General features: G+C 48.9%; 2 protein-coding genes across 5 annotated transcripts; both read right to left on the minus strand.

The window, feature by feature from the left end:
• Positions 1-20105: 20105 nt before the first annotated feature.
• Positions 20106-32330, minus strand: LOC120394938 (DELTA-actitoxin-Aeq1c-like). 3 transcript variants are annotated; one of them, XM_039519134.1, is made up of 4 exons: positions 32062-32330; positions 27771-28128; positions 24458-24634; positions 20106-20116 (listed from the first exon to the last, which is right to left on the minus strand). In XM_039519134.1, the coding sequence occupies exons 1-3, from the start codon at positions 32160-32162 to the stop codon at positions 24494-24496; spliced, it is 600 nt and encodes a 199-aa protein (XP_039375068.1). In that variant the 5' UTR covers positions 32163-32330; the 3' UTR covers positions 20106-20116; positions 24458-24493. The 3 variants fall into 3 exon arrangements, with proteins under 3 accessions (XP_039375068.1, XP_039375067.1, XP_039375069.1); XM_039519133.1 differs by lacking the exon at positions 20106-20116 and having other exon boundaries at positions 24335-24634; XM_039519135.1 differs by lacking the exons at positions 20106-20116; positions 24458-24634 and having other exon boundaries at positions 26961-28128.
• Positions 32331-39913: 7583 nt separating this feature from the next.
• LOC120394939 (DELTA-actitoxin-Aeq1c-like) lies at positions 39914-47049 on the minus strand. Of its 2 annotated transcripts, XR_005592434.1 has the most exons (3): positions 46789-47049; positions 44027-44910; positions 39914-40150 (listed from the first exon to the last, which is right to left on the minus strand). XR_005592434.1 is itself a non-coding variant. In XM_039519136.1 (2 exons), exons 1-2 carry the CDS (start codon positions 46887-46889, stop codon positions 44475-44477), a joined length of 537 nt encoding a protein of 178 aa, XP_039375070.1. In that variant the 5' UTR covers positions 46890-47049; the 3' UTR covers positions 43270-44474. The 2 variants fall into 2 exon arrangements, 1 of the variants encoding a protein (XP_039375070.1); XM_039519136.1 differs by lacking the exon at positions 39914-40150 and having other exon boundaries at positions 43270-44910.
• Between the last annotated feature and the right edge of the window lie 24016 nt (positions 47050-71065).

The following is a 71065-nucleotide window of genomic DNA, read 5'->3' on the forward strand; positions in this document are numbered from 1 at the left end:
TCCCGGCCGCAACACACTGACATGGGCTGTGGCAGTGCTGCAGCCAGATTAGGGTCAGCTGCCCCCAGGCTACTTCCTGACTCCCCCACTTGAGGTACCTGAGTCGGGGTGGTGTCCTCAGGGGGGTCCAGCACCATGGGTTTCTCAGGATAGCTGGCAAGGGTTAGACTTGGCAACTCCTCCTGGTAGCTGGCACTGGGCAGGTCGGGCCAGTCCTTGGGTTTACCACAGTCCGCTGGGGTTTCCCAGTCGCGAGGTAGGCCAGAGGCGTCTGGTCTCCCCGGCGGCTGCTGTCTCAGTGAGCTCTGAGGTCAAGCCTTTATACTTCCGGGGCAACACCTGACACTCTGGTGTCCGGAGGAACTCGTCTCTATACAGGGTGGCGGAACCACACTGCCTCACTACAGGGGTGAGAACCAATACTCCAGTAAAAGAAAAAAGGTTCTCCCGATCCCAAAGGATCAAGCCCCAGACCCAGGTCAATATACAAGTGAGATCTTACTCACAAATAACGTTGTTGCCAATCTTTTAGAATCTAAAATCTAAAGGTTTATTCATAAAAGAAAGAAATATAGATGAGAGCTAAAATTGGTTAAATGGAATCAATACATACAGTAATGGCAAAGTTCTTGGTTCAGGCTTGTGGCAGTGATGGAATAAACTGCAGGTTCAAATCAAGTCTCTGGAATACATCCACAGTTGGGATGGGTCATTCAGTCCTTTGTTCAGAGCTTCAGTTTGTAGCAAGGTTCCTCCAGAAGTAAGAAGCAGGATTGAAGACAAGATGGAGGAGATGCAGCAGCCTTTTATAGTCTCTTGCCATGTGGCCTCTGCTTTCTTTCTTCCAAACACAAGCTATCCAGCACATGTCCATACGCATGTCCCTGCATGCCTTGCTGAGTCACAAGGTGTATCTGCCTTCCCTCAATGGGTCAATTGTATAGCTGATGGTCCTTAATGGGACATCAAGCAGGCTAGGCAGTGCTGATGCCAAATTGTCTGGGGTGTCACCCAGAAGCATAGCACAAGTTTGAAATACAGACAGTCTGGTGCAGGCCTGCACAACTCATAAAGCGGCGAGGGCCATTTTACTCCAAAGAAAACAACTGATGGCAGAACCCGCCCCCCCAGCACGTCCTGGCTCCGCGGAAACAACCCCCCCGAAGCGCTGCCCGCCCCGCAGAAACAAACCCTCCTTCCCCAGCGCCACCCCACCAAAACAGCTGTGCTCCAAAAAGGAAGATTTGGGGAGAGAAGGGAAGATACTTTATTAAGAATTTTTCAATTAAAGCAAACAATTTTTTAATTATTTTAATTTTTGTTATGAATCATGGAAAAATGAAAAAAACGCCTGTTCCGTTGAAAGAAAACATTTGTACTTTTCATAATTACCTTGCAAATTTAATGAGAGATAGTACATCTCTTTTTAGAAACAAGCTAGTCATATTCGGGGGTCATATTTGAAGTGGATATTTTCATAATGTCTTCCAAATGGTCGTCAGTCAGAGAAGAATGTTGCTTGTTATTCATGTTCATGATGGAAAATGTTTGTTCACAAATGTAAGTGCTTCCAAAAATGCTGAACGTTTTCAGTGCAACTTCAATAAGATTCTTGTATTTTTCATTGTCCAGACTTTTGTAGAAGTCCTGCAGGCTGCTTTCTTTGTGCTTATTTCGGTAAAGTGCTGAACATGGAAGTTCAATAACCTCCAACTGCAAATCTAGTGGCACTTCCTCTGGATCCACAGAAAAGGATCTTCAATCAGGTTCAACTGGACGTCTTCTTCTTTAGACAAAGTAAGTCTTCTGTCAAATTCTTCAATCAAAAGATTAATGTGCTTTGCGTATTTTTCTCCTAACTCGACGTGTTTGTGCTGAGGCATACACTGTGCACAAGTGGGAAAGTGACACATTTCACCTTTTGACAGCTGACTTCTGAAAAGTTTCAATTTCATTTTGAAATATTTCAAATGTGTGCAGCAGTGAAAGCTAAGTTGATTTTTTTCCCTGAAGTTGAACGTTGAGATCATTCAGGTGTGCTGTAATATCACAAAAGAAAGAGATCTTGATTCCAGGACTCATTTTCAAGCTCTGGGAATTTTATTGGCCCATTTTCTAGGAATTTTGCTACCTCTTCTTTCAAAGCAACGAAACACTGGAGCACTCTTCCGCGACTCACCCACCTCACTTCCGTATGGTAGATTAAGTCTCTGCACTCGGCGTCTACCCCTTCAAGAAAGGCTCAAAATGTCCTGTTTTAGTCCTCTAGAATGGATGTAGTTTACAATGGAAACTACCACTGACATTACAGGCTCAAATTTTAAGACTTTGCTACACAAAACCTGCTGATGTATAATGCAGTGATGTTTGGTTATTTGTCTCCCGAGAAATTCTTCAAGAAGAGAAACTGCTCCAACATTTTTTCCACACATTGCTGGAGCACCATCAGTACAAATGGCCACCAAGCTTGTGAAATCTAATCCTGACTTATCATTTATGCACTTCATCACTTCACTGGAGAGATTTCTTTTCCGGTAGTGCGACCTGTCATGGGGCACATGCCAGCAAGTTCTTCAGTAATTTCAAAGTTTTTATCAATACCTCTAATAAAAATAAGAAGTTGGGTGGTGTCTTTTAAATTGGTGCTTTCATCCATAGCTAGGGAGTAAAAGCAGTATTCACTGGCTCTCTGCTTTAACTGATCACTTAGATTAGTAGAAATGTCAGCTATTCTTCTCTGTACAGTCATGCATAATAGACTGACATTCTCAAATATTCCCCTCTTTTCTGGACATAACTCAGATACAGCAATCAACATAAACTTTTTTAAAAACTCGCCTTCTGTGAAGCATTTCCCAGCAGCAGCAGCAATTTCCTTAGAAATTTGAAAGCTTACTTTAGTAAGATTATCATTCTCAGTGCTCACTTTCTTGAAAATTTGCTGTTCTCCACTAAGGTTTTTCACTAAACTAGCAGTTTTAATTATTTTTTAATTTAGGTTCAATTTGGCGAGATTAGGATGTTTAGTTTCAAAGTGCCGCCGAAGGTTGTATTCTTTCAGAACAGCTAACATTTCACGACACACGAAGCACCGTATTTTGTCTTTAGAAACAGTACATAAGTATTTATTCGTCCATTCAGTGTTGAAAACTGTGCTCTGATTCTATTTTTCTCTTTTTCTTTTCACTCATGGTATCCATTATGAAGCTCAAGATTTTATTGAATAAATTCACACACAAGGGAAACACTCAAAGTCACACACAAAGAGAAGAGATATCTCACGTCGCATGGCACACTAGCAAGGCACTGACGGTGGGTGAAAGTCTGTAGAGGGGGAAAGAAATGGCGCACATGGGGTGACCAGATCACAGCAATAAAATAGGACCCGCCCCTCCCCGCTCAGCCCCACCATCACATCCCTCTTCACCCCCTAGCCCCCGCCACTGGCTTGCTGTGTCCCTCCTAGTCAGTCCCTCACCCACCACTCGCCTCCTTTCACCTCCTCCCTCCCCTGCCAGAAACGCCCATGCCCGCCCCTAGAACCCCTGCTGGCTCACTGCTCGCCTCTTTGCCCATCTGCTGCTTGCCCATCTGTTCGCCTCTGACTTGCCGCTGCCCCCCCTCCAAGTATAAAGCCTCATTCAAAGACACAGGGGTCACTATATTACTGCACACAGCAGTCAATCAATGCAGTTGTAGATAATTCTCTGCATTATGCATTTTTAAATAACTTTATATTGAACCTTGGTAATATGTTATAGTGGGCCCTTAAGGTAGTATAATTAAGGTAAAAACAAATGTCTTTTTGCTAGAATCAGAGGGGTAGTCGTGTTAGTCTGGTTCTGTAGAAGCAGCAAAGAATCCTGTGGCACCTTATAGACTAACAGACGTTTTGCAGCATGAGCTTTCGTGGGTGAAAGCTCATGCTGCAAAACGTCTGTTAGTCTATAAGGTGCCACAGGATTCTTTGCTGCTTTTTGCTAGAAGTAGAATAAGACCTTCCCCGCACTTGGTAATCAGTTGCCCTATTGAATGAATGTGGTGTGAATGAGGAAGGTGTGGAAGGCAGCACCTCCAGACCCTTGGAGAGGGGCTGGGAGCCAGACCAAGGACAATCAAACTTGTCAAGTGGGCCGGCTAGAGAAGAGCAGACATACTGACTGCCTCAGGCAGGGCCGGCTCTAGGTTTTTTGCTGCCCCAAGCAAAAAAATTTTTGGCTGCCCCCCCCCCTGAATTTTTTTTGCTTTTACATATGTTTGCACTTTGCAGTTTTGTTTTGACTGTTTAAAATTTAAAAAAAAAATGAAAACAGAAAATGTGTAGTTAGTGAAACAAAACCATTTCCTACTAATGTAATTTTAACATTTAATTTTAACAAAACCCTCCTGCCTGGCCCAACTCTTACCTTGCTGCAGATCTGGCCCGAGGCGGATTCAGCTCCAGTCACCACCGCTCCCAGGGCCAGCGGTTGGGGCTGCTGCTGGATCCCAGCCCCGCTCATCCTTGGTCTTCGCCTTGGCCCTGGCATGAGCTGGGCTCAGCCCGGGCTGCCGCTCTGCTCCCCTCTCCCGTCCCCTGGCAGAAGGTGGCGCGGGCTGAGGAGCAGCCCGCCCGGGCATCATGTCCCTCCCGTCCTCTGCAGCCGGAGCAGGGACGCACTACCAGCTCCTGCCTGGGGGGTGGCCGCTGCCTGTGGGAGAGCGGCGGGGACAAGCCTAGGAGGAGCGGCCTCTGCAGCCGGGGAAGGGCCGCGCTACTGGCTCCTGCCGCTCTTCCGCAGTCAGCGGCCACCACTCCCAAGGCAGAGCCGGTAGCGCGGCCCTGCCCCAGCTGCAGAGGACGGGCTGCTCCTGCTCGGCTTGTTCGCACTGCCCTCTCCCGGTCAGTGGCCACCCCCCCACACCCTCCTAAGCGAGAGCCGGTAGAGCGGCCCTGCCCCGGCTGCAGAGGACGGGCCGCTCCTCGGCTCGCAGCGGCGGGATGAGCTGGGGCCCCAGCCTTATGCTGCCCCCTATATTTTGCCGCCCTAGGCACCTGCTTGTTTAGCTGGTGCCTAGAGCCGCCCCTGTGTGGAATGCATCCCCGGGGGCTGAATTCACTGCCTCCCATGCAGCACACTGGAAGGCCTGGGCCCATCCAGATGGGACACTCGAGAACCAAAGCACATGCCTCTGGAGTGAGTCACCAACAGAAGTGTTCTGCTCCTCCCAGGCACTGGGCACTCTCAGCTTTCTTGGCAGGGGCAGAGGTGCAAGACACTTTGCGTGCCATGTTGCTTTGCTGGTTTAAACGCACTGAGATTTTGCACATATTTCACACCCCAAAAATTGTTCTATTTGCTGTAGCATGTTCATTACTCGGTTTCAGGGCAAGTCTGACTATAAGTCAGTGCAGCACCCAGCGCTATCAGCACTGCTCCGCACTCCCAACACACCTGCCTTTGACCTGCAGCACCGCCTGCTGTTCCATTCTGCTCTTTACCATCCCCCCTGTACTTCACTATCCCATTTCTAAGCACCTCTTCCCCCCCGTCCCCAGCATCTTCTCACCAACACATCTCATGCTGAACTGCATCACTCCCTGCCATTGCAGACTTGGGCCCCACTAACAGCTCTGCCAGTCATCCTCAAGCCTCAGCTACCACACCCTCTCCTGCAGTAATGCAAGGAGCTGTGCTCAACCCCACCCAGCCTCAGGTGGCAATGCAGGCGTGGCAGCGCCAGAAATGGGCAGGGTCTGCGCTAGGGAGGGGGATGAAGAGCATGTCTGGGCTGGAGCATTCTTCCTCCAATCCCAGGACCAGAGACTGAGACACAGATCAAGGATTCCACAGCCCCAAGCTTTGGTCACGGTGTATATAAGAGCAAAGATTAAAGTAACATAAAAAGACAGCCACAAACATCCCTGGGCTTTCTGTACCCCAAGCACTCCCCAGCACCAACCAAATGTCATTGCTGACAGGACCTGCTCCCACATCCTCCCATTTCAGTGTTCGGATCAAGCTCCAAACAGCCAGGAACTTCCCCCAGAAACCAGGATTCCTAGGTCAGCCCGAGAGCAGGAGCGGCTGCTCTTGGGTCCCTCACTGCTTGGGGACTGTTATTCATGGGGCTCAGGCTGTCCTGCTCTGAGGCCTGGCAGGGTCCTGGGTTTCTAAACAGAGGAGCACTCAGCAAAAGAGCAAGCAAGAGCAAAAGCAAGTGAGCAAGAGGTGGGCAGGAAGGGCTTGTGCCAGCACGCCACGCTTTGGGACAACGCAAGCCATGCACAGGTCCCAGCACCGCACCCCTGACAATGCCAGAGGGAAAAGCCTGAGCTAGCCCAGGATCCTTCCTGATGTGGAGGGCATCCAACGATTACACCCCAGGTCACAACAGCAACCCCCCCCTCCCTGTCCCCTGACCGCCCCTCCCCCCCAACAGAACCTCTGCCTCCTCCCTGCCCCCTGAGTGTCCCCGGGACTCCCTGCCCCTTAGCCAACCCCCCGGCCCCGGATGCTTACCGCCAGCTCACCGCGCGCCTCGAGAAGCGGCCCTGCACAGCGCTGCGGCCGCGTGGCTCCCGGAGGGGGCTGAGCGCGTCCCCGCTCAGAGCCCCGTGGTAAGGGGAGGAGCCGCTCGGCCCGGAGCTCGCAGCCCTGCCCCCTGACCACGCGGCTCTGAGCGGGGCGGAACTCAGCCCCCCCCCCCGGAGCCACGGGGCTGCGGTGCTGTTTAGGGCGCTGAGGCGCTGGGGATGTCAGCCCTGGCGCGAACAAGCGGAGGAGGAGCGGCCCGTCTTCTGCAGCCAGGTGGGGCCGCTCTTCCGCGATAAGGGGCCATCCCTCTCCCCCAAGTGGAGCCGGTAGCGCGGCCCTGCCCCAGCTGCAGGGGACAGGCCGCTCCTCGGCTCGTGGCGGCGGGATGAGCTGGGGCCCCAGCCTTATGCCGCCCCCTATATTTTGCCACCCTAGGCACCTGCTTGTTTAGCTGGTGCCTAGAGCCGCCCCTGGCCTCAGGGGTTAGAAGCAAGCACCTTCCTTTGGGACCACCCTCTTTGTAGCATTGGGACAACCCTCAGCCCAGAGAAAAGCAGCAAAAAGGACCAATGGACACAGTCTCAGATTTTGAATCTGGGAGATTTGCATAAGAGGGAAGCAGCTATAAAAGTGAGGTGTCTTGCAGAGAACCCTGGGTGTCATCTTGTCAACATCAGAGCATCGATCCGGATCTGCAGTAGCCTGGCTCCACCCCTCCCCCATCTAACTCACCTGGCCAATGAAGTTAAGGGGAGCACCTTGTTGGTAACAAGAGCAAAACAGAGTGTGTTTGTGTGTGTGTATGTGAGTGCATGAGTGTGATATATATCATATGCATGATAGTGTTGATTATTACATGTACTACTAATAAATGTGGCGTTTTGCCTTATTCCCCCTGAAAAGATCCTGTACAGTACTTTAAGTACAACACAATAACAAAAATTAAAATACCGACAATCGCTGCCCCCCTCCAGCCACCGACTCACCGCTCACCTCCTCACCCCCCCGCCAAGTATAAAGCGTTGCAGCACAGCCCGCCCCACCCGACTCGTCGTCCCCCCAACCCAACTCGCCTACTCACCCCCCACCGCTCGTCTCCTCAGCCCTCCTCCACCACCACTGACTCATATGCACCCCGCCATCACCCGCCTGCTCAGCTCATCAGACCCCCACCCACTCTGGCTCACCTCCTCAGCCCCCACTCGCCTCTTCAGCCCCCGCTTCCCTCATCGCCAGCTCCCCTGCCAGCCACTGCCCGCCGGCTCGGCTCCTCATCCCCCCACACCCCTGCTCGCCTACTCATCCCCACCGCCCACTCGCCTCCTCGCCCCCCCTCCCCCGCTGCTGCCTCACCTGCCCTCCCGCTCGCCTCCTCAACCCCCTCCCCGCCACCTCACCTGCCCTCCCACTCACCTACTCACTCCCCCAACCCTCCTGCTCACCTACTCACCCCTACCGCCCGCCGCCTCCTCAGTCCCCCTCCCCTCCGCCAGCTCACCTGCCCCCATGCCACTGCCCGCCCGCTCGGCTTGTCATCCCCCAGCCCCACCGCTCGCCTACTCACCCCCCACCGCCCACTCACCTCCTCAGTCCCCCCTCCCCTGCTGCCGGCTCACCTGCCCCACCTGCCACTGCCCACCCTCTCAGCTCATCATCCCCCCACCCCCTCCCAGCTCGCCTACTCACGCCCCGCTCGCCTCCTCAGACCCCCTCCCCTGCTGCCAGCTCACCTGCCCCCGCGCCATTGCCCACCAGCTCGGATAGACATCCCCCCAGCCCCATCACTCACCCTCCGCCACCCGCTCGCCTCCTCAGAACCCATCCCCCGCCATCGGGTCACCTGCCCCCCCGCCACTGCCCGCCAGCTTGGCTCATCTTCCCCCTCCACCTCCCGGCTCGCCTCCTCAGGCCTCCCTTCCCCCACCGCCAGCTCCCCTGCCCACCACTGCCCACCCGCTCGGCTTGTCATCCCCACCCCACAGCTCGCCTCCTCACCCCCACCATCCGCTCGCCTCCTCAGCCCCTCTCCCCACTGCCGCCTCATCTCCCCTGGTGCCACTGCCCACCTACTTGCCTAGTCACCGCCCCAGCCTCACTGCTCACCAACTCACCCCCACCACCCGCTCGCTTCCCAGCCCCCACCCCTGCCGCTGGCTCACCTGGCCCCGCCACTGCCTGCCCGCTCGGCTCGTCATCCCCGGCTCGCCTACTCACCCCACCGCCCGCTTGCCTCCTCAGCCCCCTCCCCGGCCAGCTCAACTGCCCCCTGCCACTGCCCACCCACTTGGCTCATCATCCCACCCACCCCACCGGCTCGCCTCCTCAGCCCCCTCCCCGCCATGGGCTCACCTGCCACCCCGCTTGTCATCCCCACTGCTCCCGGCTTGCCTACTCACCACCTGCCAGGCTCATCATTCCCCACCCTCCCCAGGCTCTCCCACTCGCCCCCCACCCCCCGCTTGCCTCTACAGCCCCCTTCCCTGCCCCCACACTGCCCGTCTGCTCGCCTTGTCATCGCCCTACCCCTCCCCAGGCTCGGCTACTCACCCCTCGCCACCCGCTCGCCTCCTCAGAACCCATCCCCCGCCATCGGGTCACCTGCCCCCCCGCCACTGCCCGCCAGCTTGGCTCATCATCCCCCCACCCCACAGCTCGCCTCCTCACCCCACCATCCGCTCGCCTCCTCAGCCCTCCCCACCACCGCCTCACCTGCTCCCGCCACTGCCCGCCCGCTTGCCTAGTCACCGCCCCAACCCCACTCGCCTACTCCCCGCTCACCTACTCAATCCCCCTCCCCGCTGCCGGCTCACCTGCCCCATGCCGCTGCCTGCCTGCTCAGCCTGTCATCCCTCCAGCCCCACCGCTCCTACTCACCCCCACCGCCCGCTCGCCTCCCCAGCCTCCAACCCCCCACCGCGGCTCACCTGCCCCCCGCTCGGCTCGTCATCCCCAAAACCAGCTCGCCCAGTCACCCCCACCGCCCGCTCATCCCCTCAGCCCTCCTCCGCTGCCACTGATTAACGTGCCCCTGCCCGCCTGCTCAGCTCATCAGCCCCCACCCACCCTGGCTCGCCTTCTCACCTCCTGCTCTCCTCCTCAGCCCCCTTCCCCACAGCCAGCTCACCTGCCCCCATGCCACTGCCCGCCTGCTCGGCCTGTCATCCCCACCCCCACCACCCGATCGCCTCCTCAGCCCCGCCGCCAGCTCAACTGCCCCCACCACTGCCCACCCGCTCGGCTCATCAGTCCCCGGCTCGCCTCCTCACTCCCCACCGCCCGCTCGCCTCCTCAGTCCCCCTCCCCACCGCCGGCTCACCTGCCCCCACGCCACTGCCCGCCCGCTCGGCTCATTATCTCCCCACCACCTCCCGGCTCGCCTCCTCAGGCCCCCTTCCCACCGCCAGCTCCCTGGCCACCACTGCCCACCCGCAGCTTGTCATCCCCCCACCCCACAGCTCGCCTCCTTACCCCCACCATCCGCTCACCTCCTCAGCCCCTCCCCACTGCCGCCTCACCTCCCCACGCCACTGCCCGCCCTCTTGCCTAGTCACTGCCCCAGCCCCACTGCTCACCAACTCACCCCCACCACACGCTCGCTTCCCCAGCCCCCACCCCTGCCACTGGCTCACCTGGCCCCCGCCACTGCCTGCCCACTCGGCTCGTCATCCCCGGCTCGCCTACTCACCCCCACCGCCCGCTTGCCTCCTCAGCCCCCTCCCCGACGCCAGCTCAACTGCCCCCACCACTGCCCACCCACTTGGCTCATCACCCCACCCACCCCACCAGCTCGCCTCCTCAGCCCCCTCCCCCGCCATGGGCTCACCTGCCACCCGCTTGTCATCCCCACTGCTCCCGGCTTGCCTACTCACCACCTGCCAGGCTCATCATTCCCCACCCCTCCCCAGGCTCTCCCACTCGCCCCCCACTGCCCGCTCGCCTCTACAGCCCCCTTCCCCTGCCCCCCACACTGCCTGACTGCTCGTCTCGTCATCGCCCTACCCCTCCCCAGGCTCGGCTACTCACCCTCCGCCACCCGCTCGCCTCCTCAGAACCCCTCCCCCGCCATCGGGTCACCTGCCCCCCCGCCACTGCCCGCCAGCTTGGCTCATCATCCCCTCCCACCTCCCGGCTCGCCCCTTCACCCCCCGCCGCTCGCCCCTCAGCCCTCCTCTCCCACCTCACCTGCCCCCCACTCGGCTCATCATCCCCACCCCGCTTAGGGTGACCAGCTGTCCCAATTTTATAGGGACAGTCCCAATTTTGGGGTCTTTTTCTTATATAGGCTCCTATTACTCCCCACCCCTGTCCTGATTTTTCACGTTTGCTGTCTGGTAACCACGCCCCGCTCGCCTCCTCACCCCCGCCACCCACTCGCCTCCTCAGTCCCCCCCGCCACCGGCTCACCTGCCCCCTGCCACTGGCCTCTTCACCACCTCACCCGCTAGCCAGCTGTTGGCTTGCCCCACCCTGCCACTAGCCTACTCACCCCACGCAGGCCGCACTGAGCATGCCCAGTAACCTTCGCTGTTGCCACTACCCTCACTTCTACTTACGATTTGTGGTCTCCTCTTAGGAGGCGTTTAAAAGGATTAAGCCAGGTGGTAAATCGCAGCGGGGAGGGGTCTCAGTGTCTGAGCAGGGGGCAGAAATTTCCTGCCGGGGGGGTCAAACTATATAGGTAGCAGCAGAAGAGGAACTGAAGGGAAAAAATCACGGGTGGGAGGTGGTAGCTGGGGTTAAGTCCAGGGGGGAGACGCTGCCAGACCCTGTGCGGGGACAAAACCCCCGTTTAGGGAGGAGGAGAGGGGGGAACAATTACCCCATGGGATGAGCCACCTGCTGTGCTAGTAAATATAACGGTGTGTGGGGTGCAGAGCAGTTTTTCGTTCTTATAAGATGCTGCATGTCAGCCTTGGCACAGAGGGTGGGTTCCTGGGGCTGGGTTCTTAAAGGTACAGGCCTCCCAATTCCTAGACTGTCAATGCTTAGACACTGCAGTTCCTCTCTAGCTTATACAAGTGCTGCAGGGCTACGTCACTGCTACAGCCAGGAGACTGAACACTATGAAATATTGAACAGACACTCCCTCCCTCAAACTCTGCCTTTCACATTTGGAGCAATTCAGAATCTTCTATCAGTTTCTATGTGTATATGAAGTCACTGCAGCTCCTTTCTCTTCTATTATGTGCTGAGGTGCTAAACTCCCTCCCAGAGCCCATAAGTCCACATCCCCTCCTGTATCCCAATCCCCTGCAGGAGGTGTTGTGTATTTGGTTGTCGTGGTAATAGAATCCTGTGTTGTCATGGCAACTGAGTTAGATGATAGCCCAGCCAGTTTTGGCTGGCTGATGATTAGTTCTGTGTGTAGCAATAAATGGCTGCTCCAAGGTTTACAGCTCTCTGTGTCTCCAGTGATTTCTTCCTAAAACTGTTGCCCCCAAGGATATAACAACGTGGCGATGAGGATGGGATCTCTGTGCTGCCCCAGCAACAGAAGGAAGTAGAAGTTAAGGTACAAAAACAAACAAACAAACAAACCTTGTTTGCTGCTGGAAGGGGGTGAGAATTGGCTTGTTTGCACTGACTGTGCAAACTGAAACTAACAGGGCCGGCTCCAGACCCCAGCGTGCAAGCAGGCGCGTGGGGCAGCATTTCGTCACAGGGCGGCAGGCGGCTCCGGCGGACCTTCCGCAGTCATGCCTGCGGAAGGTCCACCGGAGCCCCGGGACGAGCGGACCTGCCGCAGGCATGACTGCGGAGGGTGCCCTCTCCCGCGCTCCGCTTGAGCTCCCGCAGGCATGACTGCGGTGGGTGCACTGGTCCCGCGGCTCGGACAGAGCTCCCGCAGGCATGCCTGCAGATGCTCCACCGGAGCCGCGGGACCAGCGCACCCGCCGCAGACACTTCTGCCCTGGCCGCGGGACCTGCTTGGGGCGGTGTAATTTCTAGAGCCGCCCCTGGAAACTAAAATCATGGCTACACTTACAGGGCCACTGGAACCTTTTGAGGAGACTATAGTGCAATGGCATGTGTATACTGAGCGTTTTGAGCTTTTTGTTATTGCAAATGACATTACAGAAGAGAAGAAAGTGCCAGTATTCTTCAGTATTGTCAGGGCTAAGACTTACTCCCTGATACATCCTGTTGAGCCAGAGACTAAATCTTACAGTGACATTGTGGAAATCCTGGGGTCCCATTTTTCTCCCAAACCACTGGTAATTGCTGAAAGATATCGGTTCCACAAAAGAGACCAGAAAGAAGATGAAACAGTTGTACAATTTGTAGCAACTTTGAGAAAGCTAGCAGAACACTGTGAATTTAAGGAGATGTTAAATGATGCCCTGCGTAACAGGTTAGTGTGTGGCCTCTACAGTGAAGCTATCGGAGCGCCTATTGACAGAGGCTCAGCTTACCTTACAGGAGGCCATTGATATTGTTGTCTCCATGGAACTGGCTACAAAGGAGGCACAATCCATCGGTGCATCCCCTAGGGTGCATATGGTGTCACAAGAACCTACCCACAAAACTGTGAGATTGTCAGGAATGTTACTGCTATGGTAAGTCGGGTCACCAGGCATCAGAATGCTGGTGTAAGGACCTGGTGTGTCGACACTGTGGGAAAAAGGGATACATTGAGTGTGCCTGTAAACAACAGAAAAAGAGGCCTGTGGTCTGGCCAACCAAAAAGGGAAATCTGCATACCCTAGAGCATACCCAGGCTGGCCAAGGAGATACCTCCTCACAAGAAGAGCCCCTCCATGTTTTGTCTTTGGCAGTGGGTTCACATGAATACTGGGCAACCCCATTGTTGGACAGCCAACTTATACGCATGGAACTGGACACCGGTGCAGCCGTTTTGCTGGTCTCAGAGACTGTATAAAGAAAAGGGTGCCTGATTCAGGGCTGGCTAATCATGGTTCTGCTGCCCTTTACTCATGCAGTAAGAATAACAACTTGTCCTTAGCCCTGCAGTATAGTCACCAATAACCCAACACCAGCCAAAATAGTCACCAGGGCAAAGCAGCCCCACCTGCTGAGCAGCTGGGCAGCGTGGGCGTGTCTATGCAAACCTGGTCTGCTCCCGAAGGATTCCCCCGGCTCATCACTAGATGGCAGGGGAGAGCTCCCTCAGACCATGCTGACACACATTGCAGTGAAGTGATAGATTTTCAAGGATGACAAAATATTTTCCCAGCAGCGTAACTGGATTCCCGTAACTGTGACAAACCTCTTTCACTTTCAGTTTATCCTCTCTTGGACACAGAGGCTGCTCTTCTCAGATCAGGGGTGCCCCTATAAATGATTCCCAGGGTAGGCACATGTATGGTGTGAGCCAGGGAGATCCCAGGTGTCACCACCCACCCCTGTGGAGCCATCCCTGCTTCAGCCACAGGGCCCCACACATCACCCTGCCCAGTACTCTGTACACAGTACTCTTAGCCCCCACTGGGTAGCAGAGCAAGCTGGATGGGTCCATCCTGAGTGGCACCGTAACCTCCACAATGCCACTTGGTTTGGGGGCCCTCTCAAACAAGGATGCGGGGCAAACTGCCCTTGTTGTTACCTTTTGCCAGGGCTGGCTCCAGAGCCCAGTGCGGCAAGCACGCGCGTGGGGCGGCATTTGCCGGCAGGGGTGGCAGGCGGGTCCGGCGGACCTCCTGCAGTCCTGCCTGCGGCAGGTCCACTGGAGCCCCGGGAGCAGCGGACCTGCCGCAGGCACGACTGCGGAGGGGGCGCTCAGCCCATGGCTCTAGTGGACCTCCCGCAGGCATGACTGCGGAAGCTCCACTGGAGCCGCGGGACCAACGAACCCTCCGCAGCTGCGGGAGATCCAGCTGAGCCGCGCGACCAGCGGACCCTCCGCAGTCATGCCCGTGGGAAGTCCACTGGTCCCCCGGTTCCGGTGCACCTCCCGCGCATGACTGCTTGGAGCGGCCAAATTCGTAGAGCCGCCCCTGCCTTTTGCCCCCCAGTGGCCCTGCTGCCAATTATATGCACCATGTGTAACATGCATACAGTTGCAAGTACTGCAGCTCACATGTGCAATGCACAGTGTAGGCTGAAATCGGAGGCCTGAATACGGCAGAGTATGCTGGGTGTTGCTGTGAGGAAGCAACCATTGGACATTTTGCTTGTCAGAGCCCAGAGCTGGGTTCACCTGCACCTCAGCACCATGGGGGCTGCACTGCATGTGGGATAACCTGGAGCTCAGCAGCTGCAGTACCCACCATGCCCTGGTCCAGTGTAGCAGGGAGGGGAAATTCCCCGAGAAGGCGGGAGAGCTGGCCTGGGTGGTGCTGGAGGGACTCAGGGTTGGGGGCACGTGATCAGGGGTGGCCAGGGGGCCAGGGCCCTCTCACTTTTTACTGGCCATAAGGGGACTGGAGTGGGGAGGGGACAGAGAGGAATGAGTGGAGTGGGGGCCTCATGGTAAGAGACAGTGCAAGGGTGAGGGACCAGGGGGAAGGGGTAGCATGGAGGCAGGGCCTCTGGGAGAAGAGGTGGCACAAGGGCAGGGCCTCCGGGGACGGGGCAGTGTAGGGGCAGGAGCTCAGGGAGAAGGGGCAACACATGGGTTCGGGCGCTGTCCTTAGGGACATTCTGCCGTTCCTGCTTGGGGTCACCACAAATCCCAGATCACCGCGCAGTCTCATCTTAGCCATGCTTTGGGCTGTTGCTAGCACAACTAGGGCCGCCTGGGGGGGTGCAAGTGGGGCAATTTGCCCCAGGCCCCGGGCTCCGCAGGGGTCGGGGCAGTCAGGCAACGGAGCAGGGCGGGTTCCTGGGGTGGTGGTTGGGGGTGGGGTCTCTGGGGGATGGTGAGGGGACAAGGAGCAGAATGGGTCGGGATTCTGAGGGGTGGGCAGTCGGGGGCAGGAAGTGGGTGGGGGTTGGATAGGGGGCAGGGCCAGGCTGTTTGGGAGGCACAGCCTTCCCTAACCTAAAGCTCATTCACCAGTTTGAGGTTTGCAGAAGAGCCAAGCTGTTAGCTTTTCCATTAGGGCTCCCATCCCTTGCACTTCTCAAATGCCAAATTATAGTCTATATTTAATTTCAGTGCCATAGGGAGATTCATGTCAGGGGAGGGTGGCTTCACTGAAAATTAGCCACTGGGGGAGGAATCACATGAGAAGATCAATAACCTTTCCAACCCTACCAAGGGAGACCCCCCTCCCCTGCATTCCCTGAGGCTCCAGAGGGTTCAGTGGTTCTCAAACTTTTGTACTGGTGACCCTTTCACATAGCAAACCTCTGAGTGTGACCCTCCCCCCCTTATAAATTAAAAACACTTTTTTATATATTTAACACTATTATAAATGCTGGAGGCAAAGCGGGGTTTGAGGTGGAAACTGACAGCTCGTGACCCCCAGTAATAACCTCGTGACCCCCTGAGGGGTCCCAACCCCCAGTTTGAGAACCCCTGAGGTAATTTAATTTTAACACCCTATGTCCATTCACATGCATGTGCTATTTTGAGCATTTCAGTTTTCACAACATAGGCTCATCCCAGATTTGGAACAAGCTCAAATGCTCAGTTCGTGGAGTATGTACATAAGCTAGACTAAAGACAAGCCCAAAGTAACTGTCACCAGTTTGTGAGGGACCCCATGGAGCCAGTCCCTAGGAAACAGATAAATTCATGGAGGTTAAGTCCATTAATGGCTATTAGCCAGGATGGGTAAGGAATGGTGTCCCTAGCCTATGTTTGTCAGAGGGTGGACGTGGATGGCAGGAGAGAGATCACTTGATCATTACCGGTTAGGTTCACTCCCTCTGGGGCACTTGGCATTGGCCACTGTCGGTAGACAGGATACTGGGCTGGATGGACCTTTGGTTTGACCCAGTATGGCTGTTCTTATATTCTAACCTAAATGAACCCAAAGTTATGGAGACAGATATGAGTCAAGGAAGCCAGCAGATTATCAGAAACCTGGAAAAATCTCTGACTGGTTGGGTTCAGGCGTTTGATCACAAGCTGAGGTGGTTCAAAAAGTTTTGGATTTTTTTTAAGCAGAATTATTTTATTGTTTCTTTAAACAATCAAACACAGCAAGCAGCAGATATTTGGCCACACACTTCTGAAACCTCAAACCATGTTCAGGTTTTGGCAGACTTATTTCAGCTTTTCAATTAAAAAAAACACAACAAATTTTGAAGGAAAGCAGACATTGTCCGTGATTTTATTCTGCTTTTTAAAAACCCCTAGTTTAGATCCAGAAACAGTTTTGACGGCACATATTTGTCCAACCCTTTTAATGAGCTTTAGTGCCTTTTAGCACTAGCTGACGCTGAGAACCAGTGATACCTTGTAAAGAAGTTTTCTCAAAACTGGATTTGTGCCGAGATGCGGAAGGTTTATTTTTCCCAGGGCCGCCCATGGGGAGGGAACAAGTGGGGCAATTTGTGCCAGGCCCCGCAGGGGCCCCCACGAGAATATAGTATTGTACATTTTTTTTATGGAAGGGGCCCCTGAAATTGCTTTGCCCCAGGCCCCCTGAATCCTCTGGGTGGCCCTGATCACAACTCTGTCCCCTCCCCAGGCAGTGCGGGAGCTCTCAGTTCAGATACACTCAGCTCCGCCTCCTGCCCTTCCTTTGGCTCCGTGTTACACTTCCTCACAACAGTGGCTGTTTGGAGCATGTCTATAGGGGTCCAGCCACCTCCCGCTGCCTCCCGCCCCCCGAGGCACACTGAGATGTCAGCCCAGGGCTCAGTTCAACGTGGCTGTGATAAGCGGAGGGGTGAGGTTACATATCAGTTCTTTTTCCCAGACAAAACTAAACACACTGACCCTGAAAACCTCATAACACCATGGCAGTGTAACCCCAAGAACCCCTTTACGCCAACTGGCAAAGGGCACAGTCAACACATCATTGTCAGAATATGTAGCCAAACTGTGTCTTGTAAGGTATTGTAAATATACCTTTGTGGGAGCGGATATGACCATGAGATCTGGTATCTTTGATGCTCACCCTCAGCCCCAGCTGTTTTTACAGCCTGCAGGAGCCTGTAGAAGGGGGGTTGGCCCCCATTGTCTCTAACGAGGTCTGGGATTGTCTTTGGATCCCCCCTGCTGGCAGCCACTAGCCCCTTTCAGCATGACAACATCCATTTAATCCCTCAAACCCAGTAATAAAGATGAAGAACCAAGGCTGGAGAGTTCAATAGGGCTTTTCAGGTCAAAGGATGTCAGTGCATTTACAGATGTAACAAACGGAAATAGAAAATATCCACAGCGATAATGTTGTCCAGTAGGGAGTGCAGCCACCTCTGGGGTGACACATGGACACGGGGCCATGGAGAATCATGAATCTAGAACCAGGAGACTTTCTAGTGTGTGCCATGTCTTCTGAGAACTTTCTAGATTATGTCAGGCTGGTAGGGAGCTTTTAAAAGCCCATGAGAACTTCAGGAAGAGTCACCAGAGCTGGGGTGTGTGTAAAAGGGAATCTTGAGTTTCTCCACTTGTCATTATAAGGGTTATAATGAATATAAATATAAACATTGAAAATACAGGTATTTTCTTTACTGATCTGATATTAGAAAATTGATGCAGGAGTTATTTCAGGACCTACACCAACCACCTTCCCATAGCCACAGTGCTAGGAACATATCCTGAGGTGTCTGAAGTTAATAGAGACAGGCATCTGCTTATAACCATCATGGTGGCACTCCAAAAAATGCAATTTATCGCTTTGACTGCAAAAACACATAGTGTATCCAAACCGGAACAAAAGACTGAAGAGAAATGGACGTGCTGCCTGCATTAGATGAATAACTGACCCACCTGAGAAAACATGGGCCACATGGGATGAATTGAATTTAAAAAATTCATCAACAGAACTTTTAGAAACTCAGTACGAATCCCTACTGGGATGCATAACCTACAATGTGTTGGTTTTGCTGGGCTCCCTGCATTCTGTCTTTGATCTCTTTTATCTAACCCTTACAAAAGGATATCAACAATTCTGTTAATCTTTAATTAGCAACTCCAATACTTGCTTTCAAAAAACAAACATGCAATAAAAACATATAGAAATCCCTGGGGCTGTTACAGCTTCCTCTCCAATTATTCTCGCAGGACAACACATTGTTTTGGGTGTTTTGCTGAGCAAAGCAAGGCCCTACACTCAACTGGCTGAGGTCTCCTGCTAGCCAGAGTGCATGTAGGAAGGGAGCCCTGCTCCTGGGAATCCCTGAAAGTCCTTGGGATCATGGGTAGAGGAGTCCGGGGCCGTGTGAGGGTAAAGAGATTTGATGTTGAGAGGTGCTCAGATACATGATGATGGATAACTTACCTGTGTGTCTTGCTTCTTTTGTGTGTCTATGTGTGTTGGGACTGCTGTTCTGGGGTGCAACATGTGTTTCTCTTCTGCAACCCAGGCCACCTGCGCATCCTTCGGCTGTGTTTGGAATTTGCAGAGCTATTTGCAGACCCTGCACCTCTTTGATGCTGCAGAACTACTTGGGCTGTGGTGGCATTTCTATTTATCATGGACTCTTGGAGCCCAAGTCCTGCTTTGATGTGGCTGTGCCCAAGACACCTGGGTTCTTGGGAGGCTCAGATCCCTCTGCTCCAGCTAGAGGCAACAGGAGCTGCAAGGTCCCAGCACCTCAGGGCTGGTTGTCTCAGAAAAAGAGGCACTTCTTGTGTCCATGTTGCACCACAGTGTCTGATGACTGCTCAGCGGCTCCTCACCCTGGAAAACGGGCTTCATGGTCTCTGCCCCATCTGTGGCCACCTGGCATCCTGCTCACAAAGGAAGTGGGATGAATGGAGCCTGCAGCTGGGCAGCATCAGGTTGAGACCACGGGCTGAATGGAGAATTGTTCTCAGAGCCACAGTGCTACCAGAAAAACTGGGCAAAGTTGTATCTCAAAGGAAAAAACAGCTTTTGAGGAAGCTCTTTGAAAAAGGAGAAAAATTTGTTCTTGCTTGGCAGAAAGGGAGTATTTGTTTTTCTGTTTGGTTTTTGGTTTCTTCTCCCTTCTGCTTTCTGACTTTTTCCCATGGGAAAGTGTGAAAATACTTTTTTAAAAATTTTACTTTTCTCTCACCTCTTTATATTTTTCTTCCTTTTTTTCCTCTTCACTGGAAAAGGCAGGAAAATGAAAATTTTAAAAAAAAGTGAGAGAAAGAGGAAGAACCCTCTCTCCCAAAAAAGAAATTAAGCAAGTTTAAAATGAAAGAAAACTTTATTTTTATTTTACTGTTATTTTCCTCACCTCCTGAGCACTGCTGTACACATAGAAAGAAGGCAGGAGTTTAGGCTTAGAAACAAAGTTAACATTTTGTTGCTTAGAAATTATATTACAAGATTGACGTTTGGATTTTGCAAGGTTAAAATAATTAGTTTTACTGGACTCGTTTTCAGTAAAGTTTCTTTACCTTAGGTTTTTCCTTCGGTGCTTTTTTTAAAAAAGTTTTTTCCTTGTTGAGATTGATTTGATTTGTAAGATTTTAAAAGTGAGTCTTGTAGCAGGATTTTTTTTTCTTTCTGCACCTGCTTTTTATGTATTGTGTTTTTTACCACTGTGATTTGCTAGTACTGCAGACTGTTTACACTTAAAGAGTAGTTTCTGTCACCATCCTCCCTCTTTTGCACATTTGGTTTTGCAAAAGAATTTACTTTATTTTTTTTTAGACCAAAGGAAGGGGTAGAGAAAAAGAAACATTTAGATACAGATTGTTATGAATAAGACACATTTATACTTGAAATATAGCTAGCCAAATTAACAGTTATTTTAGTCTTTGAAGTGACAATCAAATTATTGAACATAGTATAATATTACATAAAAAAAGTCTCTTTTTCATGTCAGGTGGTGATTTTCACTCAGACAATTCAACTACAGGAACTGAGTGTGTAACACACACAGAGTAGATCATAATTGTTAGTTTTAAGAAGCATGTACATTGAAACAACAGAACAAGGTTTACCATTACATAATAAATTTTCACAGAGATTTAACAGCACACAATACAATTCCACATTTTTGAAAAATACACTACAAGATCATTATAACCCTAAGGCCAGTTCCTTTTAGAAAACAGCCAAATAGTTTTAGTAGCTGATAATTACTAAATTAGTCTTAATACACAAAAATCCAAAATTACAGTGGTCTATAAGTAAAAATAAATGACTGAATTTAGACACAGAAACATAATAATGAGGTGTTAGACTGAAATCCTATTACTTAGTCCAATTATAAATTTTAGGGAAAAAAGTTTGTGCTTATGTCTGCTTTGCACATGCAGAATTAAAGAAAAGAAAGAAAAGAAGCAAGTACCCATTAAGGAACTGTCAAAAAAGAAGGAATTCATAAAAATAGAAAGAGAAAAAGCAACACATTTTAATACACTGCATACAGCAGCACGATATTTCAGTTGTTTTCATAAGAGGTTACCTGTCCACATTTTGCATAATTTGTGGAAGCTTCCTGTTTTACCACAGCTAACTGTTTCATAACTGTCTCAACCTCTCTTTGACCTTGTAACATCCTACTGGGTTTTCAGAGTATGTTGTAGCTGAAATTTGTACTGATCTTATCTCTTGTGTTTTATAAACTGCAAGAGAGGAAGCTTTTTCTGTTTCTAGAACCATCAAGCAGCTGCTTGAACACTTTTGTTTTCTTTTCCTGTTTATTTTTGTCCTTTGCCTCTGAGTTATACAAAGAACAAGCAGAACCCAGAAGCATTTCTCAGACTTTGTGTCCCATGCAAATAAAATGCTCCTAAGGTCAATTACATACTTACTACAAAGGATCCATCATCCCATTCTCACTGGCCAAGTTTATTTCTATTTCTTTATAATCAGCTGTTCCGGTACTTCCCATTTCTTAGCATTCCACTATCAGTATGGCTTTGAATCTCATCTATTTCTTATGTATATATATTTCCCCCAAAAGCGCCCGCTGACAGATGTGCTGGGTGTGTTGCAAGATCCACGTATGTCTGTAAGCAGCTAGAATAAACCTCTGCTTTGCCACTGCTTTACTTGTGTTTTGTGATTTCACATTATCAGCCCAACCTGCTCTGCCTTTTTATTGTTTTCCTCCTTTTTGCAATGTTTTTATAATATGATGGTACATAGTAGGTACCAGTAACATAGGGAAAAGTCGGAGAGAGGTCCTGGAGGCCAAATTTAGGCTGCTAGGTGAGAGATTAAAGTCTAGGATCTCCGTGGGAGCATTCTCTGAAATGCTTCCAGTTCCACATGCAGGGCCAGTTAGATGGGCAGATCTGCAGAGTATCAATGCATGAATGAGACAATGGCATAGGGAGGAGGGACTGAGGTTTATTAGGATCTAGGGAACCTTTTGGAAAAGGAGGAGCCTGTACAGGATGGATGGGCTCCACCTAAACCAAAGTGGAACAAGACTCTCGGTATGTAAAATTAAAAAGGTCGTAGAGGAGCTTTTACACTAAGGGCTGGGGGAAAGCAGACAGGCACAGAGAAGCACATGGTTTGGACAGAGACATCCCTTAGGGGAGGATTTATTCTTTCTATATCCCAGTAAAGAGGAGAGGATAGAAGTTGACAAAGTACCGGCAGGAACTGAAGAAAAACAAGTCAGATGAAGAAGAGTCCCATCCAATTACATCACGGGAAGGCAGACAACTAAATATTGACAAATGTTATAAGTGCTTGGTTACAAATGCTAGAAGTTTAAGTACTAGAATGGGTGAACTTGAGTGCCTGGTATGAAATGAGGATACTGGTGGAATGATGATAGTGAATGGGACATGGTAATATCAGGGTACAAAATACATAGGGATGACAGAGTAGGTCGTCCTGGTGGGAGAATGGCACTATATATGAAAGTAGGCATAGAGTCAAATACAATAAAAAACTTAAATGAATCAAACAGAACCATAGAATCTCTAGGGGGAGAAATTCCATGCTTGATAAGAGAATAGTGACTGGAATCTACTACCAACCACTTGACCAGGACGGTTACAGTGACTGTGAAAGGCTCAGGGAGATTGGAGAGGCTACAAAAAACAGAAAACCCAATAATAATGGGGGATTTCAACTATCCCCATATTGACTGCAAAGGAAGAGGAATAGCTCAGTGGTTTAAGCATTGGCCTGCTAAACCCAGGGTTGTGAGTTCACACAGAAGACAGGTAAATACCAGGGTCCCACAAGGATCTGTACTTAAACCATCGCTATTCAACATATTCATAAATTACCTAGACCAGCAGTTCTCAAACTGTGGGTCAGGACCAGACATGCCAAACCCTTGAAAAAAAACCCACAGAAATTGGGCTTGTTATCGGCTTGTGAGTTGCTTGGCTAGTTTTTGGATTGTTTCTTTTTTTTTTCATCCGCTCCTGGGAAGCAGGGCCAAGGGGAGGCAAGCAGGGACCGGGGAGGAGGGAGACAGGGGTGCACAGTGGGCTGACCACAGTCCCAAACTGCACGCCGGGGGGATCCTTTCACATAGTGTTGGGATTCCTAGGAAGTGGCTTATTTTGGCCTTATTTTGAAATGGGATTAGCTTGATTTTTGGCTTACTGTGAAAGTCAGGGTGCTTATTTACTGCGTGAAAGTTGGCAACTGTGGTCAGGACCCCAAAGTGGGTCATGTCCCTGCTTTAATGGGGTCGCCAGAGCTGGAGTTACATTTGCTGGGACCTGGAGCCGATAGCTTCAGCCCTGAGTGGCGGGACTCAGGTTATAGACCCCCCACCCCCAGGGCTAAAGGGCAATGGGCTCAGGCTTTTGCTTTGGGCCCCCCTCCACCCTGGGTGGTGGGGGTTGGGCTTTGGCCCCCCCACCAAGGGTGGCAGGGCTCAGTTGGGTTTGGGTTTTGGTCCCCGCTCCTGGGGTCATGCAGTAATTTTTGTTGTCAGAAGGGGGTCACAGTGCAATGAAGTTTGAGAACCCCTGATGCAGACAAAGGGGTGAAAGTGAGATGGCAAAGTTTGCAGTTGATACTAAATTATTCAATATCGTTAAATCCAAAGCAGACTGCAAAGAGTTACAAAGGGACCCCACAAAACTGGGTGACTAGGCAACAAAATGGCAAACATAATTCAGTGTTGATAAGTGAAAAGTACTGCACATTGGAAAGGATAATCCCACAAATACAAAAAAAAGATGGGCCCTAAATTAGCTGTTACCACTCACAAAAGAGATCTTGGAGTTGTCCTGGATAATTCTCTGAAAACATCCACTCAATGTGCAGTTGCAGTCAAAAATGGAATCAGAATGCTGGGAATCATTAACAAAGGGATAGATACTAAGACAGAAAATATCACATTGCCTCTCTATAAATCCCTGGTACGCCCCCACCTTGAATACTGTGTGCAGATGTGGTCGTCCCATCACAGAAAACATATGTTGGAAATGGAAAAGGTTCAAAAAAGGGCAACAAAAATGATTAGGGGCATGGAACAGCTTCTGTGAAAGGCAAAGAGACAACTGAGGGTATACCCAGGATAAAAAGAAAAGAGACGACTAATGGGGAATAGTGACTACCCAGGATACAATCTGGACTGATGAACTGCTGTGTCCCCTCACCTCTCTAACCGACAGTGCCTTTTACACTGCTATTGTGTGAGTGCTGCAGCCAGACACTCACGAATTACACTGCAGAGGGACACCAGGAAAATCCCAGTCCCAGACTTTTCCCAGGTATGTGTTTCTTGTACTGCCGCGCACCCTCCTGGACAATAGAAGCTCACAGAAAGTCTGGCTTTTATTAATAGAAAATGATATGCACAAATCCTGGTATCCCAAATGGAGTTTCCCCCAACCCTTCCATGCAAACACACTGGTTTAGATAAAACAATAAAACAAGTTTATTAGCTGCGAAAGGATAGACTTTAAGTGAACACAAGTAATGAGACACAAGTCAGAATTGGTTACAAGAAAAATAAAAGTACAATGCAACTAATGCCTAACTTAACAAACTCAAAGCAAGCGCTCTCACCACATGTTCCAGCAGTTCTACTGACTGAACTTTCAGTCAAGATCCCTCCCCTGGTCCAATGCTGCTCCCTTGTCCTGCAGGGGTCCTGGGTGCCATAGGCAGAGAGAAAGGGAGGAATGATTTGGGGCATCTGCCCTTCCTTCTTATTGTCCTTTCTCTTCTCTGAAGCATCTCCAGCTGAGGTTCAGGAGCCAAAAAGACTGTGTGGATGGACACGCCGAGCTATTTCTTTTTAAGATGTATAATTTTCTGGCTGCTCCCCAGACTTGGAATATTTCTTATAAACACCATGTAATGGAATCTTATAACTTTACAAACAATGTTGCTACTCACATTTTATCACGACAATCATGGGTGGCAGATATCATAGGCAGGGGAAGGCTGTGCCTCCCTAAACAGCCTGGTGTGGCCCCGTCCATGCTCCACTCCCAGGCTCCCTCCTGCCTTCTGTTCCCTTCTGTGGCAGGCTGGGGGCTGCAGTGCACACAAGACCCCCAGGCTGAGGCCATGCCACACCATGCCGCCCATCCTCCCGGTGCTGGGACCACGGTGTCCTCCCAGGGCTCCAGGGCTGGGAGTGCTCTGGTCACATCGCCTGCCCTGCACTGGGGCTGGGGATGCTCCATCCGGGCCACCTGCCTGAGACTGGGGGTGCATGGGAAGGCTGGGGGTGTGTGCTCCAGGCTCCAGCAAAGGAGGGGGGCATAAGAGTGGGGCCTTGCACAGAGGGGGAGGGGCTGGGGGCTAGCCTCCCCCAATAGCATGTTCACCCATGAGGAAAATATTGACCAGTGAGTTATGAGTTTTGAAATTTTGTACAAAGATGATTACAACAGTGTGAAAATGGTGAATACAGGGTACAGACCGCCACTGGGGTATGATAGAGGTGTATAAAATCATGAATGGTGCAGAGAAAGCAAATAGGGACGTGTTATTTATCAAATAGGGAAGGGTTTATCTTTTTCCTAACACAAGAACTAGGGGTCACCCAATGAAATTAATAGGCAGCAGGTTTAAAATAAACAAAAGGAAATATTTCTTCACACAACATACACACAACCGGTGAAACTTGTTGCCAGGCGATGTTGTGAAGGCCAAAATTATAATGGGGTTCAAGAAAGAATTAGATAAGTTCATGGAGGATAAAAGGCTACAGTGGCATTACACCCCCCTATTCTTAATAGCAATATTGTTATGATATGATTATGGTAAAACTATAATGTATTTTATGCAAGATAGGTCATGTAAGATATAATTGAAAATATTATAATTCACTGAATATGATTATCCTATTTGTATGCATGTATCATTGTGGTATCTAAAGTTAGGAATATTGTCTATGCTTCTATTACAACTGTGTTTACACCTGGGGAATGCTCACTAGACAGAATGAAATCAATCTAGATAGCTGGCTGGAAAGGGCCATTAGCAAGAATAGGTCTTAGAAGAAGCTAATTTCCCACCGGGAGCCTTCTCGAGGATGCTACAAACAGCCTCTGACTCATGGCTGCTTTGACATGACCAGGTCACCTGGTACAGGACTCCATCCATACCAGTGTTTTTCCACTTACTGGCATGGGAACAAAACTAGAAGACAAAGGGTTCCCACCATATGCAAAAGCTATTTAAGGCAGAGGAGTGACATCATTGTGGTTCTTCACTGACTCCCTGCCCAAAGGAGATGCTTGGAAACACCTGAGAAACAAGGACTGAACTGGGGGAGAAGTGTTGGACCCAGGCTAGAGGCATTTCTGGCCTGTGAGAGAAATACCTGCGGGTTTAAGCTGCAGGCGTGTGCAGCTTGCCCTCAAGAATCTCTACAAACTGCCTAAATCAACAATTAGGGTGAGAATCTGCTACTTATATCCAATCTCTTTAGTTTATTAAGCTTAGACTGTGTTTTTGTGTATTTGCCGGGTAATCTGCTTTGATCTGTTTGCTATCCCTTATAATCACTTCAAATCTATCTTTTCCAGGTAATAAACTTATTTTGTTTTGTCTAAAACCAGCGTGTGAAAATCATAACCTGGGGCAGAAAGCTGTGTACATTCCTCTACACATTGAAGGAGGGGATGAATTTCATGAGCTTACGCTGTACAGTTCCCTGTGCAGTGCAAGACGGTATGATTTTGGGCTTATCTCCCAGAGGGGGGTGTTCACTTGAGTGCTTGGGCAGTTCCTTAGCTTAAGTATTCCCATGCAGAGCTGATCTCAGTGTCTGTATGTTGCTGCAGCTGGGGGTGTCCCTACCTGTGTGTGTGCTGGAGGGGACTTGGGGGCCTGTTTCAGCAGGACAGTGTAAGGGAGCCCACGCTGGTGGGTCAGGAGAGCTCAGTGGTACCCCAGTTCCAGGTTGCACCCTGGAGGGAATCCTTCATAGCTACTAGTCAAGATGGTCAGGGACACACCCCCATGCTCCAGGTCTCCCTAAACTTCTGACTGCCAGAAGCTGGGAGTGGACAACAAGGTGGATTATTCAAAATTGCCCTGTTCTGTTCATTCCCTCTGAAGCATCTGGCACTGGGCTAGATGGACCATTGGGCAGATGCAGTATAGCCATTCTTACATTATGATCTTATCTACTTATCCTTTTCTTTTGGTTTCCACTACAATGTATAACTGTTATTTAAGTTGCTTAGCCAATTATATTTTACCTAGCAAGCACACATGCAATTAAAAACAACCTTGTACAGTTATACCCAAAGGCCAAGCTCTTAAACATATTTCCACTTACAAGAAGTTTAGCTCTTATTTGCTAATAATTCTATATGATCTTTTGTAGCATTACTTTTTGCAAAGCTTTCTGGGAGTTTTCTCACCATGATAAATACTTAAACTTCAGGTCTTCCTATGCCAACTCCTGTTATTTCTGATGTTAAAAAATAAGCAAGAAACAAAACTTTTTTTACAAAATGATGATAAAATGCTGGAGGCGTGGATACTGCCCAGCCTGGGTAGCCAGACATGCCCTAGTCACTAAAAATAGCAGTGTGGACACTGTGGCATGAGCAGCAGCTCAGGCTAGCTGCCTGAGTAAATACCCGGGATGTCAGGTGAGAGTGCACTTGGGTAACTAGCTCTTCCCACCACCCACACCGCTCTGGCCATTCTTAGTGCACTAACATGAGCAGAGCTAGCACATCGCTGTCTACTCAAGCTGGGAGAAAGAAAGTCACTATTTCCCACCAGCAGCCCCCTTGTCTGGCACATTGGGCCATTTCCCTGGGCTGGCAGTGTAGGGCGGGCAGGGATCTTTTTGCTCAATCTGTATTTTAATGATGGATTTATTTTGGTTGGACATAGTGGCCTTCACCTGGATCTTCTCGTTGGTCACCTCCAGCTGGCCATCCAGGACCTCGAGCTTCACTTTCCTGTAGGACTCGCACTTATAGAGTGGGCCCTGGCTGTACATATAATGGTACAGGTTCTCCATGCTTTCAAAGTGCTTCCTGCCAGCAAAGAGCTCGATGGCAAACTCAGTGTTGTAGAGAATGCGGTCGAAGGGGTTGGAGAACATGATGGCCAGGGTGAAGGCGTCGGACTCGTAGCTCAGCACCCCAACGCTCCCACGGGCCGTGTAGCTTGTTTTCACAAACAGACAGCTCCCCGAGGAGCCGGGGGGGATCTGGGGCACAGGGTCTGTCCTGGCCCGGCCGCTGAAACAGTAAGTCCTGGAGGAAAACAACACAGGGTTCCTTCATTACACAACATCCCGAACAATAATTAATAACTGCGTCCCAGCAGCAGGGGAATCCTGACCCTAGGGGATGGGGTGGGTCACAGCCCAGCAGCTCTTAAGCAGAGGGGATGCACAACAGGTCACTGGACAAGAGAGCACAGCCCCACCTCGGCCAGGGCAGCGGGGTCTTTCCTGCATGATCAAGGCACAAGGTAGTGGAGATAAGGTAAGCGGGGCAGGGCTGGCCCCCACCCTCCCACCTGATCTCAGCTGGGCTCTGCCTCCCCCACTGCCCTACTCCCCATCCACACAGCTGCAGCCTGCCTGGCAGGCCCAGATTAACTTTTTGTGGGCCCAATGCCAAACATATTTGTGGGCCCCCATTGGTGAAAGAGGGCATGTGATGGGGGGCGGTCAGCAGAGTGAGGGGCTGGTTGGGGGCAATGAGGCGCAGTGGGAGTGGCCCCTCTCAGCCCAGCACAAGGGCACTGTTTACAAACCCACAACTGCTAGATACACACTGGCCCGCCCAGCTCTGTGCTGCCAGCGTGCCCCTTCCACACTGCCCCCCTGCCCAGTGCCCTGCCCTTATGCCAGTGCCCCCTCACTCAGAGACCTCCCCCACAGAGCCCTATGCCCAGCACCCCCTGCCCAGAGACTCCTCCCACTGACCTCCCACAACTGCACAGCACCCTGCACACCATACTCCCTTCTCAGGCCCCCCACCCACAGATCCCCTACTGTCCAGCTCCCCCTTCACAGTCCCACCATCACAGCTGTACAGCGCCCCATATTCCTGAGGGAATTCTGCATCAAATTCTGTGCATAATATTTTAAAATTCTGATTTTTTTTTACAAGAAAAAAATGTGGAAGCTCCAGCATGGCAGTGGGGAGCACAGGCCACTGGCTGCATGGAGGTGGGAGATCACCCTGCAGCCTCCCCCGGCCCCCCGGGACAGGAACTTGGCAGTGAGGCTGAACCTGACCCTGAGACAGCACAAGGGCCAGGCCTGCCATGGAAACACCCTGGGCCCTGCCCCTTTTGCGCCAGGCGCACCAGATGTGAGCAGGGAGGCTCAGCCCGGCAGCAGGATCCAAGTGCAAAGGGACTTAGTGTGGGGGGATCCAGATGGGGGTAAGAGGGTTCGGGGGGGGCAGTCTGGGTGCGGGCAGCTCAGTGGGGGATCTGGATGCACAAGGAGGTTCCAGGTGAAGGGGCAATGGGAGTCTGCAGGGGGGACCAAGTGAGAGTGGTTGGAGCTCAGCGGGTGTAGAGGAGTCTGGGTGCAGGGATTCATTGGGGTGGGGGTGTAGGTGGTTGGGGCTCAGTGGGGAGGGTGTCTGGGGGGGGACTCATCAGGGTGTTAGAACAGATGCAGGGGAGGTGGGGCTTGTCAGGGTGAGGGTTGGATGGGCCTGCTTAACAGGGGAGCCCCAGCTGCTGCCAAGGGGATCTGCATGCTGGGCCCCCGTCTCGCCTATCTCAGGAATCAGCAACCTTCGGCCTGCCCCATGGCTGACTGGGCCATTTTGTTTACTTGCCGCAACTGCAGGTTCGGCCGATCGCAGTTCCCACTGGCCGCGGTTCGCCACTCCAGGCCAATGGGGGCTGTGAGAAGCCGTGGCCAGCACATCCCTTGGCTTGTGACGCTTCCTGCAGCCCCCATTGGCCTGGAGCGGCGAACCGCGGCCAGTGGAATTGCGGACGCGGCCAGTGGAATTGCGGACGCGGCCAGTGGGATTGCGGACGCGGCCAGTGGAATTGCGGACGCGGCCAGTGGGAGTGCAGACGTAGCAGGTAAACAAACCGGCCCGGCCCGCCAGGGGGCTTACCTGGCAGGCCATGTGCCGAAGGTTGCCAATCCCTGCCCTATCCTCTTCTCTTCCCCATCCCATGTCCCTTCCCCACCACTCTGTCTCCTCCCCATCCCACCCCCATCCTTCCCCACTGCCTCTGTCCCCCTGCCCTGCCTCCCCCGCCCCCCACGGGCACTCACTGTTGTGCAAAATGAAGGATGGCTCCCAGGACAAGGAAGGGAGCTCAACCAGCACTAGGACCCAGAAGGTGGTGTCCAGCTGCAAAGTTCAGGGAGCTGAGCAGCACCTTTTTTTCAGCTGGGCTGTGCAGCTCTGCGGTCACAGAATAGGTCTGCTCGTTCCTCCCCTCTCCCCAAGGCCCCGCCCATGCTGCGGCTCCGCTCTTCCCCCTCCCTCCTGCCAGCAAACAGCTGATCAGCGGCAGGGAGGTGAGGGTGGGAAAGCAGCGAGCTGTGAGAAGAAGCAGGGGAGGGGGAGCTTGGCTGCCCTACTACAGCAGGAGCTTCAGTGCCAGCAGCACCAAGCTTCTGACTCCCGCAGGAGAGAGTGGGGGGGCAGAGAAGAGTGGGCCTGGCCGAGGCCCCCCTGGAGTGTGGGCCCAGCGCCATGGCACCAAATCTGCTACTGCTGCCGGGTGGGAGTGCCTGCTGCAGAGCCTGGGCTGAGGTGCTGGAGCCCAGCAGCTTCCTGCAGGCTCCAGGATTGGGCAAGGAGGAGCCCTCCAGCCTCCGAGATAGCAGCAGCCAGGCTGGATCTAAGGCAGGGGGAGGAGCCAGAGCTGCCCCTCTGGGGCTGCACATGAGAGGGCTGGGCGAGGGGGGCTCTAGGTGGCAGGGTGTCACTTGGGGGGCTCTGGGTTTTTACTGGGTGGCAGGAAGCTCTGGGCATCAGAGTGTTTACTTGGGGGGAAAGAAGAGGGAGTCTGGGTGACAGAGTTTATATTGCAGTTCTGGGTTTCCCTAGAGAGTAGGGGACTCTGGGTGGAAGGATTTTTAGTGGGGGTCACTGGCTTTCACAGTTTTGTAGGGGAGTCTCATCTGGGCTGGATGTGTAATGATCTGACCGTCCAGGGGAATTTAATATGGTTGAGGTGGTGGCCGGTTGGTGGAGTGACCTTCCTGTCAAAATTCCCCTCGGGGCTTTGATTTTGAATTTGGTTGTTTTCTCACAGCTTTGTTGCTAATGTGGACGAGCGCCAGCTGCTTTCCTTTGTTATTTGATGTACAGACCAATGGGTTAATAAAAAACACCTTTGTTTCAATAAATATATTGGGCTACTTTGGGGCTAGTATTTAAATGATGTTGGGCTATTAATGCAGTAGAAATCTGGTAACCCTGAAAACGTTACATGGTCCTGCACGTTATGTTATTAACTAAAGCATTCAGGACTGTACTCAGACACACACACATCATACGGCTGTGTATGAGTGAGTACACATGTACATGTATGTACGTGTTTGTGTGACTATGTGCGGGTGTATACGTGTGAGTGTACATGACAGACACATACATACATGTTTGTGGAGGTGACATCAATGTGAAATAAATACACTGAATACCTTTACATTACTTCACAGGCTTATCACAACATCACCTGCCCCCAGTTCATCTCCCTGGGACTTAGACTTTCCAACCTCTCAAGAAGCTTTCAGGAGCTGTTTCTTCTCAGATCAACTAGCCAGGGAAACATTTCCTTCTTGTCCCTCCCCCCCAAAAAAGTGTGATTTCCCTCCAAACACCCCAACCCTAGTCCTGGACACATTACATAAAATGTCCTGGCTGGAAGGTCCATTACAATCTTGTGCCTCTACAGGGCTAGAAACAGCAAATTCAGCCCAGAGGGCAGCGGGATTTGCAGTGACCCAAAGGGACATACATCACTCACCCAATATGTAAGGGAGAGAGAGAGAGAGAGAGAGGAGGAATATGGGGATAGATAGATAGATAGATAGATAGATGTAGATGATGGGATGTATGGGGACGGATAGACAGACAGACAGATATTCAGTAGCAGACACACACCCCACACCCTGGCACATCTGTATAGACACCAGCTGCAGACTGACTTGGGAAGCCACATGGAGGGGGCTGTGGGAACCTGCTCACCTGGGGTACTCGAGGGTCACATCTCTGGTATTGTTGGTTATCTGGATGCCCACACACCGGCCTACATCCATTAGCGCAATCAGGTCTTCAATGTTGGTCATCTTGCAGCAGTGAGGGATTGTTCAGCAGCAGCTCCTGCAGAGCACCACCAGCACCTCTCTGGGCAGAGCCAACTCGCTGCCCTCCCAGGCCCCAGCCAAGCATTCAGGACCAGCACCAGCTGCGTGTGCTTTCTGCTAGCTGAGGTGCAGCACACGCTTTGCCTGTGGAGCAGGGTCTATAAACGACAGTGGCAGGATGTGAAGATCTCTAGTCATCAGCGTTTCTGCAAAAGGAAGTCCTGTCTAACCAAGGAGGGGGTGGGTCCTCATATTCGAGAAATAGAAATCATTTTCTGGTAATCCACTTCTCCTGCTCCTTACACTACCCATATAGTGCAGGATGGGAGCCCGGGCATCTCTGCAGACAGCTCAATAGGCAGCTACAGGCACAAAGCAAACGTGGTCCTGGATGGACATAGGGAATGGGATGGCGAATATGCTCATGCTATTATCAAAATCAATGGGGCAGCTACACCTGGGTCCTGTGTGCTGAAAAGGAGAAGAATGATGCAGGAAACAGAAAAACCCACGTACAAAGAGAGCTGGGAAAGACAGGGGTAGTCTTTGCTGGAGCCGTAGGCGTAACTAGCAGTGTGAACCAGAGGCTGTGAACCAGAGTAGGCCTGGCCTTGGCAGAATAGCAACAAACCAGTTATTGGCTAACCACGTAAGCATGTTCCTGACCAAGGAGTATGGTACAGGAACACGTAACTACCTACATAAACCCCTCTCTCAGAGATGGTACAGGAATGCACCCACCCTTCATAAGATAAGGATGGGATGACAGGACAATGGATGGGGATGTTTGTTTGAACTCACTGGTACAAGGTGGAGGGTTGGTAACTAGCCACGCCTGGCATGGAACACGTAACTTGTTTGTATCACGGGTAGAAAAGGAGAAGTCATAGGTGGGACATCTTTGGCCAACCAAGGGGGCAGCGTCCTGGTGCATTGACTGGGGCATGGGTCGCTTGCAGGTTTAAACAAGTGTAAATGGTGGATTCCCTGTAACTTGAAGTCTTTAATTCATGATCTGAGGACTTCAGTAACTCAGCCAGAGGTTAGGGGTCTGGTACAGGAGTGGATGGGTGAGGTTCTGTGGGCTGCGATATGCAGGAGGTCAGAGATGATCATGATGGCCCCCTCTGGCCTTAAAGCCTATGAGGCTACAAAACCGAACTGGTACCATTGTCGTGGGCATACATGTGTTCGGGTACCTGTAACCGTGAAGCAAGGGCACTAGGACCGTGCCTCGTCGACAATAAACCTTTGCTACCAAACCGAGCCTGTGGTCTCTCTTAATGAGTCACGTTGAGGTCTGCTGAATTAGCAGGCTGCTCTCTGCTCGTGCAGCTGACACCGGAGCTCCAAGAACAGCAGCCCTGAGCAGCTGTAAGAGCTTATCTCATTGTCTTTTCTCACTGGAAACTCCCCGCTAGGGTAGAGTCAGACAGAGGAACACATTTTACTGGCCAAGTGTTCCATACGGACCTCAATCATTAGGGATGCTAGAGAGAACAAATTGCACCATCAAACTAATGCCCAGAAACTGGTAGACGCTAGTGGATGCAATTGAAATACTCTGATTCCACCCATTTTAATGCCACTCAGGGCAACTCCTGCTGCCTCCAGAGATCATACACCCTTTGAGGTGATGACTGAGCAAACCATGTGAATTCCAAAGCATCTTTTGTGGCATACCAGTGGCACACAGATAGAGGGAGTCAAACTGGAAATCTATCTGCAAGCATTACAAAAACATTTGAATCAGGTTCTCTTGCAGGTAGCTGTTAAATTGGGAAAATCCAAACGGAAGGTAAAAAGTTATTTTGATAAAGGCCAAAGAGAGAATGCTTGGAAAATTGGAAATCAGGTGGTCATATGCTGTACCAGAACACAATTTATGTAACCAATGAACTTGGAAACACTATATTATGAATAGATTCAGGGCCTCTGTATACAGAATCAGAAACAAAAAAAAGGTAAATAAATTCTATCATGTTAACAGAATTAAAGCTGTACCAGAAAAGAAATATTTTTCTACAGGCAGAAGAACCAGAGATGTTAACAATGAAAGAGGAAGTAAAGGATGAGAGAGATTGGGAAAAGAAAGAAAAATGCATGACTTAACAACATTGATACTGTATTACTGCCTTAACACTGCACTTCAAACCGAACAGACAGTTCCAGTACAACAAGAAACAAGAATAGTCAAGACAAATCAGGATTTTATGTTGGAACTGAACTCAAACTTGCCGACTGAGGCTCAGGATGCAAAGATAACAGTGATCTGGCACAAGAACGAATAAAATCACATGAAGGATTGAAAGATGAATGCTTTTCAACTGAAATTTTCTTTGAATGGAATTATCAACCAGCACAAGGACAATTTATATCTAAGTCATGGGATAAAACACTGTTTTCAACATGGACTAATAGTACAACTTTGAAAATACATATGGAGCAGAGTCATACATCAGGTCTGTATAGATTGGGATTACATCTAGTATTGAAGGATAAGTGAGAATTTGTATTGTGGAAAATTATTCCACTGAAAGTTTTCCCCACACCCCCCCCCCCAAAATCTTAAAGGAAGATCAGTGCATTATTTTTTAAAAAAAAAGTTGGTCAAATATTTCTTCCAATCACTCATAACAAATTTTATCAAAAGGTTAAAAGGGTAATAGAATCATAGATTAGGGTTGGAAGAGACATCAGGAGGTCATCTAGTCCACCCCCCTGCTCAAAGAAGGACCAACACCAACTAAATCATCTCAGCCAGGGCTTTGTCAAATCAGGCCCTAAAAACCTCTAAGGATGGAGATTCCACCACCTCCCTAGGTAACCCATTCCAGTGCTTCACCACCCTCTTAGTGAAATAGTGTTTCCTAATATCCAACCTAACCTCCCCTACTGCAACTTGAGATCATTGCTCCTTGTTCTGTCATCTGCTGCCACCCACTGAGAACAGCTGAACTCCATCCTCTTTGAAACCCTCCTTCAGGTAGCTGAAGGCTGCTATCAAATTCCCCCTCACTCATGTCTTCTGCAGACTAAACAAGCCCAGTTGCCCCTGCCTCTCCTCATAAGTCATGTGCCTCAGCCCTCTGATAATTTTTGTTGCCCTCTGCTGGACTCTCTCCAATTTGTTCACATCCTTTCTGTAGTGGGGGGACCAAAACTGGATGCAATGCTCCAGATGTGGCCTCACCAGTGCCGAATAGAGGGGAATAATCACTTCCTTCGATCCAATTAATGCAGCCCAATATGCCATTAACCTTCTTGGCAACAACAGCACACTGCTAACTTAATCCAGTTTCTCATCCACTGTAATCCACAGGTTCTTTTCTGCTGAACTGCTGCTTAGCCACTCGGTCCCCAGCCTGTAGCACTGCATGGGATTCTTCCGTCCTAAGTGCAGGACTCTGCACTTGTCCTTGTTGAACCTCGTCAGATTTCTTTTGGCCCAATCCTCCAGTTTGTCTAGGTCACTCTGGACCCTACCCTACCCTACCCTACCCTCCAGAGTATCTACCTCTCCCCGCAGCTTAATGTCATCCGTGAACTTGCTGAGGGTGCAATCTATCCCATCATCCAGATCATTAATAAAGATGTCGAACAAAACCAGCCCCAGGACCGACCCCTTGGGCACTCCGCTTGATACTGGCTGCCAACTAGACATCAAGCCGTTGATCACTACCCACTGAGCCCGATAATCTAACCAGCTTTCTAAACATCTTATAGTGCATTCATCCAGCCCATACCTTTTTAACTTGCTGGCAAGAATATTGTGGGGGACCGTATCAAAAGCTTTGCTAAAGTCAAGATATATCACATCCACCGCTTTCCCCATATCCACAGAGCCAGTTATCTCATCATAGAAGGCAATCAGGCTGGTCAGGCATGACTTGCCCTTGGTGAATCCATGCTGACTGTTCCTGATCACCTTCCTCTATTCCAACTGCTTCAAAATGGATTCCTTGAGGACCTGCTCCATGATTTTTCCAGGGACTGAGGTGAGGCTGTAGTTCCCTGGGTTCTCCTTCTTCCCTTTTTTAAAGATGGGCACTACTACATTTGCCTTTTTTCCAATCATCCAGGACCTCCCCCGATCGCCACAAATTTTCAAAGAAAATGGCCAATGGCTCTGCAGTCACATCAACCAACTCCCTCAGCACTCTCGGATGCATTAGATCCGGCCCCATGGACTTGTGCATGTCCAGCTTTTCTAAATAGTCCTTAACCTGTTTTTTCACCATTGAGGGTTGCTCACCTTCTCCCCATACTGTGTTGCCCAGGAAAGCAGTCTGGGAGCTCCCCTTGTCTGGGAAGATCAAGGCAAAAAAAAGCATTGAGTACATTAGCTTTTTCCATATCGTCTGTCACTATTTTGCCTCCCCCATTCATTAAGGGTCCCACATGTTCCCTGACCTTTTTTCTGTTGCTAACATACCTGTAGAAACCCTTCTTATTACTCTTCACATCCCTTGCTATCTGCAACTCCAGTTGTGTTTTGGCCTTCCTGATTACACCCCTGCATGCAGGTAAGAAACTTGTTCTTAAATATACCATAAAAGCAAATGAGCAAATGTATTTTGTAAATTGGAAAAAAAAGCTCCCTTAATTAAGGAATCCGGGTGGGAGGATATAAACCATATTACAAGGTAAGGTAAATCTTCACCAAAAAGTAATGGAACCCCATATGGATTATGGAAAAACAAAACCAAATGTCAAAGCTCAGTAGAAAAATGGAGCATTGGTCATATGTAACCTAAATAATGAAAATAAAGGAGAATATGAAGCTTGTATCCAAATTAAGTCATTGGATAGTGGAAAAGTTATTAATAAATATATTAAAATAAAGGTACAAGCAATAGTAATAAAAAAGGATTAGGATTCACAGAACCCTGGGAAATGTCCAGTTCTACAAGAAGGCCCTGTTAGTGGTCTCACAGCTTCATCTATACCAGGGGTATTACTCAATTGAGTGCAGTTTATTCATATCCCCATTGTATTAAATTTATCTAATTGGTAAATGAGTGAATTTAGTATTGTAAGGATACTAAGGTTGCATCTTCCTTTTCATAGGTAAGATTACTGCTTATCAACAACAAGTACAGACTATTACCAATTTAGGTATTAAGATATAAACCAACCTTTATGTTTCCAGAAGAAAAGAAAGAATTAATCCCTTTTAAAGTTTTAAACACTATCACAGGTTTATTTAGTACAAAAGTGCTAATTTGAAATAAGGTTCATGTTAAAAGAATCAAAAAGCAAATCAATTATGTGAGTCAGGAAAAAGCTAACAAAAGTAATTGATCTCATGTTAAAGGAAATTTATGGCTTAGCAAGTGAAAAATGATATACAGTGTGTAATATGCATGTAATAACCAAATTGTTTAATGAAACTCAGAAGAAGATTAATCAATTGATAACATTTAATAATGATCAGAAAAAAAGCATTAACTTGGAAAAGAAATTATTTGTTCATTATATGATGAATATGTAATAGATACTATTGATCATACCTGATAATTCTTGGAACTAAGAGAAATTACCCAAATTAATCAGAGATCAACCAATTTTGAATTGGCATTGTCCACATTGTATTCAAAAACATGGAGGAGAGAAAGTCAATGCCAAACCAAATTTAAAAAAAAACAACATTTGGTTCAATTAGAAACTTGGGATCTGTAGACATCACCTCCAAATCATGACACGTTTATTTAAGCAAAACCTGTGACATTTTACAATCCTTATATGTCTCATTCACATTATCATTACTTGTCCATACAAATAAGGAGGTGTTTGATCACTTAGCTGTCGATTCCGTAGACCACCCATCTATCAGTAATGTATGCAAATCCCTTTGCTGGTGGTGTATCACCAAAATGCCCAAACATGGAAAGTCCCACAGATTGTTTGTTGCTCTCAAAAGAGGCATCAATGGATCTGTGTGTATAATGTGTTTGAAGTAAAGATCCCACTGTGTGGCCAGCTGGAAAGGTACCAATGGCAACGCAACACTGGTATCATGCCCAGTGCAGCTAACCAAACAAAGATCTCTTATGGAATGTGTGGTCTATGACAAAAAGTAACAGTGCTGTGTAGTAACGTATCACAAGGTCATCTTAGATGTATGGTCAGAAATCCAAATTTTTGTTTTTTTTAATCTGCTCCTGGGAAGCAGGGCCAAGGGGAGGCAAGCAGGGACTGGGGAGGAGGGAGTCAGGGGTGCACAGTGGGCTGACCATAGTCCTAAACTGCACGCTGGGGGGGATCCTTTCACATAGTGTTGGGATTCCTAGGGAGTGGCTTATTTTGAAATGGTATTAGCATGATTTTTGGCTTACCGTGAAAGTCAGGGTGCTTATTTACTGCGTGAAAGTTGGCAACTGTGGTCAGGACCCCAAAGTGGGTCATATCCCTGTTTTAATGGGGTCGCCAGAGCTGGTGTTACTTTTGCTGGGGCCTGGGGCCTATAGCTTCAGCCCTGAGTGGCGGGGCTCAGGTTATAGACCCCCCACCACAGGGCTAAAGCCCTTGGACTTGCCCCACCCCACATGGGGCAATGGGCTCAGGCTTTGACTTTGGGGTCCCCTCCACCCTGGTGGTGGGGGTTGGGCTTTGGCCCCCCACCAAGGGTGGCAGGGCTCAGTTGGGTTTGGGTTTTGGTCCCCGCTCCTGGGGTCAGGTAGTAATTTTTGTTGTCAAAAGGGGGTCACAGTGCAATGAAGTTTGAGAACCCCTGATGCAGACAAAGGGGTGAAAGTGAGATGGCAAAGTTTGCAGTTGATACTAAATTATTCAATATAGTTAAATCCAAAGCAGACTGCAAAGACTTACAAAGGAATCTCACAAAACTGGGTGACTAGGCAACAAAATGGCAGACATAATTCAGTTTTGATAAGTGAAAAGTACTGCACGTTGGAAAGCATAATCCCACAAATACAAAAAAAAGATGGGCCCTAAATTAGCTGTTACCACTCAAAAAAGAGATCTTGGAGTCATCCTGGATAATTCTCTGAAAACATCCACTCAATATGCAGCTGCAGTCCAAAAAGGTAGCAGAATGTTGGGAATCATTAACAAAGGGATAGATATTAAGACAGGAAATATCACATTGCCTCTCTACAAATCCCTGGTACGCCCCCACCTTGAATACTGTGTGCAGATGTGGTCGTCCCATCACAGAAAACATATGTTGGAAATGGAAAAGGTTCAGAAAAGGGCAACAAAAATGATTAGAGGCATCGAACTGCTTCAGTGAAAGGAAAAGAGACAACTGAGGGTATACCCAGGATAAAAAGAAAAGAGACGACTAATGGGGAATTGTGACATACCCAGAATACACTCTGGAGTGATGAACTGCTGTGTCCCCTCAGCTCTCTAACTGACAGTGCCTTTTATGCTGCTATTGTGTGAGTGATGCAGCCAGCCACTCACAAATTACACTGCAGAGGGACACCAGGAAACTCCCAGTCCCAGACTTTTCCCAGGTATGTGTTTCTTGTACTGCCACGCACCCTCCTGGACAATACAAGCTCACAAAAAGTCTGGCTTTTATTAATAGAAAATGATATGCACAAATCCTGTTATCCCAAATGGAGTTTCCCCAAACCCTTCCATGCAAACACACTGGTTTAGATAAAACAATAAAACAAGTTTATTAGCTGCGAAAGGATAGACTTTAAGTGAACACAAGTAATGAGACACAAGCCAGAATTGGTTACAAGAAAAATAAAAGTACAATGCAACTAATGCCTAACTTAACAACCTGGAATGAATTCAAAGCAAGCTCTCTCACCACATGTTCCAGCAGTTCTACTGACTGAACTTTCAGTCAAGATCCCTCCCCTGGTCCAATGCTGCTCCCTTTGTCCTGCAGGTGTCCTGGGTGCCATGGGCAGAGAGAAAGGGAGGAATGATTTGGGGCATCTGCCCTTCCTTCTTATTGTCCTTTCTCTTCTCTGAAGCATCTCCAGCTGAGGTTCAGGAGACAAAAAGACTGTGTGGATGGACACGCCGAGCTATTTCTTTTCAAGATGTAGAATTTTTTGGCTGCTCCCCAGACTAGGAATATTTCTTATTAACACCATGTAATGGAATCTTATAACTTTACATACAGTGTTGCTACTCACATTTTATCAGGACAATCATGGGTGGCAGATATCATAGGCTGGGGAAGGCTGTGCCTCCCTAAACAGCCTGGTGTGGCCCCACCCATGCTCCACTCCCAGACTCCCGCCTGCCTGCTGTTCCCTTCTGTGGCAGGCTGGGGGCTGCAGTGCACACAAGACCCCCGGGCTCAGGTCATGCCACACCATGCCACCCATCCTCCCGGTGCTGGGACCATGGTGTCTGCCCAGGGCTCCAGGGCTGGGAGTGCTCTGGTCGCATCACCTGCCCTGCACTGGGGCTGGGGATGCTCCAGCCGGGCCACCTGCCTGACACTGGGGGTGCATGGGAGGGCTGGGGTGTGTGCTCCAGGCTCCAGAGAAGGAGGGGGGCAGAAGGTTGGGGCTGGGGGCTAGCCTCCCCCAACAGCATGTTCACCCATGAGGACAATATTAACCAGTGAGTTATGAGTTTTCAAATTTTGTACAAAGATTATTACAACAGTGTGAAAGGGGTGAATACAGGGTACAGACCGCCACTGGAGTCTATAAAACCATGAATGGTAAAGAAAAAGCAAATAGGGACGTGTTATTTATCAAAGAGGGAAGAGTTTATCTTTTTCCTAACACAAGAACTAGGGGTCACCCAATGAAATTAATAGGCAGCAGGATTAAAATAAACAAAAGGAAATACTTCTTCACACAACATACACACAAATGGTGAAACTCATTGCCAGGCGATGTTGTGAAGGCCAAAATTATAATGGGGTTCAAGAAACAATTAGATAAGTTCATGGAGGATAAATGGCTACTGTGGCATTACACCCCCTATTCTTAATAGCAATATTGTTATGATATGATTATGGTATAACTATAATGTATTTTATGCAAGATAGGTCATGTAAGATATAATTGAAAATATTATAATTCACTGAATATGATTATCCTATTTGTATGCATGTATCATTGTGGTATCAAAAGTTAGGAATATTGTCTATGCTTTTATTACAAATGTGTTTACACCTGGGGAATGCTCACAAGACAGAATGAAATCAATCTAGATAGCTGGCTGGAAAGGGACATTAGCAAGAATAGGTCTTAGAAGGTCTCACCTCAGTCCCTGGAAAAATCATGGAACAGGTCCTCAAGGAATCAATCCTGAACCACTTAAAGGAGGGGAAAGTGATCAGGAACAGTCAGCATGGATTCACCAAGGGCAAGTCATGCCTGACTAACCTAATTGCCTTTTATGACGAGATAACCAGCACTGTGGATGAGGGGAAAGCAGTGGATGTACTATTTCTGGACTTTAGCAAAGCTTTTGATACAGTCTCCCACAGTATTCTTGCCAGCAAGTTAAAAAAGTATGGGCTGGATGAATGGACGGTAAGGTGGATAGAAAACTGGCTAGATGGTCAGGCTCAACGGGTAGTGATCAATGGTTCCATGTCTAGTTGGCAGCCGGTATCAAGTGGAGTGCCCCAAGGGTCGGTGCTGGGGCCGGTTTTATTCAATATCTTCATTAACGATCTGGAGGATGGTGTGCAAGTTTGCAGATGACACTAAACTGGGAGGAGTGGTTGATACGCTGGAGGGTAGGGCTAGGATACAGAGGGACCTAGACAAATTAGAGGATTGGGCCAAAAGAAATATGATGAGGTTCAACAAGGACAAGTGCAGAGTCCTGCACTTAGGACAGAAGAATCCCATGCACTGCTACAGACTAGGGACCAAATGGCTGGCAGCAGTTCTGCAGAAAAGGACCTAGGGGTTACGGTGGACGAAAAGCTGAATATGAGTCAACAGTGTGCCCTTGTTGCCAAGAAGGCTAATGGCATTTTGGGTTGTATAAGTAGGGGCATTTCCAGCAGATCGAGGGATGTGATCATTCCCCTCTATTCAGCACTGGTGAGGCCTCATTTGGAGTACTGTGTCCAGTTTTGGGCCCCACACTACAAGAAGGATGTGGATAAATTGGAGAGAGTCCAGCGGAGGGCAACAAAAATGATTAGGGGGTTGGAGCACATGACTTATGAGGAGAGGCTGAGGGAACTGGGATTGTTTAGTCTGCAGAAGAGAAGAATGAGGGGGGATTTGATAGCTGCTTTCAACTACCTGAAAGGGGGTTCCAAAGAGGATGGATCTAGATTGTTCTCAGTGGTAGAAGATGACAGAACAAGGAGTAATGGTCTCAAGTTGCAGACGGGGAGGTTTAGGTTGGATATTAGGAAAAACTTTTTCACTAGTAGGGTGGTGAAGAACTGGAATGCTTTACCTAGGGAGGTAGTGGAATCTCCTTCCTTAGAGGTTTTTAAGGTCAGGCTTGACACAGCCCTGGCTGGGATGACTTAGTTGGGTTTGGTCCTGCTTTGAGCAGGGGGTTGGACTAGATGACCTCCTGAGGTCCCTTCCAACCCTGAGATTCTATGATTCTATGATTCTATGATAAGCTAATTTCCCACCGAGGATGCTGACTCATGGCTGCTTTAACACGACCAGGTCACCTGGTACAGGACTCCATCCATACCAGTGTTTTTCCACTCACTGGCATGGGAACAAAACTGGGAGACAAAGGGTTCCCACCATATGCAAAAGCTATTTAAGGCAGAGGAGTGACATCATCGTGGTTCTTCACTGACTCCCTGCCCAAAGGAGATGCTTGGAAAACCTGAGAAACAAGGAATGAACTGGGGGAGAAGTGTTGGACCCAGGCTAGAGGCATTTCTGGCCTGTGAGAGAAATACCTGCGGGTTTAAGCTGCAAGTTTGTGCAGCTTGCCCTCAAGAATCTCTACAAACTGCCTAAATCAACAATTAGGGTGAGAATCTGCTACTTATATCCCATCTCTTTAGTTTATTAAGCTTAGACTGTGTTTTTGTGTATTTGCTAGGTAATCTGCTTTGATCTGTTTGCTATCCCTTATAATCACGTCAAATCTATCTTTTCTAGTTAATAATCTTGTTTTGTCTAAAACCAGCATGTGGAAATCATAACCGGGGCCAGAAAGCTGTGTACATTCCTCTGCACATCGAAGGAGGGGATGAATTTCATGAGCTTACTCTGTACAGTTCCCTGTGCAGCGCAAGACGGTGTAATTTTTAGGGTTTACCCTCCAGAGGGGTGTGTTCATCTGACTACTGGGCAGTTCCTTAGCTTAAGTCTTCCCACGCAGAGCTGATCTCAGCGTCGGTGTGTTGCTGCAGCTGGGTGTGTTCCTACCCGTGTGTGTGCTGGAGGGGACTTGGGGGCCTGTCTCAGCAGGACAGTGTAAGGGAGCCCACGCTGGTGGGTCAAGTGGGCTCAGTGGTACCCCAGTTCCAGGTTGCACCCTGGGGGGAACCCATCACAGCTACTAGTCAAGATGGTGAGGGACACACCCCCATGCTCCGGGTATCCCTAAACTTCTGACTGCCAAAAGCTGGGACTGGACAACAGGGGATGGATCATTCGAAATTGCCCTGTTCTGTTCATTCCCTCTGAAGCATCTGGCACTGGGCTGGATGGACCATTGGGCAGATGCAGTATAGCCATTCTTACGTTATGATCTTATCTACTTATCCCTTTCTTTTGGTTTCCATTACAATGTATAACTTTTATTTAAGTTGCTTAGCCAATTATATTTTACCTGGCAAGCACACATGCAATTAAAAACAACCTTATACAGCTCTGCCCAAAGGCCAGGCTCTTAAACATATTTCCACTTACAAGAAGTTTAGCTCTTATTTGCTAATAATTCTATGTTACCTTTTTTAGCATTACTTTTTGCAAAGCTTTCTGGGAGCTTTATCACCATGATAAATGCTTAAACGTCAGGTCTTCATATGCCAACACCTGTTATTTCTGAGGTTAAAAAATAAGTAAGAAACAAAAGTTTTTTTATAAAATGATGACAAAACCCTGGATGCCTGGATACTGCCCAGCCTGGGTAGAAAGACATGCCCTAGTCACTAAAAATAGCAGTGTGGACACTGTGGCATGGGGGTCAGGAGGTCAGGTGAGAGTGCACTTGGGTGACTAGCTCTTCCCACCACCCACACCGCTCTGGCCATTTTTAGTGACTAACTCGAGCAGAGCTAGCACATCACTGTCTACTCAAGCTGGGAAAAAGAGAGTCACTATTTCCCACCAGCAGCCCCCTTGTCTGTCACACTGGGGCATGTCCATGGGCTGCCTGAGTTGGCTGAGTGGGTAGCTAGGCTGGGCAGCGATCTTTTTGCTCAATCTGCACTTGAATGATGGACTTATCCTTGCTGGACATGCTGGCCTTCACCCAGATGTCCTCGTTGATTACCTCCAGTTGGCCATCCGTGACGTCGAGCTTCACTTTCCGGTAGTATTCGCATATATAGGGAGGGCCGTCATAGTACATGTAGTGGTAGAGGTGCTCCATGCTGTGGAAGTGCTTCCTGCCAGTGAAGATCTGGATGGCAAACTCAGAGGTGTAGCGTAGGCGGTCGAAGGGGTTGGAGAACATGATGGCCAGGGTGAAGACGTCAGACTCGTAGCTCAGCACCCCGACGCTCCCACAGGCCGTGTAGCTTGTTTTCACAAACACGCTGCTCCCCGCAGAGCCGGGGGGGATGCGGGACACAGGCTCTATCATGGCCCAGCCGCTGAAACAGTAAGTCCTGGAGGAAAACACCACGGGGTTCCTTTATTACACAACATCCCAAACAATAATTAATAACTGCGTCCCAGCAGCAGGGGAATCCTGACTCTAGGGGCTGGGGTGGGTCACAGCCCAGCCTCTCTTCTGCAGAGGAGACACACAGGTCGCTGGACAACAGAGCACAGCCCCACCTCGGCCAGCCCCCAGAGCAGAGGGGTCTTTCCAGCATGAACAAGGCACAAGGTAGTGGAGATAAGATAAGCAGGCAGGGCTGGCCCCACTCTGTGACCTGACTTGGGCTCTGCCTCCCCCACTGCCCTGCTCCCCACTCACACAGCTGCAGCCTGCCGGGTGGGAGTGCCTGCTGCAGAGCCTGGGCTGAGGTGCTGGAGCCCAGCAGCTTCCTGCAAGCTCCGGGATTGGGCAAGGAGGAGCCCTCCAGCCTCTGAGATAGCAGCAGCCAGGCTGGATCTAAGGCAGGGGGAGGAGCCAGAGCTGCCCCTCTGGGGCTGCACATGACAGGGCTGGGCGAGGGGGGCTCTAGGTGGCAGGGTGTCTCGTGGGGGGCTCTGGGTTTTTATTGGGTGGCAGGAAGCTCTGGGCATCAGAGTGTTTACTTGGGGGGAAAGAAGGGGGAGTCTGGGTGACAGAGCTTATATTGCAGTTCTGGGTTTCCCTAGAGAGTAGGGGACTCTGGGTGGAAGGATTTTTAGTGGGGGTCACTGGCTGTCACAGTTTTTGTAGGGGGGTCTCATCTGGGCTGAGTGTGTAATGATCTGACCGTCCAGGGGAATTTAATATGGTTGAGGTGGGGGCCGGTTGGTGGAGTGACCTTCCTGTCAAAATTCCCCTCGGGGGTTTGATTTTGAATTTGTTTGTCATCACACAGCTTTGTTGCTATTGTGGATGAACTCCAGCTGGGAGTTCATCCACAATAGCTTTTTTTTTTAAATCAGATCTGTACTGGATAGCTAACAAGAGCTTTCCTGTGTTATTTGATGTACAGACCAATGGGTTAATAAAAAAACACCTTTGTTTCAATAAATATATTGGGCTACTTTGGGGCTAGTGTTTAAATGACTTTGGGCTATTAATGCAGTAGAAATCTGGCAATGCTGAAAGCGTTACATAGTCCTGCATATTATGTTATTAACTAAAGGGTTCAGATCCATACACAGACAGACACACATCATACAGCTGATGAGTATGTGAGTACACGTGTGTGTGTGTGTGTACATGTTTGTGTGACTATGTGTGGGCGTAAACCTGTGAGTGTACATGACTGACACATACATACATGTTTGTGGAGGTGGTATCAATGTGAAATAAATACACTGAACACCTTTACATTACATCACAGGCCTGTCGCCATGTCACCTGCCCCCAGTCCATCTCCCTGGGACTTATTCAGACTTTCTGACCTCCCAAGAGGCTTCCAGCAGCTGTTTCCTCTCAAATCCCCTCCTGCCCCCACAAAAGTGTGATTTCCCTCTGAACTCCCCTAACCCTAGTCCTGGACACATAAAATGTCCTGGCTGGAAGGTCCATTAAAATCTTGTGCCTCTGCAGGGCTAGAAACAGCAAATTCAGCCCAGAGGGCAGCAGGATTTGCAGTGACCCAAAGGAACATATATCACTCATCCAATATGTAGAGGAGAGAGAGAGAGAGAGAGAGAGAGAGAGAGAGAGAGAGAGAGAGGAGGTATATGGGGATAGATAGATAGATAGATAGATAGATAGATAGATAGATAGATAGATAGATAGATAGGGTGTATGGGGACGGACAGACAGATATTCAGTAGCAGACACATACCCCACACCCTGGCACATCTGTATAGACACCAGCTGCAGGCTGACTTGGGAAGCCACATGGATGGGGCTATGGGAACCTGCTTACCTGGGGCACTCGAGGGTCACATCTCTGGTGTTGTTGGTTATCTGGATGCCCACACACCGGCCTACATCCATTGGAGCAATCAGCTCTCCAACGATGCTCATCTCGCAGCAGTGAGGGATTGTTCAGCAGCAGCTCCTGCAGAGCACCACCAGCGCCTCTCTGGGCAGAGCCGACTCACTGCCCTCCCAGGCCCCAGCCAAGCATTCAGGACCAGCACCAGCTGTGTGTGCTTCCTGCTAGCTGAGGTGCAGCGCATGCTTCGTCTGTAGAGCAGGGTCTATAAACGACAGTGGCAGGATGTGAAGATCTCTAGTCATCAGGGTTTCTGCAAAAGGAAGTCCTGTCTAACCAAGGAGGGGGAGGGTCCTCATATTCGAGAAATAGAAATCATTTTCTGGCAATCCACTTCTCCTGCTCCTTACACTACCCATATAGTGCAGGATGGGAGCCCGGGCATCTCTGCAGGCAGCTCAATAGACAGCTACAGGCACAAAGCAAATCTGGTCCTGAATGGACATAGGGAATGGGATGGCGAATATGCTCATACTATTATCAAAATCAATGGGGCAGCTACACCTGGGTCCTGTGTGCCGAAAAGGAGAAGAATGATGCAGGAAACGGAAAAAACCCATGTACAAAGAGAGCTTGGAAAGACAGGGGTAGTCCTTGCTGGAGCCATAGGCGTAACCAGCAGTGTGAACCAGAGGCTGTGAACCAGGGTAGGCCTGGCCTTGGCAGAAGAGCAACACACCAGGTATTGGCTAACCACGTAAGCATGTTCCTGGCCGAGGAGTATGGTACAGGAACAAGTAACTACGTTCATAAACTCAAGTAACTACGTACATAAACCCCTCTTTCAGAGATGGTACAGGAATGCACCCACCCTTCATAAGATAAGGATGGGATGACAGGACAATGGATGGGGACGTTTGTTTGAACTCACTGGTGCAAGGTGGAGGGTTGGTAACTAGCCACGTCTGGTGTGGAATACGCAACTTGTTTGTATCACGGGTAGAAAAGGAGAAGTCATAGGTGGGGCCAAGGGGGCAGCATCCTGGTGCATTGACTGGGGCATGGGTCCCTTGCAGGTTTAAACGAGTGTAAATGGTGGATTTCCTGTAACTTGAAGTCTTTAATTGATTATCTGAGGACTTCAGTAACTCAGCCAGAGGTTAGGGGTCTGGTACAGGAGTGGATGGGTGAGGGTCTGTGGGCTGTGATATGCAGGAGGTCAGAGATGATCATGATGGACCCCTCTGGCCTTAAAGCCTATGAGGCTACGAAACCGAACTGGTACCATTGTCATGGGCATACATGTGTTCGGGTACCTGTAACGGTGAAGCAAGGGCACTAGGACCGTGCTTCGTACACAATAAACCTTTGCTACCAAACTGAGCCTGTGGTTTCTCTTAATGAGTCACATCGAGGTCTGCTGAATTTGCAGGCTGCTCTCTGCTCGTGCAGCTGACACGGGAGCTCCAAGAACAGCAGCACCGAGCAGCTGTAAGAGCTTATCTCATTGTCTTTTCTCACTAGAAACACTCTGCTAGGGTAGAGTCAGACAGTGGAACACATTTTACTGGCCAAGAGCTCCAAAGATGTTTACAGATGTTGGGAATGCAACAAAAATTGTACATTCCATATGGACCTCAATCATTAGAGATGCTAGAGAGAACAAATTGCACCATCAAACTAATGCCCAGAAACTGGTAGATGCTAGTGGATGCAATTGAAATACTCTGATTCCACTCATTTTAATGGCACTCAGGGCAACTCCTGCTGCCTCCAGAGATCATACACCCTTTGAGATGATGACTGAGCAAACCATGTGAATTCCAAAGCATCTTTTGTGGCATACCAGTGGCACACAGATAGAGGGAGTCAAACTGGAAACCTATCTGCAAGCATTACAAAAATATTTGAATCAGGTTCTCTTGCAGATAGCTGTTAAATTGGGAAAATCCAAACGGAAGATAAAAGGTTATTTTGATAAAGGCCAAAGAGAGAATGCTTGGAAAATTGGAGATCATATGCTGTACCAGAACACAATTTATGCAACCAATGAACTTGGAAACACTATATTATGAATAGATTCAGGGCCTCTGTATACAGAATCAGAAACAAAAAAAAAGGTAAATAAATTCTATCACGTTAATAGAATTAAAGCTGTACCAGAAAAGAAATATTTTTCCACAGGCAGAGGAACCAGAGATGTTAACAACGAAAGAGGAAGTAAAGGATGAGAGAGATTGGGAAAAGAAAGAAAAATGCCTGACTTAACAACATTGATACTGTATTATTGCCTTAACACTGCACTTCAAACCGAACAGACAGTTCCAGTACAACAAGAAACAGGAATAGTCAAGACAAATCAGGATTTTATGTTGGAACTGAACTCAGACTTGCCAACTGAGGCTCAGGATGCAAAGATAACAGTGATCTGGCACAAGAACGAATAAAATCACATGAAGGATTGAAAGATGAATGCTTTTCAACTGAAATTTTTTTTGAATGGAATTATCAACCAGGACAAGGACAATTTATAACTAAGTCATGGGATAAAACACTGTTTTCAACATGGACTAATAGTACAACTTTGAAAATACATATGGAGCAGAGTCATACATCAGGTCTGTATAGATTGGGATTACATCTAGTATTGAAGGATAAGTGAAAATTTGTATTGTGGAAAGATATTCCACTGAAAGTTCCCCCCCACCCCAAAAAATCTTAAAGGAAGATACGTGCATTATTAAAAAAATAAAAAGTTGGTCAAATATTTCTTCCAATCACTCATAACAAATTTTATCAAAAGGTTAAAAGGGTAATAGAATCATAGATTAGCGTTGGAAGAGACCTCAGGAGGTCATCTAGTCCAACTCCCTGCTCAAAGAAGGACCAACGCCAACTAAATCATCCCAGCCAGGGCTTTGTCAAATCAGGCCCTAAAAACCTCTAAGGAAGGAGATTCCACCATCTCCCTAGGTAACCCATTCCAGTGCTTCGCCACCCTCCTAGTGAAATAGTGTTTCCTAATATCCAACCTAACCTACCCTATTGCAACTTGAGATCATTGCTCCTTGTTCTGTCATTTGCTGCCACCACTGAGAACAGCTGAACTCTATCCCCTTTGAAACCCTTCTTCAGGTAGTTGAAGGCTGCTATCTAATTCCCCCTCACTCATCTCTTCTGCAGACTAAACAAGCCCAGTTGCCTCTGCCTCTCCTCATAAGTTATGTGCCTCAGCTATCTGATTATTTTTGTTGCCCTCTGCTGGACTCTCTCCAATTTGTTCACATCCTTTCTGTAGGAAGGGGACCAAAACTGGATGTTCTTAAACAAAGCAAAAAGGAAATGAGCAAATCTATTTTGTAACCTGGAAAAAAAAATCCTCCCTTAATTAAGGAATCCGGGTGGGAGGATATAAACCATATTACAAGGGAAGGTAAATTTTCACCAAAAAGTAATGGAATCCCATATGGATTATGGAAAAACAAAACCAAATGTCAAAGCTCAGTAGAAAAATGGAGCATTGGTCACATGTAACCTAAATAATGAAAGTAAAGGAGAATATGAAGCTTGTATCCAAATTAAGTCACTGGATAGTGGAAAAGTTATTAATAAATATATTAAAGTAAAGGTACAAGTAATAGTAATAAAAAAGGATTAGGATTCACAGAACCCTGTGAAATGTCCAGTTCTACAAGAAGGCTCTGTTAGTGGTCTCACAGCTTCATCTATACCAGGGGTATTACTCAACTGAGTACAGTTTATTCATATCCCCATTGTATTAAATTTATCTAATTGGTAAATGAGTGAATTTAATATTGTAAGGATACTAAGGTTTCATCTTCCTTTTCATAGGTAAGATTACTGCTTATCAACAACAAGTACAGACTATTACCAATTTAGGTATTAAGATATAAACCAACCTGTATGTTTCCAGAAGAAAAGAAAGAATTAATCCCTTTTAAAGTTTTAAACACTATCACAGGTTTATTTAGTACAAAAGTGCTAATTTGAAATAAGGTTCATGTTAAAAGAATCAAAAAGCATATCAATTATGTGAGTCAGGAAAAAGCTAACAAAAGTAATTGACCCCATGTTGAAGGGAATTTATGGCTTAGCAAGTGAAAAATGATATACAGTGTGTAATATGCATGAAATAACCAAATTGTTTAATGAAACTCAGAAGAAGATTAATCAATTGGTAACATTTAATAATGATCAGAAAAAAAAGCATTAACTTGGAAAAGAAATTATTTGTTCATTATATGATGAATATGTAATAGATACTATTGATTATACCTGATAATTCTTGGAACTAAGAGAAATTATCCAAATTAATCAGCAAAGAATCCTGTGGCACCTTATAGACTAACAGACGTTTTGCAGCATGAGCTTTCGTGGGTGAATACCCACTTCTTCGGATGCAGCTAGTGGAAATTTCCAGGGGCAGGTATATATAAGCAAGCAAGAAGCAAGCTAGAGATAACGAGGTTAGATCAATCAGGGAGGATGAGACCCTGTTCTAGCAGTTGAGGTGTGAAAACCAAGGGAGGAGAAACTGGTTCTGTAATTGGCAAGCCATTCACAGTCTTTGTTTAATCCTGAGCTGATGGTGTCAAATTTGCAGATGAATTGGAGCTCAGCTGTTTCTCTTTGAAGTCTGGTCCTAAAGTTTTTGTGCTGCAGGATGGCCACCTTAAGATCTGCTATTGTGTGGCCAGGGAGGTTGAAGTGTTCTCCTACAGGTTTTTGTATATTGTCATTCCTAATGTCTGATTTGTGTCCATTTATCCTTTTCCTTAGAGACTGTCCAGTTTGGCCGATGTACATAGCAGAGGGGCATTGCTGGCATATGATGGCATATATTACATTGGTGGACGTGCAGGTGAATGAACCGGTGATGGTGTAGCTGATCTGGTTAGGTCCTGTGATGGTGTTGCTGGTGTAGATATGTGGGCAGAGTTGGCATCGAGGTTTGTTGCATGGATTGGTTCCTGAGCTAGAGTTACTATGGTGCGGTGTGCAGTTGCTGGTGAGAATATGCTTCAGGTTGTCAGGTTGTCTGTGGGCGAGGACTGGCCTGCCACCCAAGGCCTGTGAAAGTGTGGGATCGTTGTCCAGGATGGGTTGTAGATCCCTGATGATGTGTTGGAGGGGATTTAGCTGGGGACTGTATGTGATGGCCAGTGGGGTCCTGTTGGTTTCTTTCTTGGGTTTGTCTTGCAGTAGGAGGCTTCTGGGTACACGTCTGGCTCTGTCAATCTGTTTCCTTATTTCCTTGTGTGGGTACTGTAGTCTTGAGAATGCTTGGTGGAGATTTTCTAGGTGTTGGTCTCTGTCTGCGGGGTTAGAGCAGATACGGTTGTACCTCAGTGCTTGGCTGTAGACAATGGATCTTGTGGTGTGTCCGGGATGGAAGCTGGAGGCATGAAGGTAGGCATAGCGTTCGGTTGGTTTTCGGTATAGGGTGGTGTTAATGTGACCATCACTTATTTGCACCGTGGTGTCTAGGAAGTGGACCTCCCGTGTAGATTGGTCCAGGCTGAGGTTGATGGAGGGGTGGAAGCTGTTGAAATCGTGGTGGAATTTTTCCAGAGTCTCCTTCCAATGGGTCCAGATGATGAAGATGTCATCAATGTAGCGTAGGTAGAGAAGGGGCATGAGTGGACGGGAGCTGAGGAAGTGTTGTTCCAGGTCGGCCATAAAAATATTGGCATATTGTGGGGCCATGCGGGTGCCCATAGCGGTGCCACTGATCTGGAGATATATATTGTCATTAAATTTGAAATAGTTGTGTGTGAGGATAAAGGCACAGAGCTCAGCAACCAGTTGTGCTGTGGCATCATCAGGGATACTGTTCCTGACAGCTTGTATTCCATCAGCGTGTAGGATGTTTGTGTAGAGAGCCTCTACATCAATGGTGGCTAGGATGGTGTTTTCTGGAAGGTCACCAATGCATTGTAGTTTCCTCAGGAAATCAGTGGTGTCACGGAGATAGCTGGGAGTGCTGGTAACATAGGGTCTGAGTAGAGAGTCTACATATCCAGACAGTCCTTCAGTGAGAGTTCCAATGCCCGAGATGATGGGGCATCCAGGATTTCCGGGTTTGTGGATTTTGGGTAGTAGATAGAATAACCCTGGTCGGGGCTCTAAGGGTATGTTGATTTGTTCTGGTGTAAGTGTAGGGAGTCTCCTGAGTAGATGGTGCAGTTTCTTAGTGTATTCCTCAGTGGGATCTGAGGGAAGTAGCCTGTAAAATTTGGTATTGGAGAGTTGTCTGGGGGCCTCCTTTTGGTAGTCAGACCTGTTCATGATGACAACAGCACCTCCTTTATCAGCCTCTTTGATTATAATGTCAGGATGGTTTCTGAGGCTGTGGATGGCATTGCGTTCTGCACGACTTAGGTTGTGAGGCAAGCGATGTTGTTTTTCCACAATTTCTGCCTGTGCACATCGGCGGAAACATTCAATGTATAGGTCCAGACTGTCATTTCGACCCTCAGGAGGAGTCCATGTGGAGTTCTTCTTCTTGTGCTGTTGGTGTTGTGCATATTCTCACCAGCAACTGCACACCGCACCATAGTAACTCTAGCTCAGGAACCAATCCATGCAACAAACCTTGATGCCAACTCTGCCCACATATCTACACCAGCAACACCATCACAGGACCTAACCAGATCAGCTACACCATCACCGGTTCATTCACCTGCACGTCCACCAATGTAATATATGCCACCATATGCCAGCAATGCCCCTCTGCTATGTACATCGGCCAAACTGGACAGTCTCTAAGGAAAAGGATAAATGGACACAAATCAGACATTAGGAATGACAATATACAAAAACCTGTAGGAGAACACTTCAACCTCCCTGGCCACACAATAGCAGATCTTAAGGTGGCCATCCTGCAGCACAAAATCTTTAGGACCAGACTTCAAAGAGAAACAGCTGAGCTCCAATTCATCTGCAAATTTGACACCATCAGCTCAGGATTAAACAAAGACTGTGAATGGCTTGCCAATTACAGAACCAGTTTCTCCTCCCTTGGCTTTCACACCTCAACTGCTAGAACAGGGCCTCATCCTCCCTGATTGATCTAACCTCATTATCTCTAGCTTGCTTCTTGCTTGCTTATATGTACCTGCCCCTGGAAATTTCCACTACTTGCATCCGAAGAAGTGGGTATTCACCCTCGAAAGCTCATGCTGCAAAACGTCTGTTAGTCTATAAGGTGCCACAGGATTCTTTGCTGCTTTTACAGAACCAGACTAACACGGCTACCCCTCTGATACCAAATTAATCAGAGATCAACAAATTTTGAATTGGCATTGTCCACATTGTATTCAAAAACATGGAGGAGAGAAAGTCAAATGCCAGACCAAATATATAAAAATATAACATTTGGTTCAATTAGAAACTTGGGATCTGTTACACCACCTCCAAATCATGACACGTTTATTTAAGCAAAACCTGTGACATTTTACAATCCTTATATGTCTCATTCACATTATCATTACTTGTCCAAACAAATAAGGAGGTGTTTGATCAATTAGCTGTCGATTCCGTAGACCACTCATCTATCAGTAATGTATGCAAATCCCTTTGCTGGTGCTGCATCACCAAAATGCCCAAACATGGAAAGTCCCACAGATTGCTTGTTGCTCCCAAAAGAGGCATCAATGGATCTGTGTGTATAATGTGTTTGAGGTAAAGACCCCACTGTGAGACCAGTTGGAAAGGTACCAATGGCAACGCAACACTGGTATCATGCCCAGTGCAGCTAACCAACCAAAGATCTCTTATGGAATGTGTGGTCTATGACAAAAAGTAACAGTGCTGTGTAGTAACGTATGACAAGGTCATCTTAGATGTATGGTCAGAAATCCAAATTTTTGTTTTAACCATCGCTCTACTGGTGGTATGTAATTGTCCCATGTTACTGGGTGGGGGCTCAAGCCGGTTTTGTGTTGCATTGTTGAAAAGGAACCCCTAGATTTTGAATCTGGCCTTGGTTGCTGCTGACTCCGACTGGCAGAAGGGTCACATCTAAGAGGTCTGCTCTAGGGATTATTTGGGGAAGTTCTCTGGCTTGGGTCATACAAAAGGTCAAACTAGATGAACACAGTGGCCCCTTCTGGCCTTACTATCTGTACGTTCCTCAGGTAACTACACCTGGGACTCTCTTGTGGTCTCCTTGAGGGCACTACACTTATGTCTCAGGCCTCTAAACATCCCCTTTCTCAGAGCTGGGCCCTGCATCCCTTTCTCTTCAAATCTGGGGTTTAGGTTGCTGACGCCCTGCAATTCCATGTGATTATCCCAGGAGGCCTGACTTCAGTCCAGCTTCTGCAGTTCTGTTCCCCACAGGGCAAGGACAGGGTTAACCAGTGATCATCCAGCCTCCCTACTGCAAAGCACTATTTATGCAGAACAAAAGCATTCCAGAGAAAACAGATCTCAAAAACAATAAACAGCTGATACACATGCCTAGCTTCCCAGATGTCACCATCTTCCATCTGGGGACCCTGGTAGGTTCCAAAGATCCTTCAGGTCCCCTCTGCAGATCCTGTTCCTCTTAGTCACGTTCTCCTGTCAGTGCTTGGATTGAGTGTCAGCGAGATCCACCTTTCTCCTGACAGCAGGGTGGTCACTTTATGTAGTTCTCAGTGCTTTGTTTGCCAGTCCTCTTGATCCCGGCCAAGTCAGGCCATGCAATTTCCCCCAAGTCCCCAGACTTGTTACCTGCCCACAAATTTGCAATAATCGCCCGCAGAGATTTTAGATACTACAGGAATGTCTTTAGCTCCTCTGTCAAGCCAGGAACCCAATCACAAGCTATCCCATGTATTTACATATAACCATTACCAAGCTGCAATAGTCTTTGACTATTTCATGTGTCCATCTGGATTTACTCTAGTTTTATACTTTAGAAGATACAAATATAGTTGGCCCCCAAATGTTCTCCTTCCTGTTCCCTAAGCATTGTCCATCGTGTGCGCTGAGTGAGGCAGAATCCTACAGACAAAATAGCATGAGATTGTGTCATTACAGACAATGAGCTGGATACTGATCACACTTGCAGCAGTTTTACCACAGTGTGACTCCAGTGAATTACTCCTGATCTACTGTGCAACTGAGAGGACAGTCAAGTCTTATACTCTAATTCATACCCTACCCAGGCCTGCTGGAACAATTTGTATAGTGGGATGCTAAGAGCCATTGAACCAAAGGGTAAACCCTTTATATAATGGAAACCACTTCAAGACAAAGTGCTGCAGCATCCATGCCCTACCCTCTCTGCGCATCCCTCCCAGATTGGTCAAGAGTTTCCCAGAATCTGCCTTGATCTCTCAATAACTATTGAAAGCCACCTGGGAAATTTTAAGACTCACAGAATAGAATATCAGGGTTGGAAGAGACCTCAGGAGGTATCTAGTCCAACCCCCTGCTCAAAGCAGGACTAATCCCCAGATAAATTTTTACCCCCGTTCCCTAAGTGGCCCCCTCAAGGATTGAACTCATAACCCTAGCTTTAGCAGGCCAATACTCAAACCACTGAGCTATCCTTTCCCCCATTCAGGCCAAAGTCCGGTTGGTGGTGCAGCTGGGCTAAGGCTGGCTCCTTACTTGGCTCCATGTGGCTCCCAGAAGCGGCCACCATGTCCGGCTCCTAGGCGCAGGGGCACCAATGGGGTCTTTGTGCACTGCCCCTGCCCTGATGCCAACTCCATAGCTCTCATTGGCCGGGAACCACAGCCAATGGGAGCTGCGGGGGCAGTACCTGCAGGAAGGGACAGCGTGAGGATCTGCCTGGCTGCCCCTGCGCGTAGGAGCTGGACATGCCAGTGACTTCCTGGAGTCTCCTGAGGTAAGCGCCACCCAGCTGGAGCCCACACCCTGCACCCTTTCCTGCACCCTAACCCCCTGCCCCAGGCTTGGAGGGTGCTCTCTGTGACCTCCCAGAACAATTGGCCTGGCCTTTTGTGCTCCTCTGCTTCTTCCTGGCTTCTGCATATGTATGTCATCTTCCAGATCTTCTCTCTATGTTTTTGCTTGAAAAGAGATTCTTTGGTCCCCTAGTATTCCACCAAAGGATCCATTAAAAGTTCACAGGGGATTTTATTACTGGGCAGTTTTTGTGAAATTGTGTTGGCGAGTGGATGTACTTAATTATCAGGTGATGAAATATCGAAAGCCCTTTAGCTTTTCACAATTTTCCCATCAAAGCAATGTCTGCTTAACCAGTTCCTCCAATATTAGCCCCTCTCTCCTGCAAGCTGACTACTCACATTGATATAATTTGGAGAAAGAGCAGAAATGGGACATATACAGGTCTTGTTTTTTTCCGTAGATGAGTTACTGTACAGTAAGCAGAGAAGAGGCAGCCAGATCCTGTTGTGAATCGCTTCACCTAGCATGCCAGGGGACTGAGCTTTGACTGCTGTGATGCCTTTTCCAGTTGTGATATCAAAAGGGAGGAATACACAAAACTAAAGGCAAACTTAACTCAGCTGCTGTTTCTTTGGGTTAAAGTGGAAAGCATTACTGACACCTAATGGTGAAAGGAAAGACAACATATTTTCATGTAAAGAGCATGTGGTAGGGGGGAATTACAGGAGCCCCAATTTCCCTGTTTCTTGTTCTTCCTGCTCAGCTAATGCCTACCCCCTTTGATGGAGGCACAAACAAAAACTCCCTCTATCTTGGTGAACTTGAGATCCAAACCGCTCTACTCCATCCCATTCTTCTCAAGTGTATCTTATACCCGGGGCATGACTCATTTCAGTCCCACATCTCACTTTGACCCTGAGGATGTGCCTGCCCAGCAGCTGGGAGGGTGATTCCCAGCCCAGACAGACAGATGCACTAACAAAAGCAGCATGGCCGCGGTGGCATAGGTGGTCGAGTGACAGAGGGAGAGGGGATGGAGTGAGCGGGGGCGGAGCCTCAGAGAAGGGGTGGGGCAACGGAATGACCTCAGGGAAGGGGCGGAGCAAGGGTGTTTGGGTTTTCACGATTAGACAGTAGCAATCCTGCCCTCCACTAGCTCCCCCTTCTCTGTCGTATCAAACATAAACTCCTTGCCTTCGCTTTCAAGGCCCTTCACAGCCTGTCCCCGCCCAACCTAGCATCTCTCATTCAGTATTGAAAGGTTAACTCCAGACTCAGCCAGGCTCACTGATGCCAGCCACCGCCACCGCTCATTAAATTCTCAACCCAGCCCCTTGGTGCTTTTCCCATGCAGCCCCGCACACCTGGGAGAGCAACCTGTAAACAGCCACAAAACCACCTCGATATCCTCCCTCAAACCCCTCCATATAATAGAATCCTAGAACTGGAAGGGACCTCGAAAGGTCATCTAGTCCAGTCCCCTGCACTCAAGGCAGGATTAAGTATTATCTAGACCATCCCTGACAGGTGTTTGTCTAACCTGCTCTTAAAAATCCCCAACGATGGAGATTCCACAACCTCCCTAGGCAATTTATTCCAGTGCTTAACCACCCTGACAGGAGGATTTTTCTAATGTCCAACCAAAACCACCCTTGCTGTAGTTCAAGCCCATTGCTTCTTGTCCTATCCTCAAAGGTTAAGATGAACAATTTTTCTCCCGCATCATTGTAACAACCTTTTATGTACTTGAAAACTATTATCATGGAATGTGGGAAAGGGCTCAGGGGTGGCGCAGGGGGTTGGTTTGCGGGAGGGGGTATGGGCTTTGGGCAGAGACTGGGGGGTAGGTTCCAGGGTGGGGCAGAAATGAGGGGTTCAGGGTGTGGGAGGGGGCTTTGGGCTGGGGCGGGGATGGTGTGTGGGAGGGCTCTGGGCTGGGTGTGTGGGATCTGGAGGGGGGCCAGGGATGAGGAGCTCAGAGTGTGGAAGGAGGCTCTGGGCTTTTTTTAAACCGCTCCCCACCCCCACCCCGCCACACACACCCACACCCACACCCACACCCACACACACACACAGAAACTATTTTAGATTTCCATTAATGAATCTGAAATCCCCCGAACTCTAATTTTCTGTGTGTTATTAGCTGATGAAATAAGAGCACTGAAAGTCATCACCAGCATACAATTTGCATACAACAGTGTGTCCTCGTTGCCAAGAAGGCTAACAGCATTTTGTATGAGTTTCTTAGGGCCAGTTCTGTTACTCGTTGTTGATAAATTGTACAGTCAATTGCTTGGTCAAACTTTGTTTGTTATGAAATATATTCAAGAGACCAAATAACCAATATCAGTCCGGTGTATTGCTAAAAGCCAGTCAGGATATAGTCCCGGGGAGAGGTGGAATACAATACCAGTCTCCAGTAAACCATCTTGTGCAGAGTTGTTACATTCACCTTACACAGAAGTAGCAAAGAATCCTGTGGCACCTTATAGACTAACAGACGTTTTGGAGCATGAGCTTTCGTGGGTGAATACCCACTTCGTCGGATGCAAGTATTCGGTATTCACCCACAAAAGCTCATGCTCCAAAACGTCTGTTAGTCTATAAGGTGCCACAGGATTCTTTGCTGCTTTTACAGATCCAGACTAACACGGCTACCCCTCTGATACTTACACAGAAGGTGCACTCCCAAAGTTACACATTGTGTGTAGGAGAAAGCGCGCTGGGCCTGGTGCAAATCTCAGCCCTGAACCAGAGGCTGGGAGCCAAAGTTAGGCCATGTATTGAAGTAGATGTTTACAAGTTCATCATATGACTTTGGCAAAAGTATTGCTAGTGTGGCTAAAACACAGGCCCTCCTAAGAAGCAACAGATATTGGGTACGTGTGAGACACACTCCAGATGATTAGCCCAGGGACATCCTGGCCTACCACCAGAAAAGAGAGTCTGCAAGAAGTAGTAAACAGGGATGTTGTGCCAGAGACACCCGGAGCATGATACCAGGGGACAAAACAAGCAGATGTCATGAAACTCGTAAGGTGGTATGAGAGTTGTTTGTCTCAGTCTATAAAAATTGGGGTACCTCGCCTTAACCCTTTGTGCAGCCTGGGGGAAAACAGAAATTCCTGCGGCTGACTGAGTCGCCCCTTGCCACAGGGCACTCGTGTTAGCGCACCTGTAGTGCCTATGTGGTGCTAGGATTGTGTCTTGAGTGCAATAAACCTGATCGAGTGCCTTTGTCACCAGAGTCTGGGGTCTTTCTGGGCAGTGCTCTCGAGGTCTGCGGAACCATCTATCTGCGCTGGGCTGGGACAGCATATGGAGAGAACACACACACTTAACTGACAACAAGGTGTAGTTATAGGATGATTTTGTAAGTTACACTTCTCTTTAACGACACTAAAATCTAACCCAACAGTTTGTCCCAGCTCCCTAACTTGTCTTCTGGTCCTTCCTTGTCTTTGTTGTGGATACCAGCATTCCAGATACTTGTCTGGGAAGGTAGCTCCCCTAGCTTCTGATAAGACACAGAATGAATATATCTTGATTTTGACAAGTTTCTTGTCTGCTTATGCCAAATATTTACTTCAGGAAACGCATGGTGTTATGGCACAGGTGGGCAAACTACGGCCCGCGGGCCACATCTGGCCCATGGGACCCTCCTGCCTGGCCCCTGAGCTCCTGCCCCAGGAAGCTCGCCCCCGGACCCTTCCCTGCCGTTCCCCCTCCCCCACAGCCTCAGTTCACCCTGCCACCGATGCAATGCTGTGGGCGGTGGGGCTGCGAGCTCCTGGGGCAGCACAGCCCCACGATGGCATGGATGGCTCCAGCCAGGTGGCGCGGCTGCCTCTCCTGCTGCTCTGGGCGGCGCGGCTGTAGCGCCACCAGTGCTCCAGGCAGCGCGGTAAGGGGACACAGAGCAGGGGGGTTGGATAGAGGGCAGGGAGTTCGGGGTAGTGGTCAGGGTGCGGGGATGTGGATGGGGTCAGGGCGGTCACAAGGCAGGGAACATGGGGGTTGAATGGGGGCAGGGGTTCCAGGGGGGCAGACAGGAAGGAGAGAGGGGGTTGGATGGGGCGGTGGGAGGTCTGGGGGCTGTCAGGGGACAGGGAACAGGGAGGGTTGGATGGGGCAGGAGTCCCGGAGGTGCCGTCGGGGGACAGGGAGCGAGGGGTGCGGTCGATGGGGCATGAGTCCCTGGGGGGGGTCAGGGGGCGAGAAGCAGGGGGGGTTGGATAGGGGGTGGGGAGCGGGCCACGCCTGGCTGTTTGGAGAGGCACAGCCTCCCCTAACCAGCCCTCCATACAATTTTGGAAACTGGATGTGGCCCTCAGGTCAAAAAGTTTGCCTGCCCCTGTGTTATGGGATACTTAGCATAAGTGAACAAGATTATGGTTCAGGCCAATTTAGGCTATATCACTGTTATAATATTTGTGCTTAATGTTACTCGTGCTTAATACATACACATACACACATATATAGTGCAGATTATATAAATTAGCAACCTAAATCTATGTGTCTATGCTAGCCACCATATATTAGTCAACAAGCCCCAGTTATCACTTTGATTGTTATAGTCAAGGGACACGTTTGCCAAATTAATATATGAAGCAGTGGTGAGGGCCTTTAAATGTGATTTAAAGTGTTTTAACAAACGGTGTAAGCAGCATTACATAATTAACACAGCTAAAATCTACTTTGTAACACAAGGGACGCCTTAAATGCAGCTTCTATCCAAGTGTGGGGAAATCAATATTCCAAGATTCCCATCGTAGATGAGGCTGTTTTGCTTTGTGCAGGTCATTGCTAATCTGGATAAGGTCTGTGTCTTTCCTATCTAGTAATGTGTTTAATTTTAAGTAATTAGATTAATATGCACGTTAAAAACTGGTAGGAAAGTTTCAACTTCATCCTGGTATTAGGGCTCCCTTTAGATCATAGTTGTGATTGGTTGTGGTAGTTAACACATAACTCCCATAAGCAGTACAAATAATTTCTTTACTTTCCCGATTTTCCTTTCTTTTTTTATTATTTGTTGCAATTAATGTATTAAATTTTGCTTGTGTTTGGTTAAACATCTTAGTGAAGTTTTGCATAATATACTGTTTGGTTTTTTTAATAGCTAGCCCTCAATGCCATGAATTATGGGTTTAGAGAGGGTTTCTGCTGCCTGATGCTCAAAATAGTTAGTGGGTTTTTAAATATATTTTTCATATTACCCTGTTCCAAATAGACATTCCATAGTCAAAGAATCCTGAAACGTAATCAATAAATGTAACCGTATATGTATAAACTCACTTTGCTTAATAATATACAGTGTAAATAACAGTTAGACCTGGCTCAGCTCGAGAGCTATATAATGTTCCTATAATCGATTGCATACTCAATTGTCCACATATAGTAGGTTGAAGTGTAATTGACCAGTCTGTTATTTATAATGCATTTAATCTTTTCTCCTTCCAATGCCTTGGGGTTTCTTCACTGTGCACTGACATATACTGGTGTCTCCATTCTGAAGGATGCAGCCTTACACAGCTTATGTTGGTTAACATGATAAAACTTTATGTTTTTGTTTTACAGTTCTCTTGTTTTCAGAACCCCAAATTTATACACAGATTAACTTAGTTTATTTACAATATAATAGCCACACATCATTTATTGCACAAGCTATGCTTTGGTACAACATATGACAGAAGAATGACCTGGTTGTTTACTGTTCTTTTTCTTCCTTTGTTAAAATAAATTTATCCTTTTCATTCTGATTTTTCCAATTCTATAGCACAAATATACCTGTTTCAGATGTTTTTGTGTTTTTTGCATGGCTATTTATTTTTACTTCCTTAACATGGGCATTACTAGTTTTCCATAATAAATATAGTCCTTGACTGCTAAAATAGATGTAAATATGGTCCAAAGTGAGAGAGAATTTTTACTTTCATTTAGATTTTGAGACATTTGTAAAAAGTTCAGTGATTTTATTGCTCATGTTTCTGAAACAAGGGATTGTTTAGAGAAGACAGATCCTTAGAGAAAGATGGGTTTGAGAGAGAAATGGTGTTCCCGGAATCTGACAGGAGGCAATATGATTATGATGACTGAATAATCAATCAGTAATCTAATGACTGCTTTGCAATTATTAGACATAGTGGCTGAAATCTGATCCCCATTCTTAGAAACAACAAGAGCAAGAGTGCTTCTGTCAAGTACAATCTTTCTACATGTTTCAGTTTTCCACTCAGCCTCATGCAACCTGTAGTAAGCACTTCCCATGTTGCAGAAGTCAGTTTTACCCCGGAAGATTTCCACTTTATGCATTACAAGTTATAGTCAAATGGGTTGTTGTACATGACTGCAAATGACACGCTGTGAGATAACATAGGCAAATGCTCCTACCTATAACACCAACTGAGCCTTCTTTTCACATTTGCCAGCAATGCCCCTCTGCCATGTACATTGGCCAAACCAGACAGTCTCTACGTAAAAGAATAAATGGACACAAATCAGACATCAGGAATGATAACATTCAAAAACCAGTAGGACAACACTTAAATTTCCCTGAACACTCAATAACAGACTAAAAAGTGGCAATTCTTCAACAACAAAACCTTCAAAAACAGACTCCAACGAGAAACTGCAGAACTGGAATTAATTTGCAAACTGGACACCATCAAATTAGGCCTGAATAATGACTGGGAGTGGATGGGTCACTACAAAAAGTAATTTCCCTCTGCTGATACTCACATCCTCTCGTCAACTGTTTGAAATGGGCCACCTTGATTGCATTTGCCTGTTTAGCACTACAAAAGTGATTTTTCCTCCCTTGGTATTCACCCCTTCTTGTCTACTGTTGTGAATAGGCCACTTCCACCTTAATTGAATTGGCTCATTAGCACTGACCCCCCCACTTGGTAAGGCAACTCCCATCTTTTCATGGGCTGTGTATCTATACCTGCCTACCGTATTTTCCACTTCATGTATCCGATGAAGTGGGTTTTAGCCGACAAAAGCTTATGCCCAAATACATTTGTTAGTCTCTAAGGTGCCCCAAAGACTCCTCATTGTTTTTGCTGATACAGAGTAGCACGGGTACCACTCTGAAACAAGACTATATACTTTGTAACACTGCTGCAAGCCTGTGACCAGAAAGAGGCAGTGAAAAGCAATGCCTTAAACAGCCCAACACTTGTGCAAATTTGCTCGGTCTCAGAGCAGCTAATCAGTCTGGGGTGTGGGGGTCACATGTTGTCCCCCCACCCCCCGAGTTGCTGCTTAGCTTATACTGAGCATGTTCATTCACACACACACCCCACAACTATCGGCAGTTATGAGTTGTCTCTGGTGCAGGGCCTGTGTTTCTCCAGCAGTGAGGAGGTAAGTGAACATCAACACCAGAAACAGAAAGGCTAGAGGAGGTTTGAGGAAAATGTCATTCTCAGAAAGTCTGGAAGGTTCCACGAGATTCTACAAAAATCCAGAACATTCTAGGAGGCTAGTGATAAATGAATCCACATGCGGAATACCTGAAACATTTTACTTCAAACTAGGGCTGTCAATTAATCGCAGCTAACTCATGCCATTAACTACAAAAAAATTAATTACAATTTAAAAAAATAATTGCGATTAATCAAAGTATTAATCACACTGTTAAACAATAGAATACCAATTGAAATTCAGTACATATTTTGGATGTTTTTCTAAATCTTCATATATATTGTATTCTGTGTTGTAATTCAAATCAAACCTCTTCTTATTTACAATGTCACCAGAAAGTAAGAATAGGCATTTGCATGGCATTTTGTAGCTGGCATTTCAAGGTATTTACATGCCAGGTATGCTAAACATTTTTATGCCCCTTCATGCTTCACCACCATTCCAGAGGACATGCTTCCATGCTGATGACACTCATTAAAAAAATGTGTTAATTAAATTTCTGATTGAACTCCTTGGAGGAGAATTGTATGTCCCCTGCTCTGTTTTACTGGCACTCTGCCATATATTTATAGCAGTCTCGGATGATGACCCAGCACATGTTTGTTTTCACTGGAGATTTGACAAAACACAAAGAAGTTACCAATGTGAGATTTCTAAAGCTACAGCACTCGACCCAAGGTTTAAGAATCTGAAGTGCCTTCCACAATCTGAGAGGGACGAGGTGTGGAGCAGGCTTTCAGAAGTCTTAAAAGAGCAACACTCCAATGCGGAAACTACAGACCCTGAACCACCAAAAAAGAAAATCAACCTTCCGCAATTGGCATCAGACTCAGATGATGAAAATAAACATACGTCGGTCCGCATTCCTCTGGATTGTTATCAAGCAGAACCCATCATCAGCATGGATGCATGTCTTCTGGAATGGTGGTTGCAGCATGAAGGGACATATGAATATTTAGCGCATATGGCATGTAAATATCTTTCAATGCTGCCTGTAGTAAGAGGAGGCCCTAAGATATAAACCTCGGTATCAGAGGCCTGATATGAGGCCTGAGGCCTAAACTAAAGTAATGGTCAAGACTTTGCTAACATAAAGCAAAGTTAAGCTGTGAGCCAGAGGCAGGCCCTGCTCACAGAAGCTGGCAAGGAAAGGGCTGATGCTGCAAGAAGATACGTACCTAAAAGGTACTGAACATTCACATACTTGCACATTCCACACAGATAACAAGAAACAGGCTGGCCCATCCCAATGACAGGGCCAAAAGGGTAAAATGATGGCTAGAGTTGCTTTGATCGAACCAACATGTACAAGGTAAGAGGCGGCACCTTAATACGTAGAGAGGTTGAACCTTGCTGTGTAGAGGGGTTGCACCTCAATACGTCAGGTGTGATGTGTAACTTGTTTGTACCTGTGTATAAGAATGCATCCCTGGGGCGGTGTCTTTGTCCGGCCGAGGGGGCAGTGGAAAGTCCCGCCACTGACTGAGCCGGGTCCATTGCCAAGTGGCACTTTCTCGTAGTATGCCCGGTAGACTAAGTAATCTACAGGAAACTGCCATTGTGTCCAAGGTCGCAATAAACCTAGTCGACGTGACTTTGCATCTTACTGGACTCTGTGGTTATTGGGGGTTCTCGTCGGGTCTGCTGTGTCAGCTATCTGCGCAAAGCTGGGGCAGCACACAAAGGGAACACACGCATGCAGCCGAGTGATATCAACATTGGAGACAGCAGAGCACCATACCGGTAGCACTCTGACAACACTGATGACCCCGACCGCTGATCTGGTGAGTAAGCGAACCTGCCGTGGTAAGAATCGCAATCCAACATGGCAGCAAACCTCGAGCTAGGGAACCCCCTGATCCCTTCCCTTTTGATCCCCACGGAGTTTGATAACTCCTGGACCCGCTGGAGTGCCAGTAAGGGGGGTCCATATGAATTTAAAAAAGAGAGTGGGGAAACATGGACTGGCATATGTAGAGCAATGGTAGAAACCGAGGCTCTGAGAAATAGTAATAAAAGTAAAAAAGCAAGAATTTTGCAACTCATGTCTATGGCAACGAGATAGCTTAAACAGCATGCTGGCATGCTGGCCAAACAAGCAACAGTAACAAAGAAAGAGTTAAAAGAATCAAAAGAAGCTACACAGCCCTGGAATGCTCCCACCCCCCTTGCAGGGTGGCAAGCAGCCCAGAGACAACCAGTACAGGAGCAGAGTGAAACACTGGAAACAGCTGTAAGGAACTGTGGCAAATTCAGGCCAATTAACTACCTGGAGAGGGGTAACAATTAGCCAGGAAGGCTTAGCCAGCAAAATAAGGTTCAGCTGGGGCAGGGGTTGGAAAGAAACTAATCAGGTTCAGCTGGCCCCAGTTGCTAGAGACCTTTTTAAACCCTCCCTGACAAGGAAGCCAGGGGGGAAGGAGGACGAGAGAAGCAGGGCAGCTGCCAGCAAGGAGGGACAGCTGAACTCTGAGACTCGCTGCAGGACGGAGGGCATTCTCCCCAGGGGAGGAAAAGAAACTAGAACTAGGAGGCTGGCTGAGAAGGAATCAGCCCGGCCTTGGGAGATTGAGAAGGGTTTTTTTTCCCTTGTGCCTAGCCTGTGCCTCTGAAGCTAGGACGGACTGAGCTAACAAGCAGAGGGGCAGGTATTTTGCCACACGTGGTGTCAGGAGTGGGATCGCCCAGTGAGTGAGGCTCCATGGCAAGCCGTAACTGGGCAGGGTGAAGACCGCAAAAAAAAAAAAAAAAAAAAAAAAAAAAAATTTTCTTCTTCTAAAATGGAGGATGTGCTGAAGGCACTGATGCAGGCCACTGCGGCCCAACAAGAGGCCACCCGAGTGCAGGTGGCTGCCCAGCGGGAGTCCGTACGGGTGCAACAGGAGACCAACCAGCTGTTGATGAGCCAGGCAGCCCAAGATCGAGCAAACCTGACCGAGGTAGTGAATCAGTTGAAGGCCCTGACCACGATGACGCAGGGGGCCCAGGGGACCCGACCGCTACGGGCAAGCAACTACTTGCAGAAGATGATACCAGAGGACGATGTAGAGGCATATCTCCTCGCGTTCGAGAGGACGGCCGGGCGGGAGGCCTGGCCACAGGACCAGTGGGCCGGTCTGCTGGCTCCATTTCTATGCGGGGAGGCCCAGAAAGCCTACTTTGACATGCCCGCGGAAGCAGCCATGGATTACTCTCGGCTGAAGGCGGAGATCCTGGCGAGGGCAGGCCTGACGCCTGCCATAAGGGCCCAGCGCGTCCACGAGTGGAAGTACCGGGAGGACAAACCCCCGAGGTCCCAGTTATTCGATCTGATACACCTTGCTCGGAAGTGGCTCCGCCCCGAGGCCCATGGTCCGGAGAAGGTATTAGAACTACTGGTATTGGACAGATACATGAGAGGGTTGCCGCCGGACATACGGGGGTGGGTCTGCCAAAACGACCCCTCCTCTTATGATGATCTGGTTGCTCGTGGAGAGACACTTGGCAGCCCAAGAACTATCTCAGACCCCGGGAGGGAGGCGCCAATATCAGAGGCCAGCCTCTACGCCGAGGCCCCTGCTCGCCTAGCCCCGAGCCGGAAAATGGAGGGGAGGCAGGAGGTGAAGGAACCACCGGCAGGCCCGGAAAGACTGGAGGACTGGGGAAGAAGGGCTCCGGGAATGCGTCCCGGCAGCCCGAAAAATAGGGGGCTGCCCAAGGGGGGATACCGATGTTATGCCTGTGGTGAACTAGGGCACATTGCTGCCCAATGCCCGAACCTTGGGAGCCTATGCAGTGCGAACTAGGGGAAATAGGGGGACCGTGTGGGCTAATCAGTCTGGTCGGGGACACGATGGTCCCTCATAGATACATTCGGCCCGTTAAGCTGAACGGGATAGGGACCACCGCATTAATAGACTCAGGCAGTGCGATTACGCTGGTCTCTGGGAAGCTGGTCAAGCCGGGCCAACTATCCCAGGCCCCGCGCTCGGGAATATCCTGTGTACATGGGGATGTCGGCTACTACCCGACCGTCCCTGTACGCATTGAGGTGCTCGGAAACCCCACCGAGGTGACGGTAGGAGTCGTTCCGAAACTCCCTTACCCTGTCCTTATCGGACGGGACTTCCCGGGATTTGATGGCCTACTCCCCGGGAAAGAGGAGGAAGGGTGGGAGAACCCTGGGGGCCCAGGGGCGGCCCAGATGGGGGACCCTCTCCCCGCTTTCCATGAGTTTGGCCAGGACGTGTTCTCCCCACCGGGGAAGCCCAGGAAACCTCGGAGGGAACGGAGGGCCGACAAAGGAGGGGACGAGGATCCTGACCCGGTACCTGACGCCTACATTGGTGGGGGAAAGAAGGGGCGCAGCTGACAGCGGGGCCAGGCCCGCCGACTCCAGCCCATTTGTTGGGCCAGGTTCCCCGAAGGCTATCTCTGAGGGAGAGGGGGAGGAGGACCCTCCCGAAATGGGGCCCATAGGGGCCGCACGTGGGACTTTTGGTCAGGATCAGGCCAATGATCCCCTATACCATAACATTTTTAAAGAAGTAGTAGAGGTGAACGGGGTCCCGGTGGAGGGAAGAGCTAAGGGACCAGGACCGTATTACATGATTAAAAAGGATTTGCTGTATAGAGTAGTCCGGGTCCAAGGGCGAGTCATCGAACAACTCTTGGTCCCCCGGAAGCATCAAAGGGCGGTAATGGACCTCGCCCACAGTCATCTGTTCGGGGCCCATCTAGGGATGGATAAGACCCTCGACCGGGTTCTACAGAGGTTTTTTTGGCCTGGCATTTATGCAGCCGTTCGGCAGTATTGTTCCTCCTGTCCGGAGTGCCAACTACATGGGCCCCGACCATGCTTGCGGGCCCCCCTGGTCCCTCTACCAATCATTGAGATCCCGTTCGAGCGTATAGCTATGGACATAGTGGGGCCACTAGAAAAGTCAGCCCGGGGCCATCGGTACATCCTAGTAGTATTGGATTATGCCACCCGATACCCCGAGGCCATCCCCCTGCGGAATACCTTGTCCAAGTCCATAGCCAAAGAATTAGTCCAGATATTCTCCAGAGTAGGGATACCTAGGGAGATCCTGACAGACCAAGGGACCCCCTTTGTTTCCAAGCTGATGAAGGACTTGTGCGACCTGCTCCACATACGGACCCTCCGAACGTCGGTCTACCACCCCCAGACCGATGGCCTCGTTGAGCGCTTTAACAAGACGTTGAAAAACATGTTGCGGAAGGTGATCAGCTGCGATGGAAAAGACTGGGACACCCTGCTACCATACGTGCTGTTTGCCGTCCGAAGTACCTCAGGCCTCCACGGATTCTCCCCCTTCGAGCTGTTATATGGTCGGCACCCCAGGGGCATACTGGACCTGGCTAAAGAAGACTGGGAAGAGCAGCCAAACCCGGGGAGAAACATTGTGGAACATGTGCTACAAATGAGAGACCGGATCGCCAGGGTCACCCCCCTAGTACGCGAACACATGGAGAAGGCCCAAGGGGCACAACGGACCTACTACAACCGTCAAGCAAAGGCCCGGAAGTTCCAGGTGGGGGACCGGGTGATGGTGCTCCTACCCACGGCAGAGAGCAAGCTCCTGGCCAGATGGCAGGGACCCTATGAGGTAATTGAGGCGGTCGGGGAAGTTAACTACAAGGTCCGACAGCCAGGTCGCTGAAGCTGGAGCAGATCTATCACATAAATCTGCTGAAACCCTGGCAGGATAGAGAAACCCTGGTAACGGGGTTGGGGGCGCCACCCCCTAAAGACGATCGGCCCAACCAGGTGGGAATATCCCGGGAGCTGACCCCAGAACAACGATCCGAGGCGGTCAGCCTGGTCGAACGCAACCAAGACGTGTTCTCGGAGAAGCCCGGTCGAACTACGGAAGTTCACCATCACATCTTCACAGAGCCCGGGGTGAAGGTGCACGTCAAGCCATACCGGATCCCGGAGGCCAAAAGAGAGGAAATTCGGAAAGAGGTCAGGAAGATGCTGGCCCTAGGGGTTATTGAAGAGTCTCATAGCCAGTGGTCCAGTCCCGTGGTTCTGGTGCCAAAGCCAGACGGCAGTATGAGATTCTGCAACGACTTCCGCAAGCTGAACGAGGTATCCCGGTTTGACGCCTACCCCTTACCCAGGATCGACGAACTGATCGACAGATTAGGAAAGGCCCGGTTCATGTCTACCCTGGACCTTACCAAGGGCTATTGGCAGATCCCCCTGGCGAAGACCGACAAGGAGAAGACGGCCTTTGCAACCCCGGAAGGACTATATCAATACACCGTTCTTCCCTTTGGATTACATGGGGCCCCCGCTACCTTCCAGCGGCTGATGGATAAGCTGTTACGGACCCATAGGGAGTACGCTGCTGCCTATCTTGATGATGTCATCATATATAGCCCCGACTGGGAGACGCATCTCGGAAAGGTAGAGGCAGTATTAGATACCCTGAGAAGGGCCGGGCTGACCGCGAACCCCTCCAAGTGTTCGATCGGGTTAGCTGAAGCCAAATACCTGGGGTATGTAGTGGGGCGGGGCGTGGTGAGGCCCCAGCTCAACAAGCTAGACGCCATATTGAAGTGGCCCCGGCCACTGCGGAAGAAGCAGGTCCGAGCGTTCCTGGGACTCGTGGGGTACTATAGGCGGTTCATTCCCCACTTTGCCACCAGGGCATGCCCCTTAACGGACCTGACCAGGGCTCGGGGCCCGGACATAGTGAAATGGTCTGCTGCGGCCGAAGCCGCTTTTGTGGATCTACGAACGGCCCTCTGCACGGACCCTGTCCTAGTAGCCCCAGACTGGGGGCAGGAGTTCATCCTACAGACGGACGCCTCAGAAGTAGGCCTGGGGGCAGTGCTTTCCCAAATGGTCGGAGATGACGAACACCCCGTCCTCTACCTCAGTAGAAAGCTCCTGCCTAGAGAACGGAAGTACGCCATCGTGGAGAAGGAATGTCTG

This window comes from Mauremys reevesii, unplaced genomic scaffold (genome assembly GCF_016161935.1).
Source record: "Mauremys reevesii isolate NIE-2019 unplaced genomic scaffold, ASM1616193v1 Contig84, whole genome shotgun sequence".
NCBI lineage: Eukaryota > Metazoa > Chordata > Testudines > Geoemydidae > Mauremys > Mauremys reevesii.

Bases quoted from the DNA above. Each gene is read 5' to 3' on its own strand.
- LOC120394938 (XM_039519134.1), bottom strand. From the start codon at position 32,162: ATGACCAACATTGAAGACCTGATTGCGCTAATGGATGTAGGCCGGTGT. The intron at 28,129-32,061 runs GTGAGCAGGTTC...GTTTTCCTCCAG, and splicing joins GTGACCCTCGAGTACCCCAG to GACTTACTGTTTCAGCGGCC. The intron at 24,635-27,770 runs GTGAAGGCCACT...CCTGAACCTCAG, and splicing joins TGACCAACGAGAAGATCCAG to CTGGAGATGCTTCAGAGAAG.
- LOC120394939 (XM_039519136.1), bottom strand. From the start codon at position 46,889: ATGAGCATCGTTGGAGAGCTGATTGCTCCAATGGATGTAGGCCGGTGT. The intron at 44,911-46,788 runs GTAAGCAGGTTC...GTTTTCCTCCAG, and splicing joins GTGACCCTCGAGTGCCCCAG to GACTTACTGTTTCAGCGGCT.